At 38.9% G+C, this 60,948-nt stretch overlaps 1 protein-coding gene across 8 annotated transcripts; it reads left to right on the top strand.

Moving 5' to 3' along the window:
* The first annotated feature begins 19,485 nt into the window (after positions 1-19,485).
* Positions 19,486-60,748, top strand: LOC103718839. 8 transcript variants are annotated; one of them, XM_039131991.1, is made up of 11 exons: positions 19,486-19,743; positions 19,837-20,023; positions 26,384-26,576; positions 26,933-27,090; positions 27,235-27,380; positions 30,367-30,429; positions 30,508-30,645; positions 38,542-38,703; positions 46,009-46,106; positions 46,166-46,338; positions 60,038-60,748. In XM_039131991.1, the coding sequence occupies exons 2-11, from the start codon at positions 19,918-19,920 to the stop codon at positions 60,346-60,348; spliced, it is 1,548 nt and encodes a 515-aa protein (XP_038987919.1). In that variant the 5' UTR covers positions 19,486-19,743; positions 19,837-19,917; the 3' UTR covers positions 60,349-60,748. The 8 variants fall into 8 exon arrangements, with proteins under 8 accessions (XP_038987919.1, XP_026664990.1, XP_038987920.1 ...); XM_039131993.1 differs by lacking the exon at positions 19,486-19,743 and adding an exon at positions 20,682-20,770 and having other exon boundaries at positions 19,908-20,023; XM_026809189.2 differs by having other exon boundaries at positions 19,491-20,023; positions 30,553-30,645.
* The last annotated feature ends 200 nt before the right edge of the window (positions 60,749-60,948 follow it).

The raw sequence follows: 60,948 nt of genomic DNA on the forward strand, positions 1-60,948 counted from the left end.
GTCTACTAGGGTAACCTAGAAGTTTAACGGCTTGTTGCACGTGCTAAGTGCAATCGTAATGCTCTACGAAAGTGAGTATTTATTTTAATTCATGCATACTGATATATATATTAATACTAATAATATAAAAATAAAAATAAACAACACTTTTGCACTCATTTTATCGTGTTCTCATTAAATTGCTAGAGACTAGCAATAAGCTAATTGGGGGGAGTGATGAGAGCACAAAAGTACGATGTACATATCACCTAAATTAGTGTTATTGCTAACTGATAATGATAAATTCACTGGTTTAATATTATATTTTTGTTTGGCACAGGTTATTACAAATTAAAGTTTAAATGTGCATTTGGTACATATTGTACGGGCCCAATCCTGCCATGATCTGATCGAGAACATTTGCACCCAAGCATCCAAGCCCGCATGCAATCTCCCATTGATCCTCGCATTCCTTCCTTTTCGGATTAGCACCCGCGCCCTTTCGGAATATAGATCCAATTCTCCACGATGCTCGCGAGCCGCCCGTTCCAGCACCCTGTGCATCCAGCCGATCGTCGGCATCCCAGCAAGAATCCCGCGGCAGTATCCTTCTTCCGCTCGTCCCAGCTTTCTTCCATATCAGCCCATCCTCCCCACAGCAATCTCCAGCTTCATCCTGTGCGGAAACAGGGGAGAAGAAAGGATCCCACGCCCGTCCGCCTCTTCTGCGTCTCCTCCCTTCCGTTTCAGCCTCCCACGTCCGATTTCAAGCCATGATCCTAGCATCCGTTTCTTCTCCCAGCGATTCCACGAGCCCCAGCTTCTTCCGTCCAATTGCAAGGCATGATCCAAGATGCTGCGTCCTCCTCTTCCGAGTGCCAGCATCTCATCTCGTGCCGTTCTGCATCCTAGCTTCCTTTCCAAATTAGCAATCGGATCTCCCAAGCACCGCATCCGTGATCAACTCCCTCCCATCGATCACGCGACCCGGACGATTGCCTCCTCCCAGCAAAGAATCCGTGGCATCCTCTTCCGCGTGCGACCCGGATGATCGGCTTCTCCCAGCGATCCCGTAGCGCCCCCTTATCCAGATCCACCTCCCGGAATCCCACCCTCCCGCGCACAATCCAGCCGTCCGCAGTCATCTTCCATTCCACATCCCGGACGATCCCCTTCTCCGTGATCCCAGCATCCCGCGGCTAGCTCATTCCTTCCTACAATCAAGCTTCCGTTACTCCTCCATCAAGGGATCCATCGGCGGGCGAAAGAGGTGGGCGACCTATTTAAAGAGAGGAGAAGAAGGAGGAAAGGGGAGGTTCTCGGCTGGTTCAAAAGGGGAGACGGGGGGGACCCGAGAAGAAGAAAGAAAAAGAAGGGGAGGGAGGGGCTCTCGGCTGGGCAAGGGGAGTAGAAAAACCAAGAACAAGGGATGCTTTGTTCTTGGAAAGAAGAAAAAAAAGAGTTTTATGTTGAGTGTCCCACCGAGAGGACTTGTTCCTTATTTTCATTTTTTTTCCTTCTCACTTTTGTAAGTATTTTTCTTTTTATAAAATCTATTAAATTTTTCTTTCATGTAATCCTTGTTCTAGATTCAATTTAATTTCCGCTTTTTATGCAATCTTTTAATTTTTCTTACATGCAATATATGAAATTTTCTCTCATGCAATCTATGTTCCAAGCTTCAATCTTCTTAAGCATTGTTTTCATCCATGCCAAAGTTTTTCTTTGAATAGTTAAATATTTTATTAAATTTATAAATGCTCTTCGATTCCAAGTATCAGTTTTTTCGTTATTTTCAAATAAAAAACATTCTCTGGTAGACTAGAGAATCATTCAACATCTCCGAAGTAATATTTTTTTATTATTCAAAAATTGGCTTTGAATCCGAGTGAACGTTTTGATTTTTATGCAACTTCAATCGTCTTCCTGTGGATCGACCTCTTACGACCACTATTCTTCGAGTAGAAAAGGTAAGAGTATAATTAATTTAAAACTTTATTTGTCGGTTCTAACAATGATCTGTTTAGTGCATTTTCAGATAAACAGAAATTCGACAATAGGCATTCCTCGATTCTTTTAAAAATTCTAGCATTTTGCAAGATCTTGGAAAGGAAGAGACACCTTTCTACTAATCTGGACACAAACCGGCTTAGAGCAGTTATCTGACTAGCAAGATACTGGACCTCTTTTATCTTTTTTGGGACAGTCATTGCTAACACTGCTCGGATCTTTTGCGGGTTGGCTTCAATTCTCCGTTGGGTCACCTAAAGCCCAAAAACTTCTCCGAGGTGACTTTGAAGGTACATTGGTTGGATTAAACTTCATACTGTATTCTATCGAGGTATGCAAGCTTCATGGAGGTGAGCGATGTGATGTTCAACCTTCTAGCTCTTCATGAGCATGTTGTACATATATACCTTCATATTTTACCAATTTGATTCTTGAAGACTCGATTAACTAGATGTTGATATATAGCTCTAGCATTCTTCAGTCAGAATGGCATCATCTGATAGTAGTTAATCTCTTATCGGTGACGAACATCGTTTTCTCCTTATGCTCGAGGTATATCTTGTTCTAATTGTATCCTGAAAATGCATCCATGAAACTAAGAAGCTAATGACCTGAGCTAGCATCAACACATTGGTCAATCCTTGGTGAAAAACTATCTTTTGTACAGGCCTTGTTGAGATCGGTGAAGTCAATGCAGACTCTCCAATGTTTGTTGGCTTTTTTTGATAAGCACCATGTTAGCTATTTTTTTTGGATAGTCAACTTCATAGGTGATTCTGGCCTTCATGAGCTTGTTGACCTCTTTGTTTATAGCTTGTTGTCGCTCAAGGGCAAACTCCTCTTTTTTTGATGTATCGATCGATGCTTGCGCTTTACATTTAACCTGTACATCATAATAGAAGGATCTATACTGGACATATCAATGATCAACCAGATGAAAACATAGGTGTCAAAGCAAAGGCGTAGGATGGGTTCGTTCTTTATTTTCTCATCGACCAACGAGCCAATCTAAATTACTCAACTATCTTTCTTGTTGAGAAGTGGAACAGAGATAAGTTCCATGACTGGTTTTTCATGTTCTTCCTTCTGCTTGTGCTAGACGTCCAAACCTTCAATTGGCAATGTCTCCAATCATTTGGTATTTCTTTTGATGGTGGCTATGTAGCACTGCCAAGCCACTGCCTAGTCACTTGTTACATCGCAGACTCCATTGCTGGTGAAAAATCTTATCATCAAATATTAGGTGGATACCTCGACTTGCATTGTGTTTAGTCCGAGCCGATCAAGAATTGCATTGTATATTGAGAAGACCTTGACAACTAGGAAGTCTAGCGTGATAGTCACTTGTTGAGGTTCTTAGCCTGCTGTGACCGAAAGGGTGATTACTTCCTCCACCAGTACAAGGTCTCCCTAGAAATCGATCATAGTAGAGTCAATTCTCCTTAGCGATCTATAGTAAATTTATTTTCCAAAATGCTCCATAGAAAAAGATATCTACAAAGCTTCATTATCTACAAAACTCTTCATACATCATAATTAGCTACTGCAAGAGAGATTACAATTGCAACGTCATGGGAGGTCTGTACCCCCTTTAGGTCAATATTTGAGAAAAATATGACTTCCTCAAATATTTGGGGTTGATCTCTTAGGTCGAGTTGCTAGAGCATAATTTTTTGGGCCGACGAACTCGACCCTCCTACTGCATATCCTTCTGAGATCATATTGATGACCTCCGCCATGGCTCGGTGGTGTTCTAGCCTTTAGGGTGAGCGCTTGTCCCATTGTGCTCCCTTTTCTCAATGTCAGTTCTCCACATACCAACCAAGATGCCCTTGGTGGATAAGAGCCTCAATCTTATCCTTCAGTTGGATGCACCCTTCGGTGTCGTGGTCATGATCCTTGTGGTAATGATAGTATTTTCTAGGATTCCTTATTGCTGATAGGGTCCTCATCTTCTTCGAGCATTGCAAGTACTCCGACATTCTATCTCCATCAGGATTTGGGTTCTAGGTGTATTGAGAGGAGTATATCTATCCAATCTTGGTGATGGGCTCCTTCGTTGCCGATGGCTATCCCCTTCACATCTAGGCCTTCTGGTGGGTTCTTCTCTTTCTTCTTCACCCCTTTTTCAATCCTTTCTGCCTTTGTTCTCCTCCCTACGAGCTACCATCGCCTTCTTGACCTTGATGTACTTCTTAGCTCGGAGCAGAGCTTAACCAGATCCTTGGGAGTCCTCCTCTCTAGGGAGAAGTAGAAGCAGAAAGATTTCAGTCCGCTCCTTGCTGCTAGTACTACTTGTCTAGATCATGAATCTCCAACATCTCCACATTGAAGAAGTTGATGTAATACCTAAGGACTCATCTTTCCTCTACTTCACTCCGAACAGATCGGTGGTGTCCTTCTATCTCTAGTTGCTCCCAAAGTAGCCACAAACTATCGACTGAATTGATCAAAAGAATAAATGGACCTTGGCCGAAGGCTGGAATACGAAGCATGTTGCTTTCCTCAGAGTGGTTGGGAAAGCTTGGCATAAGGATGTTGGATTCCCTGGTGGGTAGCTTGCATGATTTTTTAAATTTTTTCTGCGGAAGCAATTAAAATTAAACACTTTAATTTTAACACATGCATGAGATCTGATCTCAACCATAAAATAGTTCCAGGATTTTAAACATCTATGTAAAATATGAGTCCATGATTATATGTCTAACGTATAATCATGAAATTTCAGCAACATGTTAAGATCTAATCTTAATATCTAAAGAGATTATATTTCACACCTGATTTGCTGGAAGCCTTTGATGATTCCTTGATCACACTCTGCAGCCACACACACGTCCGGCCTCTATGGATCGTCCACGTGAAGCTCCAAAAAGATCGACGTCCACAGGAGTGCTAGCTCGCGAGGAGGTGCTGCAATGGCTAAAGTTTTCTCTCTTGAAGCAATCAACTCTTGATTGTTCTTTAAGAAGAAAAAGGATGAAGAGGAAGGAGAAGAAGAGGTGGCCGTCACATGCTTCTGAATTTCAGGACCCAAACTTTCTCATAAGGATCACCCTCTTGTTTTTTTAAAAAAAAACCCTAGGCATGTAGAGATCTTTTATAGCCAAAGACCCCATGCCATGCACTCCTTTTGTGCCAATTAAATTGCCATCTTTTGGCAATTAAAATCCCTATCAAATAGGTGTTTCCACGGCTAGAAAGAGGAGGGGATAAGGCCCCTTTAGTGCGTTTTGAATCCCTAAGAAATATGGATTCATGCGCCCAAATAAGAACCATTTTTCCTTCTCACGCCAACTATTGGTGCCAAGAAAATAGGGATTCATTTTTCTTTTTTAATTCTGAATTTTTGAACTCAGAATCCTTATCAAATAAGGACTTCTAATTGACTCGGATCAAATCCAATCCAATTGAGTCAAGTCATATCAATTGGGTCAAGCCCAATCTACTTGGATCGAACCCAAGCCAATTAGGTCAAATCCAAATGTAGCCCAAATTGAATCTAATTCAATTTGGCTCAACCTAAGCCCAATCATTTAATCAAATTGAGTTCATTAGCAATCTAATTGCTAACTTATCCTTCAATAATTCAATAATTATTTTACTGCAACTTTTGCTTAGGATAATTTGTCAATCGAATTGACCAATGTACCCCTAGATATTCTTAATCATCAATCAGCCGTTTGATCAATTCAGAAACTTCTATGCGTGTGACCCTATAGGTTCGAAACTAAACCGGTAGCACAAGAACAACCTTTTGTACTAATCAAAATGACCATCTAGCAATGGTATCCGACGTCCAGCTAGGCCGAATGATTGCAAAGCAACATTTAAGAACCCTTGGACTATGGTTACCGTATAATTCATCTCTATGACTCCGAATGCATAGGATGACTTCAGAGTTTACTGTCAACTCTTTAATCCGTTCATCTAGAATGTGCTTCAACTTTATAAATTATGTGACTCCTCACAAGGACTACCCCGACCAAGGTTTTGCTAAATTGAATACAAGAGCATTATCTCCTGTTACCGGAAGGGGTCAATCCCATCTTGACTCACACACCGACTTCGAAAGTACTTGACTGTACCCAAAAATCTTCCATCACTAAATTAGAAATTCAGATAGTCCGGAACCAAAGTACAGTGAGTTGCTTACTAGTCATTGTGGTGATCTCAGGTCGGAGGGACACTTTTATCCATATCCATTTGAAAAATCTCTTGATAGCAGAGCACTCCGAAACATGTCACGTTTAGTGAAATGTACTCCTATACTTCACCTATGTGGCATAATAGTGTCTCTACACTCCTTGATTAAGAGGACAACCAACGAATATGGCACACAACGACCTATACTTGATAATGCCATTATCCTAGTAATAGCATATCGTTCGGTCGTGAACAGATTTAAGAACTCGTAGACAAATCCTCCTTTATCACTTAAAAGAGTTCCAAGGACTTCATCACATCACTTGTGTACATGAACATGTATTAAAATATGCGATGAAAAATGCCAAATAACTTTTATTATTTATTAATTCATATACATCTCAATCATCAACAGGCTAACGATTGACTTTTAGGACACATTTTCCAAAAACTCCCACTTGGACTAAAGCCAATCAGTACAGTATCGTATACCCATCTTCGATATAATTATTGAACTCCTTCATGCCGAGGACTTTAATAAATGGATCGGCCAGATTTTTCCTTCCTTCGATCTTCTGAAGATCTATGTCACCTCGTTCTACTATCTCACGAACAAGGTGATGTCGACGCAGAATGTGCTTGGTCCGCTGATGTGCCTTTGGTTCCTTTGCTTGAGCAATGGCTCCAGTGCTATCACAGAAAAGTGGAACTGGACCATGAATGGAGGATACCACTCCAAGCTTGTTGATAAACTTTCGCAACAATACAGCTTTCTTTGCAACATCGGATGCTGCGATGTACTCTACTTCGCACACTGAATCAGCTACAGTATGCTGCTTGGAATTTTTCCAACAGACAGCACCACCTTTTAGGGTAAAAATGTAATCCGACATATTTTTACTATCATCTTGATCTGACTGAAAACTGGAATCAGTATATCTCACTAGTTTCAAGTCAGCATCTCCATAGACTAGCCATTGGTTCTTAGTATTTCTCAAATACTTAAGAATAGTTCTCACAACCTTTCGGTGGTTGCTACTTGGATCAGACTGGTATCTACTTACTACCCCTAGTGAGTATGCCACGTATGGTCCGGTACATGTTATGGCGTACATGATAGATCTCATTGTAGAAGCATATGGATCCTATTCATACACTCTCTCTCTTGAGGAGTTGTCGAACAATCCTTTTTAGAGAGATGAATTCTATGGCTTATCGGAAGATAGCCTTTCTTGGAATTTATCATGTTGAATTTCTTCAGCACGGTATCTATGTATGTGGATTGGAATAACCCAAGTAATCTTTTAGATCTATCTCTATAGATCTTCATTCCTAGGATGTAGGATGCTTCTTCCAAATCTTTCATGGAGAATTATGATGAAAGCCATACTTTTATTCCTTGTAATACAGCGATATCATTTCTGATTAAGAGAGTATCATCCACATATAAAACAAGAAATACAATCACGGAACCGTTAGCCTATTTATATATTCAAGGTTCTTCTTCATTCTTAATAAAGCCATATGTTCTAATCACTTTATCAAAACGCATGTTCCAACTTCGAGAAGCTTGCTTTAATCCATATATGGATCTCTTAAGCTTGCACACTTTAGATTCATCTGCAGATGTAAAACCTTCAAGTTATATCATATACACCTCTTCATTCAACTCTCCATTTAGGAAAGCGATTTTCACATCCATCTACTAGATTTCATAATTTAAATGTACTGCTATCGCAAGCATAATCCGAATGGATTTGAGCATTGCCACGGAAGAAAATATCTTGTCATAGTCAATACCATAACATTGACAATATCGCTTGGCAACTAGACGAGCTTTGTAGGTCTCCACCTTCCCATCTGCGCCATTTTTTCTTTTGTAAATCCATTTACACCCTATGGGTTATATTCTTTCGCGTGGGTCAACCAATGTCCACACATAATTGACCTTCATGGACTCCATTTCGGACTGCATGGCTTCAAGCCATTTGTCGAAGTCATACCTTTGCATAGCATCCATATAGCGGACCAGATCCTCATCATTCTCATCAAGCTCAACATGATCTCCGTCCCAGATCAAGAAACCATAGTATCTATCTGGCTGACGTGGTACTCTACTAGATCGCCTCAAGAATGCCTCTATAATTAAATTCTGGATTTGATCTAATCAAATCAGACTCCAAAGGTTCAGTAGATGGTGTCGGTTTTTCTACATGTTGAACTTCCTCAAATTCAACATTAGAGCCATTAGTTTCTTCTCCAAGAAATTTCTTTTTCAAGAAAACAGCCCTATTGCTGACGAACAACTTTGTTCTTCAGCAAGGTAGAAATAATACCCTTTGGTCTCTTTTGGATAGCCAACAAAGAAATATTTGTCAGACCTAGCTTCGATTTTATTTGCTTTCAAATGCTTGACATAGGCCGGACACCACCAAACTCTAAGGTGAGTGAGTACTGGTTTACGCCCTGTCCACATCTCATGTGGTGTTTTAGTCACAGACTTACTCGGAACATTATTAAGAATATAACAAGCCGTTTCGAGTGCATATCTCCAGAAGAATATTGGCAGACTAGCAAAGCCCATCATGGATCGAACCATGTCTAACAAAGTTCGATTCCTCCTCTTTGAGACTCCATTATATTGCGGTGTTCTAGGAGGGGTCCACTGAGAGAGAATCTCATTCTTTTCTAAATATGTCATGAATCCACTGGTGAGGTATTCACCTCCTTGGTCTGACTGAATAGTTTTAATACTCTTTCCAGTTTGTTTCTCTACTTCATTATGGAATTGTTTGAACATTTCAAACGATTCAGACTTATGTTTCATAAGATAGACATACCCATACCTAGATAGGTCGTCTGTAAATGTAATGAAATAGGAATATCGATCTCTGGCATTTGTGCTCATGGGCCCACATACATCAAAATGTACAACGCTCAAAATATCATTGGCTCATTCACTTTTTTCAGTAAAAAGTGATTTGGTCATTTTTCCAAGAAGACAGGACGTGCAAGTGGTCAATGATTCACAATCATCAATATTGAGGATACCCTCTTGAGTTAACCTGCTTATCTTTTTTTTGTTAATGTGATCTAGCCTACAATGCCAAAGATAGACATCGGAGACACTATCTATTCTAAGGTGCTAACTTGATGTGTACATTATATTAACAGGTCATGATAGTATGTAGATGTCATTGCTCAATCATCCATTCATTACAGTAACACCATTCATAATGATATCATAATAATATTTCTTTATTGAAGCTTCATAACCGTTCATAGCCAAAAGGCCTACATAAATCACATTCAATAAGAACGATGGACAATAGTGACAAGCACTCAAGATAATTACATAAGAATTGAAAACAAGTTTGAGACTTCCTAAAGCTAGAACTGGAACAAATCTTCCATCTCCAACATTCAAGAATCTTTCACTGTCTCCAAATCTTTTACTGATCCGAAGTTCCTATAACGAATTGCAAATATTAAAAGGACTACCAGTATCCAATACCCAGGTCGAATTATCACAAACATAGAAATTACAAGGTGTTATCATATAAATACTTTGATCAGCAACCGATTGTCCTTTTCTCTTGCTTGGCCTGTTCGGATCAAGTAAGGCAAGGTACTAAGGACAATTTTCCTTCCAATACCTCTGCTTCTTGCAATAGAAGCATTCTGCCTAACTCTGGTCAGCCTTGATCTTCTTGGTCTGACTCTACTGAGATGTCCTAGCATGTTGCACCTTTTTATTTTTAGTTTTGTTTTTCTTCTTCCCTTTCTTAAAGGGTCGACACCCTTCCGAAGATCCTCCCACCACATTTACTGACTTCTTCTAGAGCTGATGATCCTTCTCAAAGGTCTGCAGTAATTCCAGCAATCCGTGGTAATTCACTGCAGTCTTTGTCATTCTGAAATGAGTAAGGAACGGACGGTAAGATCCCGGCAGAAAATTCAGTATCGCATTTTTTCCTAGTTGATCGTACAAAAAAAAACCCGAGCATGTTCAAGTACTCAATCAACTCGATCATGTACAGTATATGATCAGTAACTGAGGCCCCATCCCTCATTCGGGCGCCGAAAATGGCACAACTAATCTTGTGCCTTCCAACATCGTCGGAAATGCCAAAAGACTTATTCAACATTTGAAGCATATCTTCTGGCTGAGCGTTCTCAAATCTACGACTGAACTCATCATTTATAGCAGCTAGCATAATGCATCGGACTGTGATTCGGTCATTGAGCCACTTCTGGTAAGTGTCTCGGACCGTTCTCCAGGCATTAGGAGCAGGCTGCTCAAGTATCGGATCTATCAGAACGTACAGAATCCGCTCATGCTCAAGGACAATTTTCAGCTTTATAAGCCAATTATTAAAATTTGGTTCTGTCAGCTTATCACTATCTAATAGCGATCGACGCGACAAATTTGTGGCATTTCTGCATAAAAGGAAAAACATAGACTCTTATTAGTATACGAATTAATTAAATCTAAAGATTTGGACTTTAATCTAGAGGTTCTCTCACTATTTTATACGAATTGGTAGCCTCTACCTTCAATTCGAAGAATTATCCTAATCCTTTAGCGGGCATTAGAATCCAGTCAGATCGCATATAGGCCCGAGTGTGGCTCGACCAACCCATGTGCATCTATGGGTAGGTTCTTAACCAATTGTTTCATCCAAACAATTTCTACTATCAATTCTGCCCCAGGCACCTCTTCAGCAGGCGTATGGCACCTCCACTGAAAGTCCTAGTCAGGTCCAACCATTAACATGATAGAATTCATTGTAACCCACTAATAGATGACCAAGCCCGAGTGTGGCTCGGCTAACCTGATTACCTATAGAAAGTACAACTGACTCATCATATTATGGATGATAATTTCAATGGCAGATAAGCACCAGGCGTGTGGCGCCTAATTATCAAACTACTGGACCCATTATCACTCAACTTAATAGGAGGCAGTGAGGTAGTTATCTCCATAATTATTTCATTTTAGGGACCTAATAATTTTAGAGGATTTGATTTAATGGAGAAGACAATGACCGTTTAATCTTGATCCTCCTACTGACTTCACCAAGTCAGATTAAAATGGATTAGATTTAAGCCGGTTCATAGGCACCTAAATCAGTCACACTGATTTTTCTTACAGGCATGGGTTAACTCGAATCATTAAGTGATATAGTCAAAACATGATTCACCAAGTCGGCCAGATAGTGAGATCGGTGGGAGAGATTTGCCATTAACTCGTCAAAGATAGGATCAGTGCGAGTAGCTCCCAATTAATGACCACCGGTCGAAGCTGCCAAACTTATCTTAGCCACCGACTGGTTAATGAGTTTCGATTTGACCATCCTAATGACTCGGGCTCAACTACTGAGCCTCAATCAAGTTTCATTTGGTCTAATCAAAGACATGGACTTGATCAAGTATAACTATTGTATTTGATTTAGAGTATCCTTGACCTAATCTAATTGCAATTTAGTTAGATTTGATCAACAACTCTAATTAGTCCATCTTTGATTTTAACCCTAGGTCTAACCTAGTTTATAGGACCTGATTTGAGCTAACCCAACCTCCAAGATTTATGCAATGTACTTAGAGTTCAATTCTCAATTAAGTGTAGGTCAATGAGTCGACTCTTAAGATTCATGAGTCGGCTCATAATCTAAATGAGTCGACCCCTTAAGAGAATGAGTCGACTCTTCAGTTTAATAGGTTGACCTTTTAAGGAGATGAGTCGAACCTTGTTTCATGAATCGACACTTGATCTAAATGAGTCGACCCTTGTTTCATGAGTTGACTCTTAAGTTTAATGGGTTTGAAGAATATGAGTCGACCCTTGTTTCATGAGTCGACCCCTTTGCTAAATAAATCGACCCTTGAAGAACATGAAGCGACCCCTGATATTGCACAAGTCATTTAATCGCATGTTAATTGCAAACTTTAGTTCTTAAAACAAATTTTTAGATCTAAGTTTGTCAAACAAACATGCTTAAATCAGATTTAATTCATGTTCATACATCATATATATATATACCAATATGAATTTTACCTAGACATTTACATCACATGCAACTTTATTTTTAGATTTGATTAACAATGCAAAAACAGCAAATAATCCAATCATAAATCCTTTTAGATCTCATCTAAACTTATTTATGATCTTTGATTTAATTACAAATATTAAAACAACTTTTAATCTTCCTTTCGCAGTTCATCTTCAAGGGATTTGATCACAATGGCATCCCTACACGCCATAGGAGACCCCATTGAATAGGAAGAGAGGGTCATGAAACCCTTATTTCTCCTATGACCGGATGGCCAGGTGATCCACCCAATCCGATTACTTGACTACTAGGATTAGAAAACATGTTTTAAATATAAACGTTTAAACATCACATGAACCTGTGGCTCTGATACCACTGTTGGATTCCCTGGTGGGTAGCATGCATGATTTTTTAAATTTTTTCAGCGAAAGAAATTAAAATTAAACACTTTAATTTTAACACATGCATAAGATCTGATCTCAACCATAAAATAATTCTAGGATTTTAAACATCTGCGTAAAATATGAGTCCATGATTATATGTTTAATGTATAATCCTGAAATTTCAGCAACATGTTAAGATCTAATTTTAATATCTAAAGAGATCATATCTCATACCTGATTTGCTGGAAGCCTTTGATGATTCCTTGATCACGCTCTGCAGCCGAACACACGTCCAGCCTTTATGGATCGTCCACGCGAAGCTCCAAGAAGATCGACGTCTACGAGAGTGCTAGCACGCGAGGAGGTCTGCAATGGCTGAAGTTTTCTCTCTTGAAGCAATCAACTCTTGATTGTTCTTCAAGAAGAAAAAGGATGAAGAGGAAGGAGAAGAAGAGGTGGCCGTCACATGCTTCTGAATTTCAGGACCCAGACTTTCTCATAAGGATCACCCTTTTTTTAAAAAAAAAAAACCCTAGGCATGTAGAGGTCTTTTATAGCCAAAGACCCCATGCCATGCACTCCTTCTTTTGGGCCAATTAAATTGCCATCTTTTGGTAATTAAAATCCCTATCAAATAGGTGTTTCCATGGCTAGAAAGAGGAGGGGATAAAGCCCCTTTTGTGCATTTTGAATCCCTAAGAAATAGGGATTCATGCGCCCAAATAGGAACCGCATTTCCTTCTCACGCCAACTATTGGTGCCAAGAAAATAGGGATTCATTTTCCTTTTTAAATTCTACATTTTTGAACTCAGAATTCTTATCAAATAAGGACTTCTAATTGACTCGGATCAAGCCCAATCCAATTGAGTCAAGTCTCATCAATTGGGTCAAGCCCAATCTACTTGGGTCGAACCCAATCCAATTAGGTCAAATCCAAATGTAGCCCAAATTGAATCTAATTCAATTTGGCTCAACATAAGCCCAATCATTCAATCAAATTGAGTTCATTAGCAATCTACTTATCCTTCAATAATTATTTTACTGCAACTTTTACTTAGGATAATTTGTCAATCGAATTGACCAGTATACCTCTAGACAATTCTTAATCATCAATCAGCCATTTGATCAACCTAGAAACTTCTATGCATGTGACCCCATAAGTTCGAAACTAAACTGGTTATACAAGAACAACTTTCTGTACTAATCAAAATGACTATCTAGCAATGGTATCCAAAGTCCGGATAGGCCAAATGATTGCAAAGCAATATTCAAAAATTCTTGGACTATGGTTACCGTATAATTCATCCCTATGACTCCGAATGCATAGGATGACTTCAGAGTTCATTGTCAACTCTTTAATCAGTTCATCCAGATTGTGCTTCAACTTTACAAATCCTGTGACTTAGACTACCCTGGCCAAGGTTTTGCTGAATTGAACACAAAAGCATTATCTCTTATTAGCAGGAGGGGTCAATTCCATCTTGACTTACACACCGACTTCGCAAGTACTTAACTGTACTCAGAAATCTTCCATCACTAAATTAGAAATTCAGATAGTCTGGTACCAAAGTACAGTGAGTTGTTTGCTAGTCACCGTGGTGATCTCAGGTCGGAGGGACACTTATACGCATATCCACTTGGAACATTTTTTGACAGCAGAGCGCTCCGGAACAGGTCACGTTCAGTAAAATGTACTCCTACACTTCATTTGTGTGGCATACTAATTTTTCTACACTCCTTAGTTAGGAGGACAACCAACGAATGTGGCACACAACGACCTATACTTGATAATGCCATTGTCCTAGTAATAGCATATCATTCGATCGTAAACAGATTTAAGGACTAATAGACAAATTCTCCTTTATCACTTAAAAGAGTCCTAAAGACTTCATCAAATCACTTGAGTTCATGAAGATGTATTAAAATTTGTGATGAAAAATGCCAAATAACTTTTATTATTTATTAATTCTTATACATCTCAATCATCAACAGGCTAACGATTGACTTTTAGGACACATTTTCTAACAAAGACTGCATCGGTAGCCCCTTATAACACCATGAGAGCCTTAAAGCTCTCAAAATGGTTCATCGGATCCAAGTACCAGTGTACACCTCGAAATGTGGTATCTTGAAGCTTCTCGGTAGTGGTTCATCCATAATCACCTTAGAGAAAGGTGGATCGACAATAATCTCTAGATCTTTTCTCTAGTCGGTTTACTTTTCTCTTAAGGCTTCGATCTTGATGTTCATCTTCTCAATTCTATGATCAAGGCCAGCCTCTTTCTTGGAGAGCCTTTCTGATTGGGGAGATTCCAAATCTCTGGAGCTGGAACCTATTTCGAATGAGTGCTAGGAAGATCATCTTCATGGTGATGGCCAAAGTCTTTGGGGCAGTGACTAGCATGTTGTGTCAGGCCAATCTGTCGATCTAGTTGTGTAGCAGTCGTTTGCTGGTTCAGACGTTACATACTGCAAATTACTTCTATCAGATTCTGCACTTATTGGAGGAGCAGGTTAAACTACTTAGTTGTTATTGCCTCGAGAGCCGATTGTGAGTCGAAGACCATCGAGGGCTAGGCTAGAAGTTGTGGGACCCCTGCTGGGACTAATTGGTGGAGTGGTGCTTATTCTATCTAGACTTTATCTCTCTTAGATCTCCAGAGAAATCTCAAAAGAAGAGGTGCCCTTCCTCTAACACCCATCTATTGTTGCTCGAAACCTGACCTGATATGTGGATAGGCTAACATGTGAGCTACTCTGCTTGGTGGAGCTGGAGAAGCATAGCACGGCGCTGGAGCTATTTTGCAACTATAGAAAATCATCAAGGGTCACTAGAGCTTATCCATTTAGGGATTCTCTAATACTTAAATCATACAAAGCTTTGAGAGGAAACTATAGAGATAAAAGAAAGGTAGTAATATTTGAATATGGTGATCCAAGTTTCCTTCGTCGCACCTGGGGGTCTCTATGTATGATATTTATAGAGGAGAGTATGCAAATCTAGTGATTAGGATCGCGAGATTCGTGGTCAAGCAGTTGAGCTCTTTTCATATCTGCTAAATGGGGTGGTGAGGATATTTCATTTCAGGTGCACTGTGATAAAACGCTTTTTTTATATAGTAGTTGGTTTTGATATTTCTTTTTGGGTAGATTAAGATTATGTTGAGCTGTAACCATCGCTGATTATTTAGAGATTTAATTGGCCATTGATCTCGATGGATACATATCGTCATTTGATTAGGCAGGCTTAGCTATTGGGCAACATTTTAGGGATGGTGAATCTGAGCCATATCAGAGGGGGACTAAAAAAGATTGCCATAAAGGTTCTGTTGCTTCGGCCTTGGCTTGGGACATTGTGGTGGAAGGAAGTATAAGCCAAGTACGCCGAGGAGCATGAAGGATTGAACAAAAAATGAGTTGATCCGACGAGCTAAGACTTCGAATAATTTGCGAAATTACTGCAAAAAAGACATGAATAGGCAACTGAGCAAGTTCGAGGTCGATAACGATAGAAGAAAAAGACTTGATCTTTAACAGACGAAACTCTATAAAGTAGGTGTAAAGCCAGATTCGAATAACCCATTAGGGTCCTCCACAACTAGTAGTTCTGGAGCAAAATTCTTTAAGACCCCGAAATAAAGATCCAAGGATGATAGGAACAAGAGAGATTAGTTTATTTAGGGCCAACACAATAGCAAGACAAAGGTGAGGTTTTACCACTTTTACTAATTTACAGTAGAGTAAATACTTACAAACCCAAATAACATAATAGGCTACCAATTTTTGGTGGATAATGGAGCCATTACGATTACCATTGGAATCATTGTAAGAAGTATAACCGCCAGATTTACCCAGGTAAAGGCTGAAATTATCAACAGGGATAAAAACTTCAAATGCAGTCGAGAATCCTTCCCCTATCAATCGAAGATTGAAAAAAAAACCTAAGTCAAAAAGGGCTGGGATTGACTTGCCATGATTAAAATGGAAGGTATTTGTAGAAAGAGACTAGATGCACATTATGGTTAATAGAGGTGGACGATTTTCCACCATTAGAATGCTAGATAATTTGATGATATTATGAAACCCATTCCTATTCGAGATTGATTCTTTAAGGATGGAAATATGGTTAACCCAACGGTCCTATGAAGAAAAAGTGGTGGGCCAAGGTCAATGTGGGTTGGTACCATCCCACATCGTGGTCCTAAAACTAGACTGCTGGTATAAGAAAGTCTCTTTGTAGTGAAGAGAAAAGATTGAAAAAAATGAGAGTGGAATATTTGATTCGAAGATGGAGGAAAGAATTTCTGAAGATTCTAGGTTTTTCTTTTGCTCTTCGAATTTTTCAGCTAAGGGTTGGGAAGAAGATGAGCTCAGCTTCATGGTTAAGGTGAAGGATGAATACTAAGGAAAGAGAGATTCGACTCAAAGATAAAGTTGAAAAGAAATAACACGAGATATTTTATAACAAGGCCGGAAAGATGGTCGAGTATAGAAAAAAATACAAGATTGCTGATTTCTCTAGTGCATGTCGTGCAATTTACCTTTATTTAATTAAAAAAGATATTCAAGAAAATTGTAGCATGTTGCGGAAAACACTAAATAACCTTAATGGAATGATGAAAAGGAAGACTAAGTTAACCAGGATTTAAATAGCAAAGAGTGCCATTATTATAATTGAAGTGGTGCTAATTAGAGTTTGGCCATTTGGAACCAGATTAACATTTGGTTAATGAATGGCTAGGTTGTGAAGTCCTAAGAAGAGGATATTATTCAAATTGTACTGAAAAAGAGATTAGTTGGAATGTAGCGATAAAAGTAGGATTTCATTCTTATATTGGTAAGAGGTTTGGCTCAATTTGGCATCTGAACCTGAGAGTACAATTGAAGTAAATAACTTGAATATTATCTTCAAGGCCATATCCAAATCAAGCCAATAAGGTAGAATCCTCGTAGTGCACTTTTGCCAAAATAAAAGTTGATATCGGTTACATCCTATCATCTTCCTGATCATTGAATAGTAGGATGTGGGAGGCATTGCTTGTACCATATATCCATATGTCGCCAATGGACCAACTTGATTAAATTAATCATATGGTAAGTATGCCCAATAAATGGATTGGACAATATCAAGGTTCAATGATAGATTTGGGTGGAAGAGATCCACTTACCGCATGTTTCGGGACATAATCAGCTAGAAATAGTAAAGTGGGTAAGTAGTGTTAAGGTTTTGAAACCTCAGGGAGGAAGGAAGAAAATGGCTAATGAATAGATGAACTCCTCTGCCTTACCTTCAGTGAGGTCTGCTTTCATTTAAATAAAGAGTTATAGCCCCACTGTTACAATGGAGATTGCTCTGTTTTGATAAGAACAAAACAGAGTAATAAAACAGAGTTGGTTATACGGTTTGTTTGGATGAGGTCGACGATGGGTTTGTCACATGGGTTTGGTTTGAAGTAGTCTGACTAACATCCCCCTACAAGCGAAGCATAGAGGTGTCGATGATGAGCTTGGAACGAAGATGGAGGAACTAAGACCATGGCAGGCTCTTGGTAAATATATCAGCAATCTGAAGCGTAGAGGGAATAAACTGAAGCACGATTTTGCCAGCAAAAATAAGTTCGCGAACAAAATGATAATCCAGAGCAATGTGTTTGGATCGTGGCTGTGTAACAAGATTAGAGGCCATGAAGATCGCATTTCGGTTATCACATAGAATGAGCGGAGGCTGTGGCAAAGGAACTTGAAGATCCTGCAATAGATGAGTAATCCAAACCACTTCAGCAGTAATAGTGGCCAATGCTCGGTACTCAGATTCAACACTTGAACGGGCAACAGTATGCTGTTTCTTAGCACTCTAGGAGATTAAGTTGCGACCAAGAAAGATAGCAAACCCAGACATAGAGCGACTGGTGTTCGAACAACCAGCCCAATCAGCATCAGTATAAGTAAGAAGATCCATACAAGAGGTCATAGAAAGAGATAGACCAGAAGTGATAGTGCCCTTGACATAGCGAAGAATATGCTAAACAGTTCGAAAGTGATCTTCAGTGGGAGAATGCATATGTTGACAAACAAAATTGACACTTTGATAAAGATCAGGGTGACTAAGTGTCAAATACTAAAGAGCACCAACAATGCTGCGAAAGGTGGTAGGATCTGAATAAGGAGAACCAGTGGCAGAGAGACATTGACCAACCACCATAGGAGTGGGAAGAAGAGAGAAAAAGAAAAAGAAAAAAAAAGGGATCAGAGGCGGAAGTTAATCCTTTAAAGCTCTGATACCATGTTGAGGTTTTGAAACCTCAGGGAGAAAGGAAAATGGCTCACGAATAGATGAACTCCTCTACGTTGCCTTCGGTGAGGTTTGCTTTCATTTAAATAAAGAGTTACAGCCCCACGGTTACAATGGAGATTGCTCTGTTTTGATAAGAACGAAACAGAGTAATGAAACAGAGTTGGCTACACGATTTGTTTGGATGAGGTCGACGATGGGTTTATCACATGGGCTTGGTTTGAAGTAGTCTGACTAACAAGTAGGAAATAAATGATCATTACTTGTAACCATATGAGAAGATGGTTAAGTGCAAAAACTTATTTGTAATGAAAGCAGTAGAACCTTTTCACAACAATGATATCTTTCATATTATCTTTTCTTTACTTTGTTTTAGTTTTTACAGAAGATTTAGATAGCATTTCATGATCTCAAAAAACCTTGAAGGTTTAAGATAATTGAACCCGAACCTACCTTCAAATTTCGACCACAGGCCGGTGGTATGCCATACAAATCTCCGCGTATGATTTATTTGGTGTCCGAATTTTAGTATGAAAATATGGAAACTAGCGATCTTATGGTTTTCTCATAAAGCTATTGAAATGGAAAAGACTACCAAAGCAAATGTTTGAATCAACAGAAGAAAAAATTACTCATACCATGGTTTTTCTGGAATTCAAGACCTCCAAAAGAATTCCTGGAAAAAGACATCCAAATGACGGTGCTCAGGAACACCCACCGCAGCCAAATGATAAGCAGGAGATGCATCACCATGTCTTCAAATCCCGCATAAGTCCTGATTATTGTATTTCCCTTCGCGATTTAGCTTGGCAAGGAAGACGCCTTTTCATCGGAAGGGTTTGAATTTTGGCCCAGACGGCCCCGCGACAAACCCAGCAAATTGTCTTTCCCTTTTTTCGCTTTTTTTCTAAATAATAATAATAATAACATTTATTTATTTATTTATTCATTTATTACTTGTTTTCATTTAAGCAGAGGAAGGAGAAAGCGACACCTCCTTGCGCCGCCCCTCTTTCTCTTTCTAGCGTGGCAGCGGCGAAGAGCGAGAGAACGGAGATGGGAGGCTGCACTGTTCATTCCTATCTCCTCCTCTTCCTTCTGTCACTCATCCCACTCCTTTTCCTCTCTTCGAGCCAACAACAGCAGACGACTCCTTTCAAAGGTACTTTTCTTCCTCTTCTTATTTATTTAAGAGGAGAAGATGAAGAGAAATAAAAAAAAAAGGAAAAAACGCTCCAAATAGTTTAATTCAAAATTTTCAGGCCTAAAAATAGATGCGCTTCGTTTCCTTGATTTCGCCGCTCCATGGATTGGGATTCTTCCCGCAGCTGGCTTGACTTCTCTAGGGTTTATGAAGTTGCCAGGCTCTTGATGTTACTCATGCAGTTTCCGAACGAATCACACATTGTCTAGTTTATGACGTTTCAGGATGTTTTAGGGCAGTTCTGGCCATGTTAGTCGCTATTTCTTTTGAGTTGGCGGAGAGTAAGTCGTCGAGATTGTCGCCACCTTAGCAAGTCTTAGGAAGTCGTCGTCAATCCTACCCTACCCTACCTTGTCCTTTATGTTCATTCTTGCTTCCGAATTTGGTCCTGCTTATACGGGTTAATCTGGTTCTGTTTTTTCTTATTTTCTTTTCAGCAGTTTTTTTGATAAGTCTCTTAGAATTTGGTTGATCGGTCTTCCAAATCAAGCAGATCAAAAGTACCATGTCTCTGTGTGTCATGATTTATATGATGGATCTTGGACAGGGGTCAGAGAGAAACATCTTAGCAGAACTCTCCCTTCAAAAATAACCCCCCAATATTTTTTTTTTTTAGATTTTGCAGAATCTGTTAAAACCTCAAAAAGGAACGGCAAAACAAGGGAAGTGATAATATGGAAACAGTTTTCTCCACATTGTTGAAAGGTTTGGCTTTTTCTTTTTCTTTTTTTTTTTTTGAATTTTTTTAACAAGATGATGGGGAATCAGTTAAAAGCACATGCAAAAAGTTACCATGCCTCATTAGTCTTTCCTAATAATTTGTGTTATCTTCTTGTATTTTCTTTTGTAATATTCATTCGACAATAGGATCCCCCACACGATCCGACTTCCAATCTATATAGTCCTTAGGCATGTCTGTGTATGTTCAAAGGCAAAATTAAACAACATAGGGAAAGAACAGAACAACTTCATAGCCTTAATCAAAAATTCCTACTGAACTGATTCCCCCAACCCTTTTGTTGTTTTTCAGATGTTAATTCTGACAATTAGTTATGAAAGTAATCATGAAAATAAGATCCAATAAGAATTCTTTTCTTGTTAGTGGAGGGCTAAATTATGTCATTACTGGAGTTTTCTAGCTGTAAATATAGAGTTTGGATATAACTGCAATATTTTCACACATTTTGTGTGATCCCTGGTCCAGGTGTCAATCGGCTGATTAATACAAGAACTTATGGATATATAATTGCAGATTGTTGCAGAAATGGTTGGAAAGTTGTACTTTAAATGTGAGAAACACATAGCTTGTGAGGGTCTCAAATATTTACTAGTATCTTTTGTATTTTTGTGGTGGAAGATTTTGATATTAGAAATAGTGTGTTGTCTTCCCTATGGATGCCTTACATATACTGCTTGGCTACCCCTTGCAATAAGATAGGTAAGTCTAAAATGATATGGTTGTATTTTTTTCCTTTGGAATCTATTAAAGGATTTTTTCCAGAAGCAAATATTTTCTCTTATTGCCATAATATTTTTAAAAGAACTTGATTGCCAACGAGTTCTCTGGGAACTATCATCTCACCCTTGGGAAATTCTTATTTGTTTCTTGAGAGGTTCTAACATTGATTTAGAAAGTATTGGTGTAATTAAGATCATCAAAGGTTTTATTGGAGATGTTAGGTCAAAAGAAATGCTTGAATCTTTAAGATTGCATTTGGTTTGGGCTTCAAGGAGAGTTAGATGGAACCAAGGTATGGCGTCTGGGTACTGGGCTCCATACTGTTGCTACACTATTACTGTGTCGATACGGTATGGTACAGGGCTGGTTCAGCGTACTGAGGGTCGGTACACTCCCTGTACTGTGTACCGATACCGGGCTGGTATGCTATGGTACGTCTCATACCGTTTGGTTTGATATTGTACGTCATATCATGGATGGAACAAAGATTCCTTTAATCCATTTTTCACTTTAAACCTGTTGACAACTAACCAATTTATTCCGAAGGCACAATGAACATTTGAAAAAAGATGGTAAGCTACTTTCTACCTAATCTGGAGTAAACTATTCCACCATATAGGTTGGTGTGTTTTATTTTGGAGAAAAGTGTGTTAGGAGCAAACTAATCCATTTTCTCTAGGTTCACTAATTTTGCAATCAGATTGCAGCCTAAGGAGAAGCTCTATTTCATGGAGACTTTTGTTAAGGATATTCATTTGGCTACCAAATTCTTGGTTTGCATGTTCGTAACCTGTGACCTAAGATTGGCATGCATATTCTTTTGTTTTTGGAGTTCTTCTTATGTGTTTCTTTAATTTCCTGGTGGTTTATCCTTCTTTTAGGTGCGACATAATTTTGGAACCTTTGAGGTAGTTTGTTCAATAGCCAAGCTGTGGAGGTTTTGGTGTGACTATTACCACTTCAAGTATCCGATTTTTGCTATATTGGACTAGGGTTTGACTAATTATGTATTATGTTGCTCCCTTCTTTTGTAAACTTGTGGAGTTTGTTCTTTTGGTGGGCTAGTTTTAGAATTTCAACAAATCTTGAATTGGTGTGGTATTTTAGATGGATTGATATCCCTAAAATCATGAGTTGTGCTTCTCGGGATGTTGGAAACATATGGGACATGCAGGGTTGCTCAGTCTTTGGAATTATAGGATCTTTCTTATTGACTAATAACAACCAGCAACCTGTCATTGATGTCTTGTCTCACAATTCCATTTGCTTGGAGACCTTTCTGTCATGTTTGGTTCGTAGGAATAAGTAGAACAGAATGAGAATCACGATGGAATGGGGATGGGAAATAAGTAGGGCTTTAACTGATCAAATACAGATTGAGTATTAGTATATCCATATCCATAGCTATTTTTATTTGATGAATATTGATATAGATATGGATATTAACTGGATATTGAAATTTATATCTATATTTGTTTTAAATTGATATATACATATGTATATCTATACACACACCCAAAAATTGAGTATTGACAGCACGAATCTAGATGATGATATAAATAAGATAGTTAAATTTTATGAATCACCAGATCAAATATATAACTATATGGACAATGATATTGCAAATAGAAATGGATAAAAAGATATGGATTGGATTATTGCCTATCAACATCCTTATCCATGTTTTTTTTGGATAGATGTGGATATGGAGATTTTAGTTAGATACTCTATCCATATTCGAGGGTCCACTTTGATCCATAAAAACAAGGAACTCGAATTAATGTTACTATTCCATTGTTTAGGAATGAAATGAAGGAATACATAGTCAAGGAAAGGCGATTCCATTTTAATCTTTGCGTTAGCCAATTATATTCTTGAATGGAATTAATTTTTTAATAATTTAAACAAGGTCTGTAGAACCATCCCGAATCACCCGGTTCGGGACATTTTGGGCTGTATCGGCGGCGGACTGGGACGGTTCCACCATTGAAACTGAGACGCCTCGTTGGAGGGGAAGAAGGAGATGAGAAAGAGAGAGAGAGAGTGGGGAAGGGAGGGAGAGGGGGAGAGAGAAAGAGAGGCCGGCTGGTGGAGGCCAGAAAGCCTCCGTGTAGAGGAGGCGAAGGAGACGTGGAGGCCAGGCTCCACCTCCGAGCCTAAATTAAAAAAGATAAGTAAAGTCGGCAATGGGTTTGCCGACGTCAACTTAAAAAATTCAAAAATAAAAGGAGCCCTTATTTCGAAACAGGGGACCGAAGGTGGAGCCCTGCCTCCGCATCTCCCCGGCCTCCGCCTCCTTCGCTCAGAGACTCTTCGGCCTACGCCGGCCGGCCTTGGCCAACCTCTCTCTTTTCTCCTTTTCCTCTCCCACCTTCCCCCGCACTCTCTCTTTTCCTCTCTCATTCTCCTTCTCCTCCACCGTAAAAGATGCATCGGTATGGGCTCGGCACAGCACAACGCAGGCCGTACTGACTCGTTCTGTCGAACAACTAGTACGGTGCCCAGTACGAGTTCTGTCGTCCTTGAATTTAAATATATTTTTAACTGAAGAATAGCAATGTTACGTGATGCCTTTTATATTCAAATCCTAATCAAATCATTCATTCTTATTTTATAGCATAAATACCACTAACTAGTCCATACCAAAGATATTGTTCCTTTCCATTTCGTACTTTGAACATTTTATATTAAAAATATCATTCTTTCTTACTGTTATGAATGAAAATAACAATTCTTCCCATGTAATATTGGAATCACAATTCGTCCAGTTAAGGGAATGGTGATTTCATAAAAATATGATTATGTTATGTGTTGGCAAATCAAACATCATGAACACAAAGCTGGAGTTTCTATTCCTTTCCAGCCTTCATTCACAATGCAGACATGGCTCTTGAGTTCTGGAGTACGCATGTTCATTCTTTCTCAAACATTGTTTCACCGATTTAACTTCAGATTTTTATTCCAAATCTGGGTGACAAGAACAAGGGAAAATAAACAGGGGGAAAGGGAGGAGGTCTGTTAATGCTTTCTCCTGAAAAATATGGGCGGTGGAACTCCTGAAAAAGAGTCTGCACAAAGGAGGAAGTCTATTTGATAGGTTTGTTGATGATTTCTCTTTTTATTATCCCATTTTATTTCTTTTTCATTTTGTTTCAGTGGGGAAACTTCCAAACCACAACTCTCCTTAGTTCATAAGGAACAAATCTAACAACTGACATAAGGATAAACACAGGCTAGTTTTAAGTTAAATAGGGTTACTCACGTGGTAGGGCTTGCTCTATCATAAGGTGTAGTAGTGATTGTTTGGATAACTAAAGTTGAGAGTAAGCTTCTTATCCCTGTCTATGGGAAACAAAATTTGCAAATTATGACTTTGGGCTTTTGATTATTTTTTGATTGCTCTGCTGAAGCAAAACAATGGCTTTGGTAATGAGTGTGGTGGAAGACTTCCCACTTATTTTGAGTCCATAAACTTTTTGATTTAGTGGTTCAACATCTTCACATGCACACAAACAAAAAGGAAAAGAAGATGTGGATTTTGGAGAGATGCCAACTTGATATTTTTAATGTTGCCATATTGAATTTTTTGAGAATCTTTTCATTATTTGATAATTGCTAGTTATATGGGGTATTCTTGTCAACTATCTTGGAGGAGTCAATATGATTTTTCTGGATTTTAAAAATTACTATTGGGCTCAAATGGTCGATAATGTGGAATGTTTTATGTTACTACTTAAGACATACGAAGGAACTTATAAGTGACTGCATATTACTGCTACAAAGAAGCCACCGGTGCACACAGATTATATTGGAAATGGATATAGTTATGTTTTCTTTTATTACAAGATCAGTAAAAGACTTATGTTGCATGGCCTGAAAGATTGGTCCAAAATTCTCTTAAAAAGCTAAATAGTTACTAAAACTGCCCAAGCAATCTTACCAATCATTATATATTTTTTTGTGCTCTATTGCTTATGTGGATATTCAAATCCATGTCCCCCAAGTCTTGATTCTTTGGATGTATATCTTTTAATTGAAGTGTTTGAGATAGTTGACATCCTTGATATGTGGACAATAACCAGATTTCTGGAACCTAATCTGGTATACCGAACAAACAGGTTGCTACAACTAATATATCACCCAATTGTCATTTTTGAAGGGTCTTGGTTCATCTTCATTAATGACATCACTAGATTGGCAGTTGGCTTAAAAAGATTTTTGAGATGTAAATTTGATCATTCTGTTTTAGTTTGTTAAATGCATTTAGAAGCTCAAACAGTTGAGCAAATTGTCTCATTGGATGAATTACAACCTTTGGTTAGTTATTTACTTTTTTTCCAGATGCTTGAAGTTTTCTAATTGAGTCCATCGGTGTAGTTCTTTCTCTTCAATATCGGCAATTTTTGCACCACACCGCTAAATGTTTATCCCTCCCCCTCCCTCCCATGGAAAAATAATTGTCTGTGATGCTTTACATCCTTGCCAACCACCCAACTGCAATGCTTTGGACAAATTTGTGAGTGCTGTTGCCTCTTTAAGTCATCTTTATACTGTAGTCTAAATTTTGGTTGGCTGCTTTGCTCCTAAAGTTGACCAGGAATATCTTGTATGGTGCCTAATCAATTACATCTTGTTAGTGCTGGCAGTGACTTGTATCTTGCTGGTTATTTTGCAAATTTTTATTTGAACCTGTTATATGCTTATGAAGATTCAGTCTTTGCAAATTAAGCATGTTCTTTCTCTATCTTTTGTCAGTCCTTTATATCATACTTAATATTCTCTGTAGCCTTTGCTTTAAATTGAGATTGAAATGTAAATTTTCGTTCGGTACTTGATATCTTGGATTCATGGGATCACAGATGTTAATCTTGGAAACCCAATCGTACACTTTGTTCCCATGCCCCGTGCTGGATATTTGTGTGAGCGAGTTCACATCACTGGCGTATCAAGGTTAAGCCTCGGGAGCTATGCTAATTCTAGACGTGTTACATTGAAAGTTTCAGAAGCACTTCCTGAAAGACTTCATGGAAAAATTGAGGTTTGCTTCCTCCGGTATGTTATATTTTTGACTTCTTTGGTGTCCAAAACATATTTGACAAAAGTACTACAAATATATATACATTTATGTATTGATAAACAAAGTAATGCAAATATTACAAGTATTTACAACCACATTTTTTAGTATATCTTTGATAGAACTACAGTTTTAAAGAATTACTATTGCTACACTTTAGAGGGCGTGCCTTTGCGCAATGGTAAGGTTGTGGCCTGGAGATCATCTTTCAAAACATGGAAATAGCCTCTCCCCATGCAGGGGTAAGGCTGCGGGAGCCTTGTGCATTGGACTGCCCTTTATAATAGCTACACTTTACTAATTGTTTCAATATTGTTCTTTGGAATGTTTGCAGAAACGTTTCTATTGGATTGTGCCAATGTGAGATCGATGAATGGCAAACTCTTCAAAAGGGTCAATGGAGTACTGTGATATCACCTTACGAGAACCGATACGTTGATGTTAATTTTAAGGATAAAACATCTACTTCATGCACTATCTCCATTGAGGAAGGTAAAATGTTCCTTTGTAATTTATCTTGTCAATTTATAAAATGAGTTATAAATGGCTATCTTTAACTTATTCCTAAGCTGTTCTTATCATGGAGGCAATTTGTTTTTGAAACCTGATTTTTTTTTTTTGCTTCTTCATATGCAGAGTTTCAACAATGGCGTTTGGCTTTCCTTGGTTTTGGATTTCTTCTGCTGCTTTCAGCACCAATTATAAGTAATTGGGTGCCATTCTACTATAGCAGTTCAATGGCTCTCGGGATTCTGCTTGTTGTCTTGATTATTCTGTTTCAGGTACTATGCCTAGTCAAGGTCGAGATCAAACTTTGTTACTAGAAATATGATCACAAAATCTATAGTCATGTTCTTCATTCTTTTTTAGACTTTCTTCAGTATTTCTGATAACTTTTTCTTGTTAAGATGAATGGATACTGTTAACAAGTATCATCAGTACCAAGGTCCGCCAAATCAGTACTGGTACCCATATTGGTTGGCGGGCGAGTCGGTATGGTACCTGTTCGGTACCGTTCCATCACATAGTACGTTTGGGCGTGCTGGTTCCGAATCGGCATGCCTATTTTTTTTTGTTAAGTTTTTCAAGTTTGATTAATTGGTAATCAATTTCTTTCAACTTTTTCAATTATTTTAAGTATAATTTGATTTTTTTGATATTTCTATAATTCTGATATACCTAAATAATGCATTCTGTTGTTTGAAAGTGATGCATTATGTAAAATGATAAGTGAGATGTTGTACGCTATAAGAAGCAACATTAAATATTCTAAAATTAACTAGTGAGGTGAAAAATATAAAATAATACAATCAATTAAATATATTTAAAGTACAATATACATACTGATATCTAAAATTCCGTTAAGTGGCGATGCTTCTCGTAGATATCCGGATCATTAGCATAGTCAGAAGCCACATCAACCAAGTGGCATCGTAGTCTTGTATGTTCATTCTATGAGGAGCACACTCTAGGTTATAAGCACTCTTGGATCTCTCGCTGAAGTTGTGGCTCTGAGAGGTATCCTCTGGCTGATAAAACGGCTATGAGGATCCATCCGATTATGTTGGCAGCAAAATTTGACCCATAAGATACTCTAGGCTGTGTAGGGTAATAGCCACTAGAAGGCGATGCTTCAGACGCACCGTATTCATATTCATATCCGTATGGGTCATAGACTGCATGTAGGATCTATTATACGATTCGAAATCCGATACGTTTATGGATTCTACTCTACGTACGAGATCATCTGTAGCTCATCGTGTTCTCTTGAATGACTTCGAGGAGCCCGTCTCCTATATGCAATTGTATCATCGCGGGCTCTACTAGATCATGCACCATAGTCCCTGTTCTATATAGCATGTGTAAACTGGGACTCGCCGGTAATCAAAGACCACCCTGCGGTTGTATTATAAACGGTGGTCTTATGTCCTCCACTCTCTTTGGCCAGCAGATCCATGACCACTGGAAATATTATCACTATTGCTCCTGGTCTCTGAATGTAAGTAAACTGGCTAATTCTCTTCACCCTTTATTGGTGCGCTGAGTCGTTGCCTGCTTATCCTTCGTGCCTCTCTGTGCCTGGTTATGTTGAGAGGATGGATGTCGCCCTCCTGATTGAGTCGACCAGATAGCGTGGTAGCCTCGTTTAAGCATCTCTCAATCATATCTTTAAGAAAATGTTTCAGACAAGAAGTCATATGATGACCGACTTTCCAGTGATCCTTGTGGTTGTGGTTAATTAGTTGGAAGGATACGTGGAATATTTTCATATTTATTTATATATTTTTATATTTTTAATAATTTTTCAATAAAAAATATGTTTAAATACCATAAATTCATAAAAAATATATTTTTTTACTTCAGAAAATACTTCTTAAATATGTATTCGTACTACTAATTTTTCATAATTTTTGGTATTAATTATATATTTTTAATTATTTTTTAAATTAAAAAATAATTTTTAAATATAAATATTTAAAAAATTAATTTGAGCTCAGATTCACATAGAATCGTACAATGGATGTTACATATATTTTTTTAGGGTTGTAGGCATGCATCAAATTTAAGCCACTATGCAAATGATCGTATTAAAACTTGAATAAATGGGCACCAAATTTAGCTAGAGAGTAGCTTACATACCCTTAAATATGCTTCTGATTTTATATTATTCTTGAATTGCATATTTCTAAATACGCTTCTGATTTTGCAGTTATTTTGAATTTTATTTTATTTATTTTTTAATCAAAAATATATTTTTAAATTTTTAAAATTAAAAAATTTTATGTCATTGTGTAGATCATCCATAGATCTACAACATATCATAACATCAAGGCAAAATCAAAAATTTTGGCATGATTTTTTCTTATTTTCCAAATTTCAAGATACTTTTGTGCGTCAAAAAAAAAAAAGAGAAAATAAGACAAGAGAGAGGAAGCATATCTTATTTATGGTTGAATCCTTCTTCTATTAAATCTGCGCATTTTTTGCTGTGGGGAAGGGGGTATTCGGATATGTTAGGAAGGGCCGAGAAACTTCTCGGGCCTTCCCAACTAGAGTTTCTTGGGCCTTCCAACCAGCCTTTAAAACAAAAGGAAGAGAGGAGGGAAGGGGGGCGGTTCAGAACCGGTTCGATGCGGTGCGAACTAGATGTTCGCACCGGTTTGGACCGAGTCTGGGCGGTTTGCGATCGGTTCCGGCCGGTTTCTATCGGTTCGAAATCAGTTCCGGCCAGTTCGGAGTCAGTTCCGAAAAAATAAGTGAGCCGACTTGGTCCTCCACTAGGTCGGCTCAGTATGGGCCGAACCGGGCCGATACCGAGCCAAACCGGGCTCCATTCAGCCTGGTTCGGCGGATCTTGATCCCGGTTCAGCGGACCTTGATTAGGACTGTTACTATATCCTTTAATTATGTTGTTTAACTAGCTCTAGTAAGATAACTTAGACTGGATTTTTGTCAAGCCTTGGGCCTTATTTGACCTATTAAGGTTGGTTCCTGATAGCTATTAGTGTTTTGCAGATCTTATTTATCTATCGATATATTGTTCTTGTGAAATTTCATTTGGAAAAAGCCTCTTCACTTGTTTAGGCACAAGATATTTTCATATAATTTGCTGGAGCATGGGTGATTGTTACTATTCTTTTCTCAAAACCTGTCCTCTTTTACAACTGTGCAGAAATGGTAGTTGCCATTGTGTCTTGTGTTCTGCTTTTGGGAATACTACGTCTTTTATCCTTATTATTAATTTTAATCTTAAAACTTTTGATGTAGGGGATGAAGTTACTACCCATGGGCAGGAAAAACATCCTGTACCTAACAATTTATGGATCTGTGGTAATGTGCTGCCATATTATAGTGAAGTTTGTTTTTTCTCCTTTTTTCTTCTAACTAAAGTTAATAATCACATTTTAGGTTTCTCCCTCTAATTATAGGGCCTCAATTTTCTTCTTTTACCAGCTTGGTGTCGGTTCCTATATTGCACACTATTTCTCCACAGTGGTCAACTCCATTCTTGTGAATTTTGGGCTGAGTGAAGAGATGCATAACCCTGTACGTGATTTATGTTTGTATTCTCTTTATGTTGAGTAGTATTAGTTGTAATTTTTTTGTCACTTGTATATAAATCAGGATAGTCTGCTTGCATTTGAATGTTTATTCCAAAATTTATGCTGCTGCTATTCTATGCTTAGGGTTACTTTGATTTGCTTTTAGTTCTTTATATGTTCCTCTAGTATTACAAAAGGTGGGAGAATCTTCTAATTGTGCGATGTTTGTCGCAGAACATTGGAGTTAGTTGAAAATTAGTACATCTTCCCATAAAACTAAATCTATTATCATCTGCAAATATTATCTGTTCCCTGGGTTATAAGATGGATATCCTTTGTCACTTATGATCTGTATTGTAGTTGTATTAGTTTTCCATAGTATGACAGGTGTCATGAGGAATTTAGTGGACTCCTGTTTCTTGTAAATCTTTGCCAATGTTTTAATTATGCTAACCGTTGTGAGGGATCTCAAAACTGAGTTACTCCTAAAAGATATCTATAGATGATTTTTAGGCCTTGAAAAATAACCTCCTGCAAAGTGAGTTGAATGATGTTTCTTATTGATATGTTGCATTGACCTTAAATTGTCATAGATGAAGTTTCTGATCTCTCGGCTTTCATTTGGACCATATTGAAGGTGATTTCCTTGTGGGACCAATTCTAAAAAAAGTGATTGGTAGGTACATAGCGATTGAGGTGCTTCATGGCATTCAACAGTGGTGAGCACCATGGCAGGTGGTTTGAGCCCAAGGTGGGGCTCTAATATATATTGGTATTGTACTTTATTAAGTAAGTGCATTAAATATGAGCACTATCATTAATAAATATAATCAATTATTATTTATATTTATATTAACATTTGATGATTGTAGACCTATTTATCAATCAAGTCTCTTGTAGAGTTGCATTTGACTCTATAAGTATCAAGAATAGAGGGAAATGCAGCCTGCAGCTACTATCAAAAAAATAGAGAAGAGAAAATAAAAGCAATGCAAAAACAACAAAAATCTCTCACCCTAAATATACTTGTAGTTAGAGCATCGTTAAGCATGATTGGGCATGTGGGGATTGGGAAGCATGTCTCATATGTTTTTATGTCATATGCCAAAGATATTTGTGTGAGAGATAGGGAGGCTTAGGCAGGCTTTTCTCATGCCTGAGCCCAACTCGAAAACATATTCAGGATTTTGGTTGGGCCTAAGCCCAAAAATATGTTCCAAGGGCAAGTTGAGCCCAACCCAAGCCCGAACAAGGCTAGCTTGAAGCCCAAATGGGCCTGATTGAATCAAGCTCGAGTAGGCCTGATCCAAGCCTAGATACGAGCTCAATGTTTCCACCCTCAACATAAGCATTCTCGATGTCATCACTAGGAGTGGCTAAGGTGGGGAATGGAGCTTTTGCAGTGGGGTTGCTTGGCATGGGATGGGGGATGGGGAGAGGGACAGGGAGGAGAGGGAGAGAGGGAGGGAGGCGAAGAGAAGACGAGCTAACCAAGACTTCTCCTTTACATTCTGGGTCAATTAGAGGACCCTCCAAAATCGCTCTTAAGGATTGGGTCAGAGTTTGCTGGGGCATTGAGAGTGAAGACGAGGTCGCCTATGATCTCCATCGGAAGTGAGGTCAAAGATGAGATCACCCATGCTCTAAATCAAAAGTGAGGCGAGTTTGCCATCATTTGCTACTGAGGTGTAGGAACCCTAGGGCGCAGAGAGATGGGGGGCTGGCTAGGGTATAGGATGTGGGGAGGGAGAGAGGTGTGGAGAGAAGGGGTCCACTAGGAGGGGTCTTATGGGATGGGGGAAAGAGAGAGGAGGAGAGAATGGGGGACCGCTGAGAGGTGTCCGAAGGGAGAGAATGGGATGAGGGATATATATATGTGTAGAGAGAGAGGAAAGGGGGTTAGGGATGGCAATCAGTTGGGTCGACTAATACTTGTACCCACCCTGTAATTGGAAACCTTGTACCTATACCCACTTCATACCTGCCTCGGGTTGGGGTATGTAGACAGTGCGAGTTGTGGCAGGTTGGGTTGGGTAAATTAGACAGGGCGGGTTGGGTAAAATTTTGAAGTTAGAAGCAAGGAAAACAATTGTACAATCTGCTGTTTCCTTTGGAAATATGGTGTATTACAATAAATAACTTGATTGATATTTAGACTGCAACTTGATCACCTCCTGAGAATTATTGGTTCTTTTGATGAATCAACAATGAGAAGTAATGGCTCTAGCTTCACAAGCAAGCTCAACAATTTGAATCTATTGGCTGCTAGACTAGTCACGTTTAGTGTAATTTCCGTTATCTTGCTGGCTTTTCTACGTCAGCAATAGATCCTAAAATATGAAGGACATGCTTATACTATTCCTAACGATCTCATGTTGTAGGCTTACTTTATATCATTATGGTGTTCTCCAAGTTACCCTCTAGTCCATAGCAAGAGCCAGAAATGGTTGCTTTCTTTTAATTGAAAATTATGATCCTAGAATCTTGAAAACAACAAGGTTATCCTCACAAGCATGGATTTTGTATATAAATATGATTTTTTCCACAGCATGCAGTTCTTATGCAAATATTCAGCTAGAAATAGCCTTTCATTTTAGTCCACATGTTCTAGCACAACAACCCATAATAATCTTTGCCAAGTTTAAGATTTTGTTTTGATTGCTGAATCTTGCCTCTAATCATTCATCTCCTCACTAACACAATTTCTAATACACAGACGACCAGTTTCATTTGTCAGACTTTCGAAGTATCAGACTAAGGCCAGCTGAAGCAAATATATTTGCATGATTGCAATAAACAAATATGAAGCAAGTATATTTACATTATAAACATTTTTTACCCAAAGACTAAACCGATCATATCGCTGTATCTCCAAATTTTCTTCTGTTCTACATCAGATTCAAGCAAAGACTATAGCATCTCATAGTTCATAAAAAAAATCCTCTTCAAAAAGCAATGAGGACTAAAATGGTTATTTTTTATTTCAACCATTTCTTCTAAAGAATCATCTTTTATTCATTCTTCTATAACGCGAGTTCCATTAGACCCAATCTTGCATGCATCGAAAGGCAATCTGACAATGAAAATATCCAATTTTATATTCTGTTTTCTAGCTTGGGAGAAACAACTTCCAAACTCCTAAGTTCTCCATCTTCAATTAAAACATTGGACATCATAAGACCTGATGAAGTAGATGAATTACAAATTATAATACATAACATTGAACAAAATAAGAGTCTAATACATAGAACATCACAAAACCTCATTTTCAACAATAATAAAAACAAAACAAACAAAAATATTGTTCTCTAGGAATTCATATCTCCTTTAAAATAAGAAAAACAATCAACAAAAAAAAGGAACAACTAAGCATGTAATTCATAGCCCTTCACTTCGTTAATCTCTCTCACGGTCCATTACCAAAGTTTCTTCTTCATTATCGTCATAGTCATTAAGGATAATTTGAATTGTGTTACCTTCTGGTGGTGGTGGTGCAGATGACCCTTAAAAAATGAAGAAAAATAAAGTCCATGACTCAATAATATATAAATATAACATATAACTATAATAAACAAATAAACTTAACAAATGGAAAAAGCATTTTACTTGCCTTTAATTGCAGTCCATAACCAATTTTGAGCATGCCAATACCTCCAACCGTTTTGGAATGAAGTTACTATGGTGTGGTTTCAACAATCTACCACTTATGCTAAAAGCCGACTCTAAAGCAACTATTGGTACATGAATAGCTAGAATATCTCTTGCAATCAACTGCAAAGTGGGATACTTGACCCCATGATTTTTTCACCAAGACAAAATATCAAAATCCCCAATTCTTGACCATCCTCATGGTAGTGATCCAACTCTACCTTTCACATTCTCAATATTTTTCTCACTACTAACAAACAAATCAAAGCTAGAAAAAAAGTCTTTTTCTATAGGTTGAGTAGCCTCGACCATAGAAGATGAAGTACCAGAAGAGCAAGCATTTGTTGCCATTCTATTGTACTCATTAAGCAATTCTATGTCTTAGACTCTTATTTTGTTCAATGTTATGGTTTGTAATTTGTCTACTTCATTAGGTTTTATGATGTTCAATATTTTAATTGAAGACGGAGAACTTAGAAGTTTGAATGCTGTTTCTCCCAAGCTGAAAATAGAATGTAAAACTTGATATTTTCGCTGTCGGATTACCTTTCAACGCATGGAAGATTGGGTATAATGGAACTCGCATCGTAGAAGAATGAATAAATGATGGTTCTTTAGAAAAAATGGTTGAAATGAAAAATAATAATTTAGTCCTCATTGCTTTTTAAAAAGGATCTTTTATTATGAATTATGAGATGCTATAGTCTTCTTTTGAAGCTGATGCAGAATAGAAGAAAATACGGAGATACAGCGGCATAATCGGTTTAGTCTTTGGGTAAAAAATGCTTACAATGTAAACATATCGACTTCATATTTGCTTATTGCAATCATGTGAACATATTTGCTTCAGCTTGTCTCACAATGTCCTATACTTCGAAGATCTGACAAATGAAGCTGGTCGTCTATGTATTTGAGGCAAAATTTAGCAATCAAAACAAAATCTTAAATTTGGCAAAGATTATTTTGGGTTGTTGTGTTGGAGCATATGTACCGAAATGAAGGGCTATTTCTAGATGAATATTTGCATAAGAACTACATGCTGTAGAAAAAATCATATTTATATAAAAAATCCATGCTTGTGAGGACAACCCTGCTGTTTTCAAGATTCTAGGATCATAATTTCCAATTAAAAGAAAGCAACTATTTCTGGCTCTTGCTATAGACTCAGAGGGTAATTTGGAGACCACTATGGTGATATAAAGTATGCCTGCAGCATGAGATCATTAGGAACATTATAAGCATATCCTTCATATTTTGGGATCTATTGCTGATAGTAGAAAAGCCAGCAAGACAATGAAAATTACACTGAACGTGACTAGTCCTAGTGCTAGTGGTTTCAAATTCCTGAGCTTGCTTGTGAAGCTAGAGCCATTATTTCTCATTGTCGATTCATCAAAAGAACCAATAATTCTCAGGAGGTGATCAAGTTGTAGTTTAAATATCAATCAAGTTCTTTATTGTAATGTATTATATTGGCAAAGGTAACAGCAGATTGTGCCATTGTTTTCCTTGCTTCTAACTTTTCAAAATTATGCCCGACCTGACCTGATCCACCACATTCCGCCCCATCTACTCTACCCGAACTGACTCGACTCAAGGTGGGTATGGGTACAGAATTTCCTATTACAGGGTGGGTACGAATATCGGCTGACCAAACCATAGCTGACCCATTGCCATCCCTAACCAGAACCACCTATCTTTAGTTGCAGATGGCAGCCAACCCATTTCATCTGGTTTCTCTTATCAGTTGGTGATGAGGGGCTGATGCAAAATCTTAGCATTGGGCTGTTATAACAAACTTCAAGCAAAGAAATAATTTAGATCAGGTATGTCCTAACTTTTTTTTCTTTTGTAGAGTGTGACAAAATCATTAAAAGAAGGCATGAGAAATGTGAAAGAGAAGACAATGGGTGGAGTATAGGGAGAAATAGAGATTTAACAGGAAGAGATGGAGACAAAGTGCTAGAGACTCCAAAGAGAGAGAACACCTTATAGTTTTCCAATTTTCAATGCACAAGCCCAATATACAACTCAAGACTCTATAAGCAAAACCTAACAAAGTTCTAAAAATTCCAAAACTAACCCTTCTTTTGAAAGGGAATGGGTGGGTGAGGAGGGGCAAGTTGTTGCACAAGTGAGAAGGGGATCTCTCTATTTATATTTTTTCTCTTACTTTGTCCTTTTTCTATTCATTGGCCAAGCCCTTTGCAAGGGCCTACAACTTAAGTTGATGTGTGAATGTGCTTTAACTTGCCACATCATGATTCATGGACTAGTCAAAGGCCTCCAAACTTAAGATTAGATCCTTTAATCTCCATTGTACAAATAAAAGTATACAAATTGAAGATGAAGGGCCTAAATAACTAAAAACCAAAAACAGTTATCTAGGTCTTTGAAAGATCCCTGTGCATCAGTGGATCTATTATGCTCTATATGATAACCAACCTTTCTCATTTAGTTTATTTTATCAATTAACTGATGCAGGACCCAGAACCCAATTTACAAGAACTTATATTTTTATTTTATTGTACTCTAAGATCCCTTATACGTGTTAACCAGGTCATTTATCAGTAGAGGTCTATTCTTTTAACTGTTATTTTAGAATATATTTTTTGGGTACCGGTAATGTGGTTTGGGTGTGTAAAACAAAGATATTAAGTAGCTTAAATGAAGGGGTTACTTTAATTGTTGTTGAAGGATGTAGGAAGAGGAGGGCAAACCTAAGGTAGCATGGATAAATGTTGAGAGAGAGGATATGGAAAAGCCCAAAAAGCTCCAATAAAACATCAGGAGAAGCTCTCAATAGAAATACTTGGCACTAAGGGTTCATAGAGCCAATCATATTGTTGGGACAAAGCTTGATGGCTATTGTTATGATATCGTTTAGAATAAATTTTGTTTATTAGAAGGGTCATCACATGTAAGGGTGGCAAATTTTGTAGAACTATAGTGAGAACCTGGACTTTCTTTTTGCCTTATTGGGAGACTATTATGTGGTGCTAGGCGAAAATCTCTTTTTTTTTTTTTTGTTAAAAAAAAGGAAAAGGGGGGAGGAAGGGACAAGCCCACCCCCGCATAGCAGCCCCCACTAGGCCCCCACCCCGCCGGGAGAATGTTCGATGCGGGCAGAAATGACCGTGTGTTGGGCACCCCAATCAGTTTTACTCATACCCTTCCCACTCTTTGATTGTAGGATTTTGTCAGAGTTATATATTTGTGAGGTGGTTATCTCTAATCAAAATTAAGGTTAGGTGAATTAGTTTTATCTTTCTAGACCGCTTATATATTGCAATAATGTTAACATTCATATCTAAGATGAGAAAATGAGAAACTCCTGTCGGTAGTTTCTCTATATTATTTTATGATATTTTTTAAAGGGAATATATTCTTTTATGATATGAAACTGTCTTCAATAAGGAAAATATTGTAAATTTTCTGCATCACATTTTCTGCACTGTGTTATTGAATTTTCTCTAGTTTCATGTTCTCATTCTTGAGTCTATACCTTGCAGAAGTATCTTTCATATTAAGAGAGGAAAAATGAGAAATCCCAGACTGTAATGGTTGTGGTATTCTTTGTGATCTGAAACCATCTTCAATTAGGAAAATATTTTGAATTTTCTGTCTCACATTTGCATGTCACCATGTTACGGAGTGTGGTAATTAGTGTGATGTTCCTATCTGTGAGTTTTTACTTTGTAGAGAGTATTCTGCCTCTTGTCTGTGTTTTATATAGCGCAACATGTTCATGTACCTTGATACAAGGTGAAATCTATCAGTTTGATCTTCCTACTTACCTTGTTTTTGCTTTATGCAATTTGAGAGGAGAAATGAGAACCCCAGAATTTGATTGCTTTATATTCTTCTAATCTTTTATGATCTGAAACCATCTTCAAGTCAGAAAATATTGTGAATTTTCTGCATCACATTTGCATTTAACTACTATGGAGATTGGTACTTAGCATGATGTTCTTATTCATGAGATTATACTTTGCAGAGAGAATTTTGTAATGGTTGATAAGCCACTTGCAGTGGTGTCATAGAACACTCATCCATGTACCTTAATATATACATGATAAGTCTAATAGCACATGGTCAATGTCACCATGTTTGCCGTTACCATGGTAATAAATGATCTATTAAATTGTTAATGTCCATATTTTATGGTTCTTGTTGTTTGTGCTGTTTATTATTTTTCATTGCATTTAATAAATTATTAAATCTCACAGTCTTAGCCTTCTCTTGATCACAGGTTTCAGTTTTTCTATTAGTTGGAATTATCTTAGCAGGAGCAGCTTTAGGATACTGGATTGTGCGGAAATTTGTCCTTTCAGAAGATGGCAATGTAGATGCTGATATAGCCCAATTTGTGAAGTGGGCAATGCGCATTATTTCTGTGGTATTTGTTTTCCTGGTATGTCCTTTCATGACATGTTCCTTGGGTCAAAGTACACCATGAATCCCAAAAACTTAAATATACTTCCATCGTCTTGTGATGTAGGACTTCACAATGTTTTTCCACTGAATGTCAACATTTTGCTATTCAGTTGGACTATAAGAATGACCATTCACTTGCTAATTTTTAATCATAACTCAATTTGTTAGGAACCTTATTTTGACAACTATAGTATTAGTAACCATAAGTATCGCCATCAAGCCTTGTTCTAACTATTTGGAGTTGGCAAATTGACAACCATAGTACTGCTTAATTTGCTCCACATGCTCCAGAGGTACATGAATCTGTTCATGTTCTTATGCAATATTGACATTGGATGAAGTTGCATAAGCTCAGGCGGCCAAATTTTTAAAATAGGTAAAAGTTAAAGAATTAGTGTTGGACAAATTTATTTTCTATCATACACTGCTACTGAAAGCATGCATATTATTTCAAGGGGTACTCCTGGAGACTTGTCTTTTCAAATATTTCATTATCAACACCAACTTGACTTGCAAGATCTTATATTTCTTTCCGTCTGAAAATGTTGTAAGTTAAACATCAATTCAGTTGCCATTATTATCTCTTAAATCAGAATCTTCGGTTTGATGTTTTAAGCAAGGTTAAATCATATAGAAACTCGTCCAGTACTCTATAATTTGCATAATTCTACCTTTGTTGGATATCTAGATAGACATGGATGTCAGAAATATTAGCTTGTGCAATTTAATTATGACCTGGGATCATATATAATTTTCTTAATAAGAATAATGTGTTTGAGTTGTCACTCTGTAAAATTGATTTAAATCTAGAAAATAAATTTAATTTGATAGCAAGCATTTACTGGATTGGCATTGTAAGTTGAGATATTTATTTTAGTACTATGCCATGCAATGCCTGCCTTTCATGCATTTTGTGCACATATAAGAAGGTATTTTGATTCTCTATGTACAGATGCTGATGGGAGGCAAATATTGGGGGGATGGGGGGTGGGGGCAGGGGAGTGGTGATTACGGAGTGCAGATGAAGTTAAATATATTTCCTGTCCCAATAAGTTTGCATTTTTTAGGATGTATAAAATACTTACTTGAGTGAAGGATGGCTTGATTGTATAGAAGGGACCACTACTTTATAGAGTTTTTTTTTATTTGTTTTGCTAGCCTCCGAGGAGCATTGTTAATTCTAGCCTTTATGTGGAGAGATCTTCCAGAAAACATGTGGCAGAACTGTTAATATGAATTTATAAGTCAAGATCTGGATTTTATTTTTATAGTCTCCCCCCAACCCTCATCACAGACACACAAGATTCAGTTCCTTTGTTGAAATTCAGAAGATGGATCAATTTACATTTTTGAGGTGAATACTTAAGCCCGAGGTTGAAATTAACAGCCTAGAAATTCAAAAGAGATGAAAAGTGGGTTATAAATAGCAAATCTGTTTTCCACCTCTTTTCTCTTACACTAATCCTAACTCGACCAAAAATTTATGAACACTGAAGTCCCATATCCTTTCAGCAGCTGAAAAATCTGAAAATAAATGAAGAGGCATGTGAGACGTCCTTGATGGGTAAGGGACAGCCAGTCCCATCCTTTCATAATATTCCTTTTTTCCCCTCTCTTTTCCACTTTTTCTGTGCCTAGGAGATGGTCGCTCCTGCCTCGAAAAGAAAAATAAGGGCGTTTATTGTCCTAAAATTCTTAGTAGGGGAATTATCTGACATGGCGGTTGGTTGTGTAAGATCAGTTTTGTTACGCATACCTTTCGATACTTAGACATGGGTTATATGACCTTTGGGTATGAGTCCATAGAAAGAATTTTTAGAGACTGGAAGGATCGGACATACCTGCACCCAACTCACCTACCTGCCTCTGTCCAGTATTGTTGATTAAGCTAGTTATAGACTTGGGAGAAAAACTAGAGCAAGGAAAAACAAAAGGATCCTAGTTGAACCTATTTATGAGATCCATTTGACCAAAAAAATTGTAAAAGTTGGAAGGTGACTCCCTTGAAACACATAATACTTACTAGAAGTCCTCTCATGCTCCCAAAACATGCCCTCTACAAGTCAAAAGTCAAAACCAGCAAATTTAGGCCTAAATTTGTTCCACTGACATCTGTATCTGTGCCCTATCATCACAGTTGCATGATTTCAGCTATGACTGTTTGCATTGTCTATGGATTTTAGTATTTTTTAGGCAGCGTTTGGTTGTGGGATAACTGCAAGATAAGGCTGGGTTATCGCTCCATTCTAATGAATACCCAGCTTTTTGGTGGGATAAATTTGTTCAGTCAATTCCCTCAAAAGTGGCTTATCTGGAGCAACTTTATTTCATCTTTGGGTGGCAAGGGGGGTGTTTGAAATAAAGTTAATCTGCTGGACTCTTTTCTCTCTCCTACTTTTTTCCCACTTTTTTGCAATTTATCCCACTAACCCTCTAAATTTCAAGTAACCAAACACCCTTCTTGCTAGATTCTTGGATGGTTTATGAGTGACATTGCTAGCTAACCTAAGGTTTGATATCCTGCAACCAAGTGCTGCCTTAATTGTACTTGGTAGGGGTGCCAGCTACCTAGCTTTGCATCGCTTTACCTTTTAGCGTGCCTAAGTTTTATCCTGTCTTTTTTAGTATCAGGATTACTTAAACTTGAAGTTGCATAACACTTATTTCCTATGTCTTCAAACCAATATAACAAAAATAATTAGAGGCTTCTATGTAGTATATGACATATCATGATTCCATAATATTAACCTATCTATAGGTATATATCGTACAAATATGTGAGATAAATTAATCAAGTGTATTATTTGGGTTCACAATTCTTTGACTCAAGGTTCATTGTACTATCCTGATCAGGACTGTTCAGGGCATACCGAACCAAACTGTATGGGAAATGGATGCTTCTACCACCCGATTCTATCCTAGGTTGAAATTAGCTGAACCGTTTGGTTCCACCTGATTTCAAGTGCTTTTAGGCAGTTTCAGAGCTAAACCAAGTTCGGTTCTTTTATAACCCTATCCTCCTCTCGACCCTCCTCACCTCTCGCATGTCGCATCTATTCTCTTCTCTTGCAATTCCCCTCACCAGGGTTAGGGTTCAGTGGTTTTTGACAATGATGACAACGATGATGATCACCATCTCTCTCTCTCTCTCTCTCTCTCTCTCTCTCTCTCTCTCTCTTCATGCTGCCACCTTGCTCTTTCTCGCCATCATGTTGTCGCCACTATAGACGACGATGGGTATCGAAGGCCAAAGATTGTGGATTGGAGGTTGGAGGTAGGCATGTCCTCTCCCTCTGTCTCCCTTCCTCTATATCCCTCTGTCTCCCCCTCTCCCTACCCCCTCTCTCGCCCTCCCTTTCCCTCTCCCTCTCATTATTGCTTAGAACTCATAGTCATGGATATTGATCTTCTTTAACTTATCCATTATCTTTCTACTCATAAATATCAAAAAATTCTCCCCCTCCAAAGAGGAATCTATTTGCACTGTGTATATTGTCTATTTAGGTCATCCATTTAGATGACTTTAGGTTTGTTTAAATCATGTCTGACACCGTTTTAGATTCTCACTGATAAGAATTTATAGGAATGAGCACAACTCTAGTAAGGATTATGAGATTTGAATGTGGATAGGACATGAATGAGTAGTTCATGATGGACCAGATATGAAATCTCTAGAATTAGGTACCTATCCTGATTCTGTTAATTTCTAAATTATGTTCATAAATGAATAGATATTCATCTAAATAACATAGTCTGACTAGGATAATCAGGTTGTTGGGGTCTGATTGAGAAGGTTCATATGTCATGGATTTCTGTCTAGTTTTTGAGGGCCAACTTTGAATATTGAGTTGGATTTGTGAGTGCTATCAATTTTTTAGCCACCATTGCCACCCCTCCGACAGAAGCAAATTTTTATTAGAAATAGAGGGTAGCGGACAAAGTGGAGGGGTGGTTTTGTGGTGTTCTGTTAGCACTGCATTCTTTTTGACCCAATGTGGCAATAAGTGCTGAAGTTTTGTATGAATCAGGGTGTTGGGCGATATGTAAGGCCTGGTTGAGAAAGAGTGGTGGAGAGCTGATGGAGATTATGGCCATGCATATTGAAGATTAAGTGGCTTTGGCTAGGGTACTGCATATGATGTTTGTTAAAATATCAATAAGCATGGAGGAAAGACCTATCTGGAAATTGCAAGGAGGAGAAAAGTTGGAAGCCTGGAACTGAAGGAATAAGTGCTAGGATTCATGATGTGGGCCTTTGATAGTTGCGACATGGCTTCTTGTTTGTGATGCAACCTGATGAACAAGATCCAACTTTAACTCTACCACTACAGGGTTGATAGAATAGCTGATATTCTCGAAAATTGTCTAGTTTTTGCTTGTGATATCCCCCTCCCATTTGATTGATCCATAGATTCTGTGAAGAAGAGGGTTATGAGTTATACATTGAAGCATGCTTGATATATATTTAAATTTACAACATTGATGTAAATTCTTGTTTTGGTTATTTTTTTGGTGATTCTGATCCACATCCAACAAGCATTATGCTACTTGAATTTGGATATAAAATTGTGAAATATTTTGAACCTCTTTTTGGCCATGGATCCTCCACTTATAGATCTCTTGGTGTTTCCTTGACAATAATGCATATTTGTGTAAGTACAATTATCAATTGTAGGGTTATTATGACTTGGAGTCAAGTAGATTCAAGCCCGACAAGTTGAATAGCATTTTGGGTTGCATAAGAGAATATTTAGCTTATATTCATATTGTTATTATTATATGTGAAATGTCTCTTGAATTTTGGAAGTAGAATAGAATATGAATCTTGAGTAAATAAAATTAGAGAGGACTGGATAGAGGGGTGGTTTTGGTGTGTTTCATTTTGACTTCATGCCTTTCTAATCTCTAAGGTAGAAATAATGCTGATAGGGATGTATGGATCAAAATCTTGGGCAACATAGAAGGTTTTGACACATTAAATAAGCATTGCAAAGATGAAAAAATGTCGATGCGGTTATTGTGCTTGGGTAGAAACAACTAAACAAGAAGGAACTTGAGTTGGGAAAAAGTAGAGCGTCAATGCAGATGATATTGGCACCTTTAATGAAGACTCTAGGAGTGACTTGGATATTTGTCGAAGAGTTGAGCAAGTGGAAGGCTAAACTAGATAATATATATAGAAATTGTAAGAAGAATAGATGAACATATGAATAGTGGAAAAGGATTAGTGTAGCAACCTTAAATAGTCAGTACTTGGGTTGAATGTTAAGAAAATAGATGGTAAGACTCATTCTGTTTTTGATCTATTCTATATAGATATGTGGAGATATTTGTTTTCATGACCTTGAGTGTTTCAATATACTTTTCTAGTCTTACAACATTTGAGTTGTCTATCTGTCAGGATTTAATTTTGGTACTTGAATATGTTCTGGGTTGCATATATTCAGAAGGTGGGCATGTATGAAGGGAGCTGTTTTTGCTGAGAGATGGCTGATTTGAAAGCTAAGAAGGGTAGTTTTTTTATTACAAAAATTATGAACAGATTTGTCAGACCGAATGCAGATTTGCATTTTAACACAAGCTCTAGGAAAGAGCTTTATCGTCAGACACGTACAGAAATTTCTTTTTTTTTCACCAATACTGATTGATAAGGGAGAGACATAAGTTGGTACAATTGGTGGCATTTCTATATTCAGTATTTGAAGAGATACCATACTTCTCTAACTTTCTTTCCTCAATTGTTCTTGAACAATGAAATGGAATAGAATTCCCCCATTTTTACCAGGAGAATTGAACCATTTGTCTAAATCAAGGTCCGCCGGACCGACTATACCGACGTACTGGTAGGCACTGATACCAATACGGTACCGGTTGAAACCAATACCGAACTGGCCAATAGAGTAGACGCGCGTGCGGACGCAACACGTAGATGCGAAAAAAAACTATGCACGGACACACGCGGACGCGAAAAAAAAAATGCGTCGCGCGCATCCGCATGTGGACGCGTTAAATGCCACTCTATGGCATTAAATGGCCCATGCGGGCTGCCAGCCCGCGTGGGTGCGTTGCCCCACGCGGGGAATCGCGTGCATGATTCTCCACTTGCACGGACGCATGCAAGAGTGGCATTTCCTTTGTCCTTTCCCATCTCTTGAGTGTGTTTGGTCTCTGAAACTGGCCAGTCAAGCTTGTTTTACTTGTACAACGCTACCTCCTCGATGGTTTAGGAAACGATCTACAATTCACCTGTCTTTATGACATAAGATGCACACTGTTGTTTTGGAGAACCTTTTCATAGTTCCCTATTTGGATGCAATCATTTATTAGAGATGCATAAATTTTTTACTTCCCTATTACTTCCAGGGTTTTTTTTTCATTAATTGGTTTGAACATTATGCCAGATTTTGGCATTGCAACATCTAGAATTCACATTTAGCTGAAGGAAAAAATTAAGCTGCATCTCCCAACATCAAAACATCTTGTCTAGCAGTTTAGCAATGAACAGTGATAAAAGAGAGATAACCGGTCAGTCTCAATAATGAATAGAGTCAGCAGAAGGAACTGTTCTTATCAAATCTTTTGCTAACTTAGCCTCCACCTGTCCCTGTACTCTTCAACAATCATTTGCTTGCGAAATTTTATTCTGGATACAAAGACTTGATTTGAATCACCAAACCTGCAATTCAGGTAAAATTCAGAGATATATGTATACACAAGGAAAGGTGATCATCATAACTGAAGATGTAATGGTAAAGAGTAACAGGAACAAAACTTATATCCATTTTGTATACCCTCAATTTTGTTGAGTTGGCTGTAGTAGTTTCAGACTTGTTGCAGGATTCATGTTCTGTTAAGATTGGAACTAGGAAAAACAAATGCATTGATTTTTTTTTAAAGGAATTTAAGATAAATTTATCATCTTTGATTCTTCATCCATGTTATTGAACTTCTTTCTTTTGCACCATTAGAGGGAATTGTCTTGCCTCACTCTTGAATTTTTCCTATCATGAATTTCTTGCCAAAGCACACTGGATGGTCCTTTGGCATTGATTGCATTGGTTGTTTCTTGGAGTATCTGCTCCCTCATCACTTCAAAAATGTGGCGAAGTGTATAGATTTATTTGAAGTTAGGAACTAGAAAAACAGATGTATAGATTTATTTTAAAGAAATTAAGATAAACTTATCATGTTTGATTATTGATGTTATTGGACTTCTTTCTCTTTTGTGCAACTAAAAGTATTCTTTGCCTCTTGAATTTTCCTTTCACGAATTCCTTGCCAGAGCACATTGGACGCTCCTTTGGCATTGGTTGTGTTGGTTATTTCTTGGAGTATCTGCTCTCTCATCACTTCGATAAGGTGGCGCCGTGCATCAACAATGTAAGTTCCAACAGTATCTATCTTCCGTTGTTTACTTAAAAAGTCTGAAAGACTAGTAGCTTTTCATGCAGGAGGCAAACACGATTGGTGAAAGGAAGTTTGTGGCATCAAGGAGCTCGGCAAACATTTGCTGGTAACAGACATGCTGAATTCTTGAGTCGTTCAGCTAAGAATAATAGAACTGTGTTAGCGAACTCTAGTCCATATTCTTGGTCCAGCTTGCCCTCAAAAGGTATCAATAAAAATTTACCTAACTTGTGTATTCTTTTTTTTTAAAATATAGTTATTGTTAAGCATGCAAGCTACTGTACATAATCATAGAAATGTAGAAATTGGATGTTTTGCCTTTTGATTATTTGCAATTTCTTGCTTATTTCAAGTAATTTTTGTTTTTAAACCATTTAAAAGTTATAATTATTGAATTAGATAAGGTCAAAAGATAAATTCCTCGTATTAGTTGGTCTTTTGATAGGGTAATGAAACATCAGTGATATAGTCTAGTGATGTTTTCTCAAATTCATATTGGAAGTGATAAGATTATCTAAATTTCAAATGAACTCTTCACACACTATGGAATTTTGTAAAATAGGAGAAGAGCAAAAAATTTAGAGTTAATATATTGAATTTTCAATAAAATTCCCATGGTAAGAATGTTGTACCTTCATAATTCTAAGCAATTTAAAATGATAAATCTCTTATCTATTTAACAATAACTTTTCTGGATAATATTTGTTCCCCTTGGGTAATTTCTATGCAATGTTGCCAAGGTGGCTAAGCGATACCTAGTCGGTAGGGACTCTAATTGCCGAAGCATTGCCCAAGCCCCTAGGTAGACCATCTTGTAACAAGCATTTTGTCTTTAGAAGGGGTGCATGAAGGGATATTCACTTAGAACTTGTCAAGTCTAGATTGAAATATGGGGTTCCACATCGATGTTTAGAGTTGTTGGGTGTATTATGTCTGGCATCAAGAGATGAGGGAGGCATCAAGTTGGGAGAGATGGGAGAAGGAATGAGCAAAGTGAAAATAAAAGAAAATGAGACCAGCACTTTTAACAATGATATTTCTATGTGTCATGCACAAAGAACACCACTGAGATTATCCTAGTATGTTGCCTTTTCCTTTTAACAATTTACTAACTAGTAACTATGATTCCGGGAAAAATAAAAAGGGGAAGACCAACTCTACGAGCAATCCAAAACCACCCAAGAATTTGAGAATAATGGTAATCCCAAATCTCCAAGGACAAGGACAATGGATAGATAAAAACTCACCACCCAAAGAAATCCACCCAAGAGATACAGAGTTTGATAAAAAAGAAAACTCACTACCCAAAGGAATCCACTCTAGGGATACAGAGTTCTAGTGATCACCACTCAGACAATATTCTTGAGATACAAAGTAAAAAGACGCTCACCACCCAAAGAAACGCCTAGAGATATAGAACACCCATAAGAACAAGGAACTCACCAAGCCAAAGGCTTAATCCTTAATTCACTCAAACTTCAAATTAAATTTTGCAAACATAACATAGAGCATGCCTTTATATAGGCACGTTTGGGGTGCTCTTCAAGCAATACAATATATAATCCTAAACTTAAGGAGAAAGACAAAATGCCATAAATAGGCATTTTCTAAGTAGGCGTCCCATAAGAAAGAAAAAATACCATATATTGGCATCCCAAAATTAATCTTTGCTTAGGCATTAACCAAAAAACAAATTGCCATAAATTTTTTTTTTTTGGCTCCCTCGGTTGAAAAGGACTCTTCTTAAGCACCAGTGTCATGCTCCCTCGATTGAAAAAGACTCGTCCTCGAGTCTGGACCAGCTTCATCTTCATCTCCATGATAAGAGGACAAGTCAGATACATTGAATGTAGCTGAAACACCATAATATCCTGGAAGTTCAACCTTTTAAGCATTCCTTCCGACACGTCACAACACCTTGAATGGACCATCAGCTCGAGGCATCAGCTTTCCATACTTTTTAGTTGGAAAACTCTCCTTTTGAAGATGAATCCACACCGAATCTCCTTTCTTGAAAGCCGCCGGCTTACGATGCTTATTGGCATAGCACGATACTTCTCATTTTGCTTGACAATCTTCTCTCTAATCTGCTCATGCATCTTCTTAATAGCCTTGACTCGCTCATCGGCATCTCCAATGAATTGTTGTGTTGAAGGAATAGGGGCCAAATCCAAGGGGCTAATCAGATTAAGGCTATACATGGCTTCAAAAGGCTACAACTAGTAGTTTGACTTGCGGAACGGTTGTAGGCAAACTCCGCTTGAGCTAACAAAAGATTCCACTAACGAATGTTTTTACCCACAAGACTCGTCAATAAATTTTTCAAACTTCGGTTAACAAATTAATTTGACCATCGGTTTGAGGATGATGTGACGTGTTGAAAAGTAACTTCGTACCAAGCTTTCTCCACAAAGTGTGCCAAAAGTGACTCATAAACTTGGTATCTTGATTTGAAACAATCGTTTTTGGTACGCCATGAAGTCGCACAATCTTTCGAAAGTATAAGTCAGCTACATGTGAAGCATCCACGACATAGTCTGCCAAACCGACCGGAACCGGTTGGTTCAGGCTGTACCAAACCGGTGCCGACAGCTACCGGTACGGTTCAGCTGTGAAAACTGGTACCAAACCGAAATCGGTGCGACCGGCACCGGTAGAAGCGGGGAAGAAGAGGAGGAAGAAAGAAGAGAAGAAGCGGGGAAGAAGAGGAAGAAAGAAGAGAAGTGGGGAAGAAGAGAAGGCAAGTACCGAAAAAAGGAGGATCTCTCTTTCTTGCTCGCGGGCGGGACCTCTCTTGCTCATGGGAGAATGGGGGAACCGAGAAAGAGAGAAGGGAGGAGAGGGGAAGGAGGGTTCAGGAAGAAGGGGAGGAAAAAAATAAAGAAAAAAAAAACCCGCGCGCGGGGCCGAGTGGGGAACCGCAAGCCCGCTCGCGCCCGCACGCAGTTCCCTGCGTTGCCTCGATTCCCCGCGCGGGCTCGTCGCACGTGGCAGCGAGCCCACGCAGGTAAATGCCGCACAAAGTGGCATGTAACGCGCAGGTGCGCGCGTCTGCGCGTCGGACGCGTATTTTTTTTCCTATCTTGATCGATTCGGTACCAGTATCGCACCAGAATCGGTCTTCACCGGTACACCGGTACTATCGGTACCGCAAATCTTGATCCACGGTCTTGCTACATGAAACAAAATGTGCCATCTTCGAAAAATGATCAACAACAACCATGATAGAATCCTTGTTCCTGTGTCCGCAGCAAGCCCATCATGAAGTCAATGCTAACTTCCTCCTATGGTGAATTTGGAACTGGTAATGGGGTATACAAGCCTGTGTTTTGCCTATTGCTCTTGACTATATGATAAGTCTTGCAATGCTCCAAGTGCCTCATAATGTCTCGCTCCATTCTAGGCCAATAGAAATAAGACGCCATCAACAAAAGAGTTGTCTATCCCAAAATGTCTAGCTAGGCCACCTCCGTGAGCTTCTAGAATAATTGCTTCCCGCATTGAACATTGAGGAATGCATAACCGATGGCCTTTGAAAAGAAATCCATCTTGCAAGACACAATGATTAAATGACCCTTTCATGCATTCAGTCAGAATAGTATCGAAATATGCATCATCTTGATGTAGCTCTTTGAGAACTTCAAAGCCTAAGACCTTCACTTGCATAGTAGACAACAAGGAATATCTTCGACTTAGTGCTTCGGCCACCTTATTCTGAAGTCCGGACTTATACTTAATGGTGAATGAATAGTGTGCAAAAATTTCACCCACTGAGCATGTTGTTGGTTCAGTTTGTGTTGCCCATTGATGTACTTCAGTGCTTCATGATCAGAAAAGAGAACAAATTTCTTAGGTAAAAGATAATGGCTCCAGTAATCCAAGGCTCGCAAGATAGCATAGAATTTTGTCATAAGTAGAATATCGCCTCCGAGACTCACTCAACTTCTCACTGAAATAGGCAATAGGCTTACCTTCTTGACTAAGAACAGCACCAATGCCCACATTAGAAGCATCCATGATATACTAAACCGGCCCGTACCGGCCAGTTCAGCCTGTACCGGACCGGTTTGGTGGCTTACCGGTATGGTTCTGCCGTGCACATCGGTTCGCACTAGAGACGGGAAAGAAAAGAATAAATAGCGAGTGGGCGGGGGATGGAAGGAGCAGCAGCCGCCGCAAACGCCTGCGGAGGCCGAGGCTGCGGCCGCGGAAAAAAATTTGGAATTTTTTAAGTGAAGTCGGTAAATGCTCTGCCGATTTCAATTAAAAATTTTCAAATTTTTTTCTATGGCCACGGACTCGGCCTCTGTCGGGCCCCACGGCCTCCGCCACGCCCTTGTGGCCTCCGCTCCTCCCTCCTGCGGCCCTCCGCGGGAGTCTGTGGCCTCTCCTTCTCCCTCTGTCCCTCACTCGCTCATTGTTTCTCTTCTCCTGCACCGGCTTTGGTTGGGCTCTTCCGGTACGAGCCCGGTACCGAGACAGTACCAAACATGCTGAACCGGTCCGATCACCGACTGGTACGGCTTCTGGTATCGGTTCAGCATATCTTGAAAGCATCACAATCTACTTCAAATATGCTTTCAAAATTCAGCAATACTAATGCAAAAGCTTCAGCTACCTTTCTCTTCAAAACTTCAAAACTCTTCTGGGCTTCTTCAGTCCACTTAAAAGATCTCTTTCAAACAATTAGTGATAGGAGAAATAATAGTACTTAAATTTTTCATAAATCGACGATAAAATGAAGCTAACCCATGAAAACTTCGGATATCATGAATAGACTTCGGAACAGGCCAGCTTGTGATCGCGTCCACCTTGCTTGGATCCATCTTGATTCCTTCACTTGAGACCACAAAGCCTAAGAGGATGAGGCTTGTAATGCAAAAGTGACACTTCTTCAAGTTCGCATACAGCTTTTGCTTCCTAAGCTTCTCAAAAACTTGACAAAGATGTATCAAATGCTGATCAATGTGCTTGTTGTACACTAAAATATCGTCAAAGTAAACCACAACAAACAAACCAATAAAAGGTTTAAACACATGATTCATAAGGCGCATAAAATATCGTCAAAGTAAACCACAACAAACAAAACAATAAAAGGTTTAAACACATGATTCATAAGGCACATAAAATTGCTCAGGGCATTTTACAATCCAAATGGCATAATCGGCCATTCATACAATCCATCCCTTATCTTGAAAACAGTCTTCCACTCGTCTTTCGGTCTCATTCGGATCTGATGATAACCGCTCCTAAGATCAGTCTTCGAAAATATAGAAGCACCATATAATTGATCAAGTAGGTCATCAAGACGTAAAGTTGAAAATCGGTACTTGATTGTGATCTTATTCACTGCTCTACTATTAACGCACATACGCCAAGAACCATCCTTTTTAGGCACAAAAAGAGCTGGAACTGCATATGAGCTCACCCTCACTAACCCCTTAGCAATCAACTTATCTACTTGCCTTTGTAACTCTTGCTCCTTAGGATTCATCCTATATGCTACCTTGTTAGGGAGACTAGCACTAGGTATGAAGTCAATACAATGTTGTATGTATCTCATAGGTAGTAGTCTAGGTGGAATTGCATTGGAAATAATGTCAGAAAATTCATGGGGCAAAGTATTCATGATAGGGGGCAACTCACGTGTCTCCTTATTCTCCTCTAGAACGACAAGGGCATAGGTTCTGCAAGATTCCACTATGACCTTTTCAACTTCAATCTTAGACAAGATTATTTTCCCTCTCTTTAGAAGGCTTGGGACTACTCTCTATCTTAGTAGGCCCTAACACAATCTTCACCCCATCCTTCATAAAGGAATACATATTTTTGAACCCATCATGTATCACTTTTCTATCATATTTAATGGCGGACAACTACAAGGGAAGAGGAGGTAGAAGGGAGGGAGAAGGAAAACGAGGTTATAGAGACGCAGGAAGAAGAGAAAGGGAGGAGGAAGAAGAAGAACAAGAGGGAGGCTGGGATTTTTTCATACAATCCTCAATTGCCTTATACATGAGAGGGGTGGTCTTTATATAGACCTTATATCTTGACCAAATCAAGTAATCAATTGACCAAATCAATCGATACGGACTAAATTTGGACCCTTACATCAATTCATCCCTTATCAAAATTGGTTCACTAAATTGACCCAATTACATAAATCCAATTGACTAGTCTAATAACAAAACAACCGACCAACTTGGCTTGACTAAAACAAGCAAATAATGCAATAAAAGAAAATGACTCAAACTCAAATGGACCCAATCCGGGTATGACTCAATCCGGGGGCTCGGGATCATCTGAATAAAGGGCTCTGATGTCCCCATCAACTCCTTCCGGATGGAAAAAACTCGACCTCGTCGAGTACAGGTCTGGCCGGCTGTCGTACTGCTCCAGGAGATCGAGGTCAAGGCGCTACAATCGGGCTCTGAAAATTCACGTCACGTTAGATTTTGGTCGATCTTTCCACCAAACAAGGTAACATAAATAACCACCATTTCTGGTTTACATCACCTGCTCATCCAATATATGTTCTATTTATTCTCTGCGTGCATGAAATTTGGGAGGTGGTAGCTCAACAGCATGTAATAGGTCAGGGTGTTCAACATGGGCAGGTATGTCAACAAAAGGGTCAGAAGTCATGAATGTTGTCTTTTTGTATGGGACTAAATCTTCAATATTAAATATCGCACTAATTCCATAGTCATCAAAAAGATTCACAACATAGACATTCGAACGAATTTTTCATAGGAATTCGAACGGTGCCGTACTACAAGCTTGCAACTTCTCGAACGTTTTCGAAGAAAGTTGTTCAAGCCTAATTCTTATCATGACGTAGCCTCTTTCACTTAGCTCTTTATATCGTCCGTGTATTTATATTTTAAGTTTTAAAGTAAATATAATTGCTGATTTCTTGATGCAATGAATATGGATGTGATGCAAATGACTGTGCAGATTCAGAGACTTCATACTGATGAGACATAGAAAACAGGTCTATGGATTGCCTAGGTTTGTAATCATACACCACTTCGAATGGACTCATGCCTATGGATTGTTTACCGAACTATTATATGCAAACTCAACTATTGGTAACATTAAATCCTAGGTCCTAGCATATACATTTGTGTTGAGCCTATGATGTGGAAGGTTGGACAGAGATGCTCCGAAAACTAGATCAATTGCGTGTTGGATATCACGCATCGAAGAATGTGCATTCGGAAGATCATCAGGGACTACATCATGAAACTCCTCTAGAAGAAAAACTACTACAGGGGAATGTTCAAGGTTGGACTCCGCATTAGTATCTTTAGCTACAAGCCAACTCGGTGACTGGCTCTCAATATTTTTCACTACCTCTTCCACAATAGTGATGTGAAGTGGCTTGGTTGTACTTAGATCAATAGTCTCCCTTTGAAAATTATTTTGGACAAAGTCTAATCCTGTGGTTCGTCTTCAAAGTCTTCTACATAGTCTTCTATATTTGGTTCATAGACTTCTTCGACTTATTCGGCCTCTTGGTTTCTAACTTCTGGTTCAGTAATCAAGTAGGTCTTAGTGGAACATTGGGACGTTATGTGGCTGAATTGTTGACACCTAGAGCATTGGGTTTGGTGCCTAGGAGAATGGGGAAGGACTACAGGTGGTGCGGCCAAACCGATTTTAGGTTGGGCTGCAACAGGAGTTGGCGGTTTAGGGATCCTAGAATTTGGCATGAGCTCACGGATCTTTTGTTTGAATTCCCCGTGTCTAGTCCGCAGGGCAGCGAATTGTTCTATGAGAGATCTATAAATGTCGGAATTCATGGTAGCTACAGGGGTGTTAGGTTGATTGAAATAATACTCCCTATCACTACAGGTTGGCATGCAATAACAATATTAGGTGATGATGTGAAATGCAGTGTTACTAATGAAACCTTAATAAATATGATGGAGGACCAAATTTGATGGAGGACAACCTACTAATGCAATCTATTATGATTTCAAAGATCAGCAAGTTTTCATAAAAATAATTTAAAGTTTAAATATTGCTGATTTTTACTTCGGTTTTTCAGAATTAAGGATTAAGATTATTCGATTTAAGAAATTAGATTGCAATCAAGTAGTACAGTTGTTCTGATTCTAAAATAATCTGATCGAAGAATGCTGAGAAACGTCCAGTCGCTAAGGTGTGCTAATTTAATATCTAGATTTTAAAAGGCGAATAAGATGGGTTTGAAAGTAGATGTTCTAGGTTTTGGAGTTTGACAACAATGTAAGTTTTCAAGAATATGGCTATCATGCAAGAGAATTAGAACATAATTAAATGAATAAGCCCAAGAAAAGTAGAAACCTATCACCTGTTGGAAAGCAGACGACCAGAGTCGTTCGCTCGTGGGCTGGGGCGACGATCAGAGACACGGTTGCAGCTGATGGCCTCTTCAATTGGCTTTAACTTGGGTTGGATCACTACAATTTGGCGGATCTGACTGTCCTGCAAACCGAGGGGACAGATGTAAACGACCTGTATAGGATTAAGTCTGATGACGGCAGGGCCTGTTGGGCCTTAAATTGAAGAAGGGGACCGTGGACTCGGGTGAGATTTTTTGGTGGGGTGTTGGGCTCGGATGAGTTGCAGGGGCCGAAGAAAAAAAAAGGGATGAGGGGAAAGAGGGGAGGCAGAAGGTGATGGAGATTCGGGTTGGGAACGGCCGGCGGCGGAGCAGAGGAAGGGGGATGGAGCTCGGCGCCGAGAAGGAAGCACAGGGGTGGGGCGGCTCTGTGGTTCGGTGGCGGCGTGCTCGGAGGACACGACGAAGCGCTGCGAGCGGTCAGCTCGAGGAAGGTGGCGTTCGGAGGGAAAGCTCGGCGGAGGGCTCGAAGGAGGCGATGCCTGAAGGGGGCACTTGGCAACAACGGCTCCGGCGGCGATGACGGGCTCGGCGGCGGCGGGGACCCGAGGGGTGGAGTGGAGGTTGAAGACGAACAGTTACAGAGGAAAGGGTTTTTTTTGTCTTTTTTTGTCTTTTTTTTTGTTCTGCGTGCAAGGCACGTGCTACTCTTTTCTTTTTTTTTTCTTTTTTTTTTTTGGAGCTGGACTCGGGCTAGCGGGTAACGGGCTAATGGGTTTGGCTCTTACCTATTAACGCCGGTCTTCTTCAACCTCCCGACGGATTTGGGAGGGCGTGCCGCTCTCCGCGGCGGCGCTTGCGGGCGGAGCGACGGGGGCGGCCGACCTCGGGCAGGCAGTCACGAGCACGGACGGCAACCGGTCACGGGCACGGGCGGTGATCTTCTCTGAATATCAGGCACGGTGGAGCTTCCGGGGTTGCGGCGATGGCTCGGGTGCAATCGACCGCGGTGCGGTGTGCGGCGGAGGGAGTCGTATGGGAGCCGATTAGCTGAACCTTTTTGGGTTCGTGAGAGAGGGGAAGCAGTGGCGGGATGCGGTGGAGGTCCTCGGAGGAGGTGCTCGGAGGTCGAGGGCGCTCGGCGGCGGTGCTGGTTGCAGAGCGCGGTGGAAAGGGGCGGCCGACGAGGGATGACGGGGTGCTCGGGAGTGGATGGAGACACGGGATGGCGGGACAAGGGCTCTTCCTTTCTTCCCTTCTCGTGCAGCTCCAGACAGGCGCTGTGGGGCGGAAGCGGCAGTGGGTGTGGGTGCAGCAACAGAAATGGGAAAACCGATGAAGGGCCTTTCTCCTCTGAAAAATAGATGAGGGTTTTCCTCTCTGTTCCTTTGCGTGAGGACCGAGAGAGAGGAAAGAAAAGAACTAGATCGTGGCTTTGGCAGCAGGGGCAAAGTCGAGGCTCTGATACCAAGCTGATGGCGGACAAATGCAAGGGAAGAGGAGGAAGAAGAAGAGAGAAGGAAGAAAAGGTTATAGAGATGTAGGAAGAAGAGAAGGGGAGGAGGAAGAAGAAGAAGAACAAGAGGGAGGCTAGGGTTTTTTCATTCAATCCTCAATCGCTTCATACATGAGAGGGTGGTCTTTATATACACCTTACATCTTGACCAAATCAAGTAATCAATTGACCAAATCAATCGACACTGACTAAATTTGGACCCTTACATCAATTAATCCCTTATCAAAATTGGTCTACTAAATTGACCCAATTATATGAACCCAATTGACTAGTCTAATAACGAAACAACTGACCAAATTGACTTGACTAAGACAAAAGCAAATAATGCAATAAAGAAAATGACTCGGACTCAAATAGACCCAATCCGGGTCAGACTCAATCCGGAGGTTCAGGATCATCTGAATGAAGGGCTCTGATGTCTCCATCAATATTACCATGGACGACCAAGTAATAAGTCACAAGTCTACATAGGTATAACATCACAAAGCAACTCATCGGAATATTTCTTGCCAATAGAAAATTGAACAAGGCAACGCTTGTGAACCTTTACCTTATTATCCTTACGAAACCAAAAAAACTTGTATGGTTGAGGATGATCTTCCGTTTTGAGCTTCAATTTCTCTACCGTTATTGCTGCCACGAATTCTCACAGCTCCCTCCGTCAATGATCTCATCACAGACTTTGCCATGAGAAGTGCATCGTGTATGGAAGATGTTGTTGCGAAGCCACTCGTCATCTTTTACATGTGCTGCGCTCAAGCTCCTACAAACCACTAGAGATTCTCCTTGATCGACATAAACCACTTCCTCTTCTTCTACCTCCTCATCATATGTTGGTTCACCCAAATCTTCGGCTTCACCTCCGTCTTCCTCCACAAGAGAAATAATTTTATGGTTAAGACAATCAGATGCAATATGGCCTATACCTTGGCATTTGAAGCATCGACGACCAATAGGAGGTTGGGAATGAATCGACAAGGATTTTCTGCTTTTGAAGAGATTTTTGACAAGGACGCCTTGGTGGAATTGACCTTGGAAGGTCCGGCACTCTCCCGGTTAAAAGGAGTGTCACAACTTGTAGAGCGAAAAACTCTCCTACAAAGCTCCTTCAGTTGCTTCTCCACCTTTGTTGCAAGCTTGCACGCATCGTTAAAAGTCCAATAAGGTTGCAATTAGACCATGTCATAAATTTCACAACGTAACCCGCCAAGATAACAGGCTATGGTTTGCTCCTCGCGCTCCTCAACAAGACACCGCAACATTAGATACTCAAACTCAGCAGTATAATCTTCCACAGATAATTTTTTTTGCTTAAAATTATGAAACTTGAAAAAAACATCTTGCCTGTAATTTGGAAGAAATTTCTGTCTTAGCACCTCTCTCATTTTTTCCATGTCACAATTTGCTTTTTCCCTTTATGTGCCATCTGCTTCTTAAGATGTTCCCACATGATAGAGGCGTGTTTCTTCAACTTGATGGCTACAATTTTCACCTTGTGATCTTCTGGTACATCTTTGTATTTAAAGACGCGCTCCACCGTATGCAACCAATTAATGAACTCATCAGGATGTGCCCTTCAAAATTAGGAATATCAACTTTGATGTCGAACTCATTGAAACTCGCGACTCCTTCGGGAACGATTCGATGTCGGGCTATGATCACGATGAAAAGGATTGGTGTCTTTGTCCTCGTCATGTGAATCTTCTTCCTCTAATTTATGATTTGAGATATTATGTCTCAAAGTTTGAAGATGCGCCAAATTTTGTTGAAGCCACTACACTTCCCTCTGCAAGTCTTCGTTCTCAACATCATGAATATATAAGCATGTTTGGAGTGCTCTTCAAGCAATACAATATATAATCCTAAACTTAGGGAGAAAGACAAAATGCCATAAATAGGCGTTCCCTAAGTAGGCGTCCCATAAGAAAGAAAAAATACCATATATTGGCGTCCCAAAATTAGTCTTTACTTAGGCATTAACTAAAAAACAAATTGCCATAGAAAAATTTTCTTTTTGGCTCTCCCGGTTGAAAAGGGCTCTCCTTAAGCACCCGTATCAAACTGTATAATATCTTCATAAAATGTCTAATCAGTTAACTGTGTAAGAGTTGCAAACCATGGAAAGAGCAAAAAAAATGGTGAGGACTGCTTGTTACAACTATTATAAAACTAGTGCATCCAAATACCATTTTTCATACCATAACTGGAGCAATTTACCATGCAATTGTTAAATGGTATCATGACCGCTTACCATTCTATAAGGTAATGTTCCATTTATAAATTATTTTGGTTTAATCACATTCTTTCATGGTGGGTTGATTGTTAATTTGATACAGCATTTAATTTAAACAAGGTAATGTTCTTTCAAATAAGAGGCCTTTGCCACTTGGATGCTACTTGTACTATCAAGTTTCAGATGGTAGTTTTAGCTCATGATTTGGTAACGTGCCTTGAAACCCCATATTCTTAAGGAAATTTTTGGGTGATCTCCCTGTGCTATACACAAGTACTATGGACAGTGCAACAGATTTATTTGAACATTACCTGGTAAGTTTTTCAACATCTAGTAATTAACTTGATGCAGGATTCCATGTCCTTGTTATTATACAAGATTCAGCAATTTTTCTAGGAGGTGATAAGCAGAATCCTAACTTTTAATGGATTGAAAACCCTGGTCCCAGTTTTCCTTTTCTTTCCTTTCCTTTCCCATTTCTTTTTGTTTCTCAGACAATGTATCTCTTAAAACCCTGGAGGTCATAACTCACCCTTTTCAAAAGATTGTAGCTTTATTATGGATATGAGTTCTAAGAATCGTCATGATAATTGACTGTTTTGGCTTGACAGAAAATTTTCAACCTCAACAGATGCTTCTGCTGTGCTATTACTCTATAGTTCTGGTATCCCAACTCCTATGGTGGATTGTTTGGGTTGGACAATCGTATTATCTGTGGTCTACTTTTTGCTAACTTTGTTAAAATTTGGAAGCTTTAAATTGCAGGCTCTTTAAGAAAAATAATGGCGCTAGACTTTGGGGCCTGGTATGAGAGAAGATTAACCTTCTTCCTCTTATACTAATGATTGGCCATGGATATATATTTGTCCGCTGCCGGCTGAATTGTAGAATGACATACTAGCTCTATATGAGTTGAACAATCACAAGTGTAGTAGGTTTTATTTGTTGAAAAACAATTATGGGCATATTAGAAGAGCTGTATGTGTTGCATAAATTAAAGACAAAGTGATGGAGAATCAATGGAGATCAAGCTCCAAAAATTTGGCTAGGAACCATACTGTGGTATGTTGATAGTTTGATATAACATGGTCGGTGGAATACAGTATGCGCCCATACTGCAATATGCTCCGAACAGTTTTTCCTCACTTCCATCCATAGTACTGCTTGATCTGGGTGGTATGAGGCAGTTTTGCTCCATTTGGAGTAGTGTAGACCTGTTCGGTTCATATAACGAATCAAATCTTAGCATTGTACCGGTATGGTATTGCTGATATGGTGGTGGTTTCAGATCGATATGGCAGACCTTGATTGAGATGGTATGAACATGTGCAATGGAAATTCAAGGGGGCTCCATTAAGAAGAGGTACCTAAACCTGTTTTGAAAGATGTAGGAAAAGGAGGGGTAGATCTGAAATAATATGGTTGGAGGTTGTAGGAAAGTATAAGGAAGAGCTTGAAATAATAACATTAGACGTGCCCTAAACAGTAATGATTGGTGAATGAGGATTCATAAAGCCTTTCCTCTTAAAAAGGATCCATAAAACCCCGAATAGTTGGGATAAGATCGGATTGTTATGGCCATGTATATCAATCATCAGTATTTTTTTGCAACTTTCGCAGTGGCTTTATTTGTTTGTTGTAACAATTTGATATGTGAAGAAAACATGGGCAAAGCTGCAAGATGCCTGCGTGCTACTGCTGCATCTATAACAAGCTGGATTGAGCATGTCAAAATCTAGGGCATGTAGAACTCTCTTTGTTGTACAAGCAATACTTCCTGCCCGAAATTTCTGAGTGGATGTGTTGTTTTCTCTATGTTCCTGCAGGACATGTCTACTCATCCCCCTACAAGAGAATGCCACAACAATATGAGGACTACTACTCGACCTACCATAGGATGCCCACACGCAAGTTCTCTAAGAAAGAGTGGGAGGACTTCACACGTGAATCGACTAGGGAAGCGTTGACTGATTGGGCATCAACCCCTGAAGTTGCCAAATGGGTTGCTGATAATGCTCAGCACATGCAGCTCAATCCAGATAGTATCTCTGATGACACTATGGAGAGCTCCTCAGGCTCCTCGGAAGAAACTGCTTTGGAGAATGGCAGCATGCTTGACCTTTTCAGGTGGGGTTGAACTAAAGCCTGTCGTAGCATTCCATATCTGCAACATAATGGAATGGGGATGGATCTGGATTAGCTACATGTTCTTTTTTTTTCTTCTAATCTTGAAGTAAATATAGGTTAGTATCACTGTCTTCTGACAAGCTGGTCGCCAGTTGCCAATTTTGTTCCCTCTGATTTTTTCTGTCAAGGGCTGCACTGGTAATCTTGCTTGATAACAAATAGGATCATGGCTAGGCTTTTGTACTGGCATGACTACGTTGTTTGCTTTCTCCTAGTACATCATTATACAGGATTAGGGCTAGGTATTGTAATGACAACTATTCTTGTTGCTTGTATTGTATGCTACCACTAATATTACAACTACTAGCAGATAATCAGATCATCATGTTAACCACTAATGGTAAACCTCATCTGTTGGGTGACTTCGTCAGTGAAGTTGGTCAAGAAAAACTCATATACAAGGCATTGATGAAGGTCATTGATGGTAACTAGTTCATTTTCTATTCCACCTGTATACCAAAAAGATCCTTCTTTGTAGCATTATCTAGCATTAAATTCTATGGTACTTGATGCAGTGTACAGATGAATTCTAAATCAAGCCTTTGAAAGA

The sequence above is a fragment of the Phoenix dactylifera genome, chromosome 11, assembly GCF_009389715.1.
Source record: "Phoenix dactylifera cultivar Barhee BC4 chromosome 11, palm_55x_up_171113_PBpolish2nd_filt_p, whole genome shotgun sequence".
NCBI lineage: Eukaryota > Viridiplantae > Streptophyta > Magnoliopsida > Arecales > Arecaceae > Phoenix > Phoenix dactylifera.

Bases quoted from the DNA above. Each gene is read 5' to 3' on its own strand.
- LOC103718839 (XM_039131991.1), top strand. From the start codon at position 19,918: ATGGGAGGCTGCACTGTTCATTCCTATCTCCTCCTCTTCCTTCTGTCA. The intron at 26,577-26,932 runs GTATGTTATATT...GAATGTTTGCAG, and splicing joins ATTGAGGTTTGCTTCCTCCG to AAACGTTTCTATTGGATTGT. The intron at 38,704-46,008 runs GTATGTCCTTTC...ATTCCTTGCCAG, and splicing joins CTGTGGTATTTGTTTTCCTG to AGCACATTGGACGCTCCTTT.